The sequence below is a fragment of the Lissotriton helveticus genome, chromosome 11 (genome assembly GCF_964261635.1).
Source record: "Lissotriton helveticus chromosome 11, aLisHel1.1, whole genome shotgun sequence".
Lineage (NCBI taxonomy): Eukaryota > Metazoa > Chordata > Amphibia > Caudata > Salamandridae > Lissotriton > Lissotriton helveticus.
This window is the reverse complement of record NC_136072.1, coordinates 514,913,472-514,985,560: the sequence shown is the minus strand read 5'-3', so window position 1 is coordinate 514,985,560 and position 72,089 is coordinate 514,913,472.

Sequence of the window (72,089 nt, the reverse complement as noted above, 5' to 3'; positions counted from 1 at the left end):
GGCCCGTCTAAAGGTAACAGTCGGAGAAGAGGGTAATCTGGTATTTAAAATGTGATCACTTAAAATGATCGGCCAATGTTTATTCAATATTGACCTGATTTTCCTATCTTCCCTACTGAAAGTAGTGATAAGCCGTGGGCATTCTCTTTGGGATTCTGTATTCACAGATGGTTCAGTAGTAGAGGTAGACACTGGGAAAAGACTCTCCCTAGATCTTGAAAGGGATTTGGTAACTGCTGCATTTAATGTCTGCTCAGAATACCCTCTAGCTCTCAATCTGTTGAGAAGTTGTTTTAAGCAGTCATTAAAGTCAGAAGAGGAACTGCAAATTCTCTTTAACCTGAGGATTTCCCCATAGGGGATTCCAGAGATCGTATGTCTGGGATGCATACTGGTTGCATGCAATGTGGCATTGCCTGCGGTCTGTTTCCTATGAAGGGTAGTGTTGAGAGTTCCATCGGAGACATATATATATATATATATATGTCATCTAGACCTTTGTTTCACGAATGAGAAAAAAGGCGCTGACTCCGTGGGATTTTCATCAGAGAGGAGTTTTATTCACCCAACGATGATGGCTTTACGCGTTTCGGCGGAACAACCGCCTTGCTCACAACAACAATTGGCGAAATAAGCCCGTGCCACTTTCGAATGGCGGGCCTCAACAGGGTTTCGCCTTACCCCAATAAATCCAACAATGAAGTTGTCATATTATCTTCAAAAGACAACAAGCTGAGGCCCAGATGCATTCAAGGTGAAGTTTTATTTGCGATCACACCCGGTGTGAATCTGGGCCTCAGCTTGTTGTCTTTTGAAGATAATATGACAACTTCATTGTTGAATATATATATATATATATATACATTTATTTTTTTTCAGCAAACTCCTGCAACTTCTCTTTCAGAGAGCAGAAAAGAAGAGGCACAACATCCATGAATAATTTTTTCTTCTTTATTTCACTGACAGCGCAATCAACGTATTTCGGCTGCACAAACAAACCTCTCTGCTCATCTTCCACCACCGGCGTGTGTCCAAGAGGGCCCACCACGTGCTGAAGGGACCTTCAAGGCCGGGGCCAACGTCCTTGGCAGCCAGAAGGTCGCATATTTAATTCTGGGTCTTGATATCGCAATAGCAGAGAACATATCAATGCACCTCTCCGAGGAGTAATCTTTGTGTGGTGTACACGCTGTCCAGCCGAGCTCACAATACAAATCGGGTCTTGATTGCCAGGATGGTGTATCGAGGCCTACGCATCATCGCAGGCTGCATACCCGCTCACCTCTGGTGGCACTAACTCAGTGGAACTTAAGTCATCGTCACGTGGCGGGAGGCCCGTGGCGGGCAAAGTGCCTCAGCTGCCACTATCTCTGTGTACTTCAAGTCATGGGAGAGAATGGAAATGGCCTCCAGCACATGCGCCCAGCCCTTTTTATTGGCAGGGTCAGATGTCCTGTGATGCCCGTGCTTCATGAGTGTGATGTGGGTATAAACCAGCCGTGATAGAGTGGCTGTGGCATGCTGACAACTGGAACTGTGATCAGCAGATGACTGAAGGGAAGACCTGGGGCATGTAGCGTTGTCGTTCCTTCCCTGTAAGCGTAAGTGGAGTGGGCTGGCTGAAACACGCATCCTTCACGACTTCACCAATATGGCGGTTTGAATCCGCGCACCCACCGAGATAGGTACACGATAGGTGCGCGACTCCACTTTGTTCTAAAATATATATATATATATATAAATCGCAATCGATGGCAACACAATTATCGAGAAAAAAGACTGAAGGAGCACCTGTAAATACTTGGTTAAAAACTAAACAAGGCTTCTTCAAATGTATTACATGTCGTGCATGTAAATTCGGTGTCAGCACCACTAAATACGATACTCCGTTTAGAGAAAAAGAGATTGACATCAAAGGCAAGTACAACTGCCGTACCGATTTTGCAGTTTATGTTCTCACGTGCACCTGTGGGCTGAGGTATGTGGGAAGTACTAAGCTCCAGGTGCACGTGAGAATACTTCAACATATTAGAGCAATTATAAACTTTGATCCGGCTTATCCAGTCGCAAGACACTTTAAGGCTGTTCATAACAAGGATATTAACTGCCTATCCTATTATGTAATCGACTCTGTCCCCATGCCACGTAGAGAAGGTAATAGGGAAAAGTTATTGAGACAATCAGAAACTAGATACATTTTAAATTTGGATAGTAAATTTCCAAACGGTCTCAATAACACGGAGGATTTACACACCTTCCTCTAAATAAATATTTGTCCTTTGGTGAATTCAGGATAAGCTTTCTTTTATCTATGCTTGAGGAGAACCATTCTATAATACATAATAATCTTTGTTATTGTCCATGCATACACGCTTGTAATGGATGAGGTCTCGAAAACAGCAGATAAATCTATGAAACATTATATATGTAGCCTCAGTTCTTTGATTAAGTTCATTGGTTTTAATTCTATTTTTAAATATTATCTTTGCACATAGGATTAGCACTCAGAACTTTCAGCATTGTCTTTGGATAAGCATTAATTAAAGCTGTGATTTTATTTAGGATCCAGCGATTGTAACTTTTACAATATATTCATTTGTCAGTTGGGAATGATAATATAGGCAGCTATGTGTATATTTATTTTGCTTAATTTGCACATACGCTACTGCATTGAGGCAGTAATTTGCACAAGGACTAATCAGTATGAATTGAAGTCCAAATATGCGTATTTTGCACACTTATTGGGTTTAACACATATATCCAGTGGATTCTTTGCTTATTGTGCACAGGTACCTTGGCATTTATGCAGTAATTTGCACATGGATCAGGCATAAAAGACCAATCAAGTGAATAATGCGTAGGTTGCACAAAAACATATATTATATTGTGGTTTTAATATAAGCTTAGGGGTACCTATTTTTGAACATGTATTTATTTTCTTATATTTGTTTGCACATAAGAACTGCGAAATTTGCACATATATTCAGGCATTGAAGCTATGATGTTGTGGAAAAATGAAACATTGCATATAATCAGAATGATAAAAATGGGTTAATGCGTTTGTTGCACATAATCATATATTATATTGTGGTTTTAACAAAAATACTAAATGATGGTGCCTTTTAAACATGTATTTATTCCTACATTTGTATGTGCACATAATAACTGCGATACTGGCATATATAGTTGGGCATTGAAGCAGCTATATTCCCCCAAAATGACAATGTGTAAACAATTAAATGTTACTATTGAATTATTGCGAAGATATGTATTATACATAAGGCGAGAACATCTAAGTCTTAAAATCTGACGTTCCATTGACATGTTTTCTTTGCACAGTAGTATTTTTTCACTGCTTATCTTCACGTGGCATTGAAACTTAAAACAAACATGAATAAAAACCAATTCCGTACTGCATGATGATTATGTGAACAAGGGCACTTGTTGCCCGAAATGCGTCATGCTGGATGTGAGGAAAAAGGGATAATAAACCTACCTGTTGATTCAAGGCTGCCTGGTAGTCCGTTGTTTCTGTACTGCCGTTCGGAGAGACAGAAAGCTGTTGCATATTTATATATATATATAAATATATATATATATATATATATATATATATATATATATATATATATATATATATATATATATATATATATATATATATATATATATATATATATATATATATATACACACACACACAGTCCGCATTGACTGCCCCTGCCCATTGGACTTACTGTGTGCTAATGCGGGCTGTAGCAGCAGTCACGAGGGGGCAAAGGAAAACGGCCGTGGACAGTGTCCGGCTCCATGGCTGTGCGCCTACCACCATCTACCTGTATCCAGCACGAACCTACCGTTTACTCACTCCCCCACGCCATCCACCCGGACTGAGCCGCCACAGTGCTTTCTGGGACTTGTGGTTCCACATGCGACACGAACTACAAAGGGTGTGACAACCACATTAGGGGGAGGAGATCCAGGTGCTGGGAAGTATTTTACACAGGACGGATTCATTTGGGGGAGGACATGCCACAGTGATTGGGCGCTGAGGAAGGCTTATCGAGCCGAAATGCATCCGCCGCCACTGGGATCCGGTCAATAAAGCGAGCTGTTTACCCTGAACTCCCCTTGGCCTCCGAGTTCTTCTGTTGAGGAATTTTTGCAGTTATATATATATATATATATATATTTTTATATATATATATTAGCATTTAATTAAAAAGAAGACAATATATACTTTTAATAACAAATACGAAAAATTACAAAAGCTAATTTTAGGATATTAAAGTTACAAAATATCACAATTTTTTTTTCCAAATTACTGACAAGACCATAGTTTTAATGAACAATATAATTAGAAATTAGCATTTAAAAAACCTTTGAAGTTCACAAAAAAAATAGGTTTCAAGGACGTTATAGTTAGAAATTAGCTTTTAAAAAACCTTAGAAATTCACTGAAAAAAACACAGGTTTCAGGGACGTTATAGTTAGAAATTAGCATTTAAAAAACCTTAGAAATTCACTGAACAAACCATAGGTTTTAGGGACGTTATAGTTAGTTGGACATTTCACTCGTCCAAACCAGATAAATTCGGCCGTTATACTATAACTTGTGCCCCCGCAAGGCACTGCTGATGACATCACATATTACATCACTCATGACATGGTCAATGACATCACTGATGACATTTCAAATTACATCACTGATGACATCATCCATGTGATAATTTTATGCACCTCCTCACTACACCCACTCTAAAATACAGACTACCAATTTTTGAACCATAGACAAATCAATAGCAGTTACTACATACCCACTGACTGGTTCCTAGGTATACACACACATCCATTCATTCACCCAAACAGTCGTTCATACATGCAGTCACTCATCAATACAGCACTACCATATGTACTCATACACCTATACAGACACTCACACACTGCAACTCCTCCATAGAGTTATTCACACACAGTGATGTAAAGAATCAATAGCGCTGCCATTTACTCACCTATACAGTTATATATTTACTACCTCACCTATTCATACACATACTAACATATACTTACTCTCTTATACAATCACTAACACAAGCACACACTCATTCATACAGTCACTCTTACAATCACTCACTCTCACATATAGTCATTTATATACTCCAACATTCACATATACTGCCTTTCACATATATATAGTTACTCACACATATACCACTGAGACATTCATTCACTCACCAACACACCCATACACACATCCACCCACCCACCCATACAGCTATTTCCACATGCTCTCTTGAACCCATACACCCAGTGAATCACCCACTCACACATTTATGCAGAAAGTCACCCAACCCCCACCCACTCACACAAACACTCAGGCACTCATATAGATACTCACGCAACCAATAAATAACCCATATAGACATTCATGTAGCTACTCACCAACCCATGCAGCAGCTTACACAACAACAGACAGACTGATACAGACATTCACACAGTTTAGTCACTAACCCATGCATTCAGTAAGACACAATTAATCACTCACTTATACAGTCAGTCACATACCTATATAATCCTCCACCCAGACACTTATAAACCTACTCATTCTTCAATACTCCTTGGCATATAATATATAAAACATATATAACCTTTATAGAAACACATAATCACTTGATGATGTAATCAGTGATGTCATCAGTGATGTCATTTGAGATGTCATCAGTGATGTCATCAGTGATGTAACTGACCATGTTGTGAGTGATGTAATATGTGACATCATCAGCAATGCATTGCGGGGGCGCGAGTTATAGTTAGCTCTACTAACTATAACAGCCGAATTTCACTGGTTTTGTACAAGTGAAATGTCCAACTAACTATAACGTCCTTGAAACCTATGTTTTTTCAGTGAATATATATATATATGTATATATATATATAAAATATATTATATATTCGATATTTTGCTCTTCCATATTTAGTCCACGAGATTCTTCCATTTTGATAATCTTAACCTCGATATTCAGTTGTACAATCATTGCCAAGTTAAATAGATGTGGAGCTACAAAGTGTAACTCTAATATTTCCTTATACTTGCTTAATTTGATGATACTTGGGGTCAAATTTACAAACGGTGCACAAGAGCAATGCAACTCTTAAGTCAAATTTATCAAGCCACGCCAGGCCACCTCATATGGCCCAGAGTGGCTTGATAAATCTAGAGTAACACAGTACATATCACTCCTTTGCAGTATTCTGCTCCAGGAATGCATTCCATGGGTGAAGTGTGGATGTTCCCATGCATCAATTTATGGATTTCGACACATTCCCAGATTTACCATTACTGGTAGACCTGGGAACGCATCAAAATGCTCTGCACCCCCAGGGTATTCGTAACGAGGAAAAATATCTTTATTTCTCCGCATTTTTTCCTCCTTCGATGTGTGCTGCACACATAGAAAGAGGAAAATGGCGCAGGGGGTTGTTTGTGTGCAGGCAGGAAGGTGTCGCTTCCTGGACAAAAATAATCCTGCTTACAATGTAGGCGCCTGCCTGCGTTGGCGCTTGTCAGCACATTGTGCGGCAGCGCAGGGAAAAGACAGGAATGTGCAGAATAATATCAGATATGGCGTATTTATGCCCTTTCCCCATCATGCAGTGCACTGTGTGATTTTTTCACAAATATGCTCCTTGGTATTTAGTATTCTAGAGTTGATATATGTGTAGGCCGATATTAATGACTTTGATATTTTAACACACTACAAACCATTATCAAGCAACAATTACAATGATCTCTTGTATGTATTTTAAACAATCAATTCTGTAGAGAGTGTCACAGCTAGTTCCTCTAAGAATCCTTCTGGAATTATTTAGTTTCTCTATCAGCATTCACTTAATTGTTTTCTCTATTTGCAAAAACATAATTCAACAATACTAAGTGAGCAATGACACTTTATCAACCCAAACGTAATACAGCCTGGGTACTGGACATATTTACCGCTCAAAGCGAGTAAAACTCTTCTTTTATGCCCTTGTATTCAAATGTAAGTAGGCTATTTTAGTAATAAACGGCTGCATGTTTTTCAACATTGATGAAGTACAGTACGGTATGCCTCTAGTAGAAACAATACTAAATGCTCCTCCGTTTTGATAATTAGCATATGAAACAATGAAGCAAAAACTAGTTGTGTAATTAAGCCTGAACAACCCACTGAACAATTTCATTATGTTTGCTGTTGCTCACATGGTATGTTAGAATGTGTTTTTCTTACTGGCAAGGCCTTGCTTACGTTTGTGCAAGAACGTAAACGATTTGCCAGCTGTGTTTGCCCTAATGAAGGCTTATTCTAAAGTGCTGTTACACGCCAAAACATATGTTGTCGTTGATTGTTAAAGTAGGCATGGATTGTGTTGATCCTATTCTTGTTTTTTTGTTGTTTTAAAACAAGTATTGTGCCACAACATAACGCTCCCATTTAATTAGTCACAGAAAATCCTAGCACAATACCTTTGTTGAACAACATTATCTTCTTGAATTGAAGCGCATTTTATGTAAATCACAACATCCTTGCAATTCTCTTTTCATTATGTTTGTAATAATGAGTCATTTCATGACGAATTCCAATATTATTCTTTTCATATTTGGATTCTATAATCTGCACCGAATATGATCAATTTACCAAAATGCAAGGGTAGCTAAAAATATTTTACATGCCTTTTAATCCCCATACCTTTAGCAGTAGATGTCATTCTATGACCTTTGACCCTGGACCACGTTTGTTTGGAAGTAGCAATACAGCAGTTGACATAAAATAAATCGTCATTAGGTGTAAGAATAATGAAAAAGGTAAAACTGAAAAGGAAAAGGCTATTTTATCATCAACCACATTATTACAAGTGTGAGACCACAGCAATCTATAGTAGTAGCCATTGTGTGACAGGTATCTGCTGTAATTGGTCCTCTCATTTATTAGTTATGTATTTTATTGTGTTATTTGTTTTTATTGCCCCGCACATGGTTCAGCCCACTACCACCGTTATTCCCTAGCACTGGCTTAGGCCAATGTTCCACACGGAGCGGGTTGACAGTTGGAGGGAGGAAGGGCTACTGTGGCAACTGGAGGCTGTTTCAACTTCTTAGTAAAAGAAGTTTAATCTAACTATTGTGGCATCTTCATTACAACAGTTTCATAAAACAAGACATAAAGAAATCCTCGAGGAAGCTCTAGCCTCTAATGCCTAGACAAAGACATTGTATAAGATGCTTCCTCATTTGGTGAGCAGTCGGGGCTTGCATGACTTGCGGGTGGGGGGGCGGGTGGGGAGGTTGCTTGGGGTTTTCGTGCGGGGGATTTGAAAAATAAAACTTACCTTACTGGGTCCCACGCCGCCTCCGCTCCTGGCCCCGGTCTCAACAGTGTTTTCCTGCTACTTTTCTGCTCTCCTGCCTCTGGCAGAAACAGGAAGCAGGCATCCTCCCTCCCCTCCCCTAAGCCAATCACAACGCTGCAATGGCAGCGTTGTGATTGGTGCGGACGGCACCCAGACGGGTGCCTGTAGGGAGGCCATTTTCTCTATGTAGGCTGCATGCATCTGCAAAATCCAGAGTGCGCATGACTGTTTTGGTCAGCCCCAGACAGCCGACCAAACAGTCAGGGCCCATAACATTGGGTGAGCCACTCCTCCCCGACCCGCCCCCCCGCCCCCCCCCCCCCCTTTCCCCAACCAGGCATACCATTCTGCTTTCTCACAGTGCGAGAAGCAGAAACATAAAATGGTATTTAAAATACCATTTTATGTTTTTGCTTCTCGCACTGCAAGAAAGCAGTGGGGTGCGCTCCTCCGCCCTAATGGAGGAACCGCTGCCGCATAGATGTATCCTACAGCTGTTTTGCGCCGGCCGACCATTATTTCACAGACACCAGCCCCTTTCCTTCCCTTCATCTCCTTCTTAACTTTCCAGGCTTTCATGCCTCAGTACTAGGAGTACTGTAGAGACATTAAGACATCCCAAGAATTAGTGCCTCGTGGTTTCTAAAGCCGAGGTGGTCTCAACCCCTTGTCCACCATACAACACATGACGTCAAAGAAGGAAATGGAGGAATTGCAAAAATGGCATTGCATCCTCTCAGCTCGACTTATCAGCTAATGACAGACTGCTGCAGGCCATGGAGAAAGCTAGAGGACTTGAAATGCAGAAGGGAAACCGGGATGTTAGATGTTCCTTATTATTGTTGTGGCTGACATTCTCAATGGGATCTACAAGTCAATGTTGCAAATAAAGTTGAGGAAGCTAACAAAGTGGCTGAGATCTGAGGCAAGGATCCAGCTTGGCTTTAAGAGCCTCTACATGAACTGAGCCATGAAAATGCTTGTTATGTAAATCGTGCAGTAACCCTAATTTAAAAATATGATAGACTCTTCAGAATTTAAAAATATATATATTTGTTTGACATGCAGAAATGTTTCTCTTTTGTTGATCAATTTATATATCTTTGTGGAGAAGCATTTATTGAGAGTGACACATCTTATATAAAAATTACGAATACTTATGCCCCTATCCCAGGCGGCAGTCTTTTTAGAAGATGCAAATCAGTTTTGATGAGCATCCTACATGTGGCCTAGCGTCTTGTTAATCACGGAACAACATAATACTCTTGACTCAAACAAGAGAGACTTTTATACAGCGCACATCCTGAACTCCATTTCAAGGAGCACTCGTGATAATGAAAAAAAGGGAGAAAAAAATCCTTGGATTACACACTTTGATGCAATGGGAAACCTGGGATTGATTTTTTTAAAATATATATTTATTAGGGTTTACAATATAGACAACAATTGTAATTGATAGTTTCCATCAAAACGCTAAAGGCATTGGTCATTGAACATGAACGGCTCACATGTAAAAGAACAACAATCAATAAATGAATATTGTGAGCAGAACAGCAAGAGTTTTAAAGATATAGGGGCATATTCTCAAGAATGTGTGATAACCATCACAAAAGTAACAACGCAACTTTCAACATCTCAGTCTATCGCGGGAAAATTATGCCTGGTTAACTAAGTATTCACAGTACAGCGGTACCATGTGATAGTCTCCAGATAACGCATCAAATGACCGCATTAAAATCAATGCCACGCCGCAAAAATGTGAAACACGGGCGCAAAAAAAGCTGCGATAAGGCCAATCGCGAAACCAAAATCAAGCCAGGCCTGCAAATCCCACGCGTCTGGTGGGAAAATGCACTATAAAAGTCACAAAAACAACACACCCAAAACAATCCAAAGTGTGTAGCAACATGGATGCACCCTGACCGAGTGCAGAGGCCAACGCGAACCCCACAAGCCCCTCTGGTCACTAGCAAGGAACAACGGGGTTGGAGAAGGCCAAGGAGAAGAGGGAGAGGAAGATGGGGTGCAGTCCGCAGAAAAACCAGATCAGCTTCACGGAGGTGACTGAACACTACCACCAACTGACCCCCAATCAGACTACCGTGAATGCAGTCGGAGTGTCGAGGAGGCCAATGGAGGAGGCCAAGAGGCGCTGAAATGATGTGAAAATCTAAACCAGGCACAAAGCCGCTGCCAACAGGAAGACAGCAAGGACAACAGGAGGTGGGAGTCCTGCGCCACAGGAGGAGCTGGAGGAAACCGAGGCAACAGTCATAAGTGTGAAGACGGTGCAAGGAGCCGGGAGTCTGGACACAGCTTGGGAGGGCCTGACACAACATCAACTGGGTGAGTAACGACCAGGGACTGGGGGGACGGGGGGAGATGGGCACAATGGCACACATGCAGAATGATGTGTTGCACACTGCACACCCACAATGACCCTGGATCATGTCCTTGATCCCCGTGGCACACTACAGCACACACACCTAGCAACAACAGCACATCCATATTGACGACAATGTGGTACAATGTGCAATCCCAACACTGCAGAACAGAGGACACAACTGGCTCCACACATGCACAGAAACAGGTAAACTACATCTGACAGAGCAGGAGGTTGTCAGATGGAAATGTACCCATACAACCTCACATACGCCATGTAGTCCAAATGGACACTGTCCCAGATCTAAATGCAGCACCTCCTAAACAGTCATAATGTACATTGTCATACAGTATGTACAGCATGTAAACAAGAACAATGCGGTAACATAAATGTCAACACAATGTCAACATGCATCTCCCTTTCACATTGCAGAGGGGCACACAACACCTTCAGCAGAACAGAGCAGACTACCCATCAGTGATGCCGGAGACGACCACCTACCTTCGACACTGACGCCCTACAACAGCCCATGGACATCCCACGCAATCCACCACCAGGCCCAGGGCAGCAAAGCGACATAGAGGAGAACACTGCCCCTGCAACAGACCACTCAGCAGGAAGCACCCGCGAGCACAGCTGGCGCCCAACCCTTCACCGACCCCCGCATGGCATCCCAATGCCAGGTGTCAGAATGCTGAAAGAGGTGGCCGAACAGGTGCGGGTGGGGTCCGAACCCATGGAAGACGACCTACATAACATACGTGTGTGTCTCATTCCCTTCATTGACCACCTCCACCCCACAAAGGAAACCCACACTGCGACAGAGACACATACAGTTGGACATTATCTGTACTGAACCACGGCCAGAGCCCCGCTACCATCAGTCACACACCCGCGCTGGACCTGTGTACGATGGCCCAGCCCACTCCCCATATGTATTGCGTGGGTGACAACCAAGCTACATGTCCAAGCTCTAACCCGCTGCTTGTGGTGACATTTCTGCATCTGCTGTACACAGCACAATGTAATGTTGTGGGGCCCAGGGCCCTCATGCATACATTATGATCACACAGATACATGCAGATAGTATGTGGAACTGGCCACGGGCAAGTGCGCCCGGCCCCTTTATTGGCAGGGTCACATGTACAGTGAAACCTGTGCTGGATGTGTGTGGGGTGAGTGTACGCCCACCCGCACGGAGTGGTGCTGGCAACAACTTGAACAGTGATCAATATCAAAATGGAAATGGAACACACCAGCATTAGAGAAACTACAGCGAAGCAACATGGTGGTAGCTGGAGCAAGCACAGAGGACATCTAATAAGAAAACAGAAGTGTCCATGAGTTGGTGAGCACTGAGTTTGGGGCACTAGAGCTGAGCATGCCCATGTGAATGAATTGTCTAGGAATGTGTCTCTTCGGGGACTATCTGATGCAGCTGCAGTGGGGTGTATTACACCTGCATCATCTTCCTCATCATTGTCCCAGGACTCCCACGCTGCCTGAGGTGACATTGACGCTAACTTCTCAGAGCACAAAACTCAATCAGTAAAGGTCCATGGGTTGCGGGCACTGAATGGGTGGCACTTGAAGTGCTGATCAGGGTATCAGGCAGATGATGGCATCCACAACAGGTGTGAGCAACTCAGTTAGTCTGCCAGTACGACTGTTGCAATTCTGGTAGTTGGTGGTTGGAGGTGGTCCTGGCAGTGGTGGGGCGTGCCTCCTGCGGTGATGCGACATCCCGGCGTGTCAGGAATGGAATTGATTTGATGTGTGCGCCCTGGTGGTCCGCAGTTGAGGCCAGAAGCAGCGGACAGCGCAGGGCCACAGACACATGGCGTCGATGACCCCAAGGCTACGTCTCAGAGACCATCCAATACCTCAAAAGATAGGGCCCCTGACTTGACCAGCACAGAGTCAGTGGCCCCAGATGCACAGCAGCCGGCACAGGCACACCGCCATGGGACGGTGACTTGCTGGCCACTGGGTTAGGGCCATGCAGACTGAGCGGATCCTCATCGATGTCTGAGTTGAATGTGGCGGAGGGTTGCGGGGGACAGTGGAAGGTGTCGTCCAGGGCATGATGCAGAGGGCAGAAGTTGTCCAGAAGCTGCAAATTGAGGAGTGGGATGCTACAGCCTCGTTTTCACCACCAATTCGGTATCAGTTACATGAGGAATTAGACAACCCCCAGTCCGTAGACTATGACGCCACCTACCTGCAACCAGAGATTATCCATGATTGTCTGGGAACAGACTTAGTGGCACAGGGGCTGAGAGGTGATGCAGTCTGGGATGATGCCGATACACTGATATGAACTCGGCCATTGTTAAATCAAGACTCAGTTCCAAATGTGTGATCTACTCGAGCTTAGTGTGGCCCGTAATGCTGTGCTGTGCACAGACTTGGTGGCACTACTTCAAAGGGAGTATACTGACATAAAATCTGCCATAAACAATGTTCTCTGCCATAGTGTAATCAATACTGAGTTCCAAATGTGTGACCTACTGGTCCGTGGGGTATGCAGGTAGAGTGTGTCAATGAGAAAGGAGTACTGTGGGCCTGTGTTGCGGAGGCCGTGATGGTCTGAGGAGACTGCCAAGGTGTGCATTTGTTCAGAAGTACTGTGGCAGACACGTTCCTGTTCCTGAGTGCTGGAGTGCCGCGCAGACCGGAGTGAGTGGACGCGCCGGGAGGCGGCTGAGGCGGTTGAGCTAGCCACGGCTCTGACCGGCCTCGATTTCCTCTATTTCCTCGTCTCTCCTCTCTGCAGCTTGGGCGAAGCGGCTCCCTGGCTGGTGTCTGGAGGTGTCGCCCGTTTCCCGCCCCCTGCTCCCCTGCTCCCCTGCTACCCGCGGAGTGCGTGGAGCACGGAGCGTGAGCACAGGGCAGGGAAGGGCTGAAGAGCGAAGAACCGCGGCGGGCCAAAAAGCGGGAACTGCCCGGTAGCGGCGGGAGCCGCAGGGAAGCAGCTTGTAGCGGCAGGACCTGCGGGAGCATCTTGGAGGCAAAGCACAGTCACAGCAGTGGAAACAGTAGTGGTAACACCACCAGGCTGGACCCACCAGTCCTCCCAGATCCACCGTTGTTCCGAGTGGTGCAGATCATTCCGTTCCGTGTTTTGCAGCAGCACTCCAGCTGGTCAGTGTGAGCGTGAGCGGGAGGAGGAAGGAAGGAAGAGGACGCCAGCAACCCGCAGCTCTGCAGCTCTACTCCACAGACCTTGCGGCTTTGCGGACTTCCAAAGCTGACGAACCGCGGGACCTACCAAGGCGTGGTAGGCACGGTAGGCAGGCAGGCTGGTGGGCGGGAGGTGCTGGCTTGCCGGCTTGCCGTCACTCCCCGAGACACGGAGCCATCGAGATCTCGGTGCCTTCTCCCGCTTGCTATGTCAGCCTGAAGCCCGAAGCCGCACTCGCTGCATAGTACCTGCTATTGGCGAGGGTGAAAACTGCAGAAAATAAGGCGGAGACACCAGGACCGTGGGCTACGGGCAGCGTGCGGCGCTGACCCCCTCTGGCTTCAACTGCACCCGCATGTGGTATTTGGCAGGGGGTGTGATGGGATAGCCTAGAGCTGCATGGAGTGCAGAGTGACTGCTTAAGTAACGGGAGGCAACGGAGGTTACCCCCAGATCCTGCCCTACACTGCCCTTCGCTTGCCGGAGCTGAACTCTCCCAGTGTCTGCAGTGCCTGCGACCGGTAGGCTGCCATCGCGCTCCTGCCATCTCCTGCACCCAGGTATTGCCACTAGAGGGGAAAATACCAACCTAAGAACTGAGATCTCCCTAAGCACCCCCTGCTCTTCCAACCACACCCACATCCCTCTGTCACCTCTGCCACGCAGTGACACAGGAGTGAGAGGCTCCAGACTCGAGTCAGGAGCCTCTTAAGAAAAAAACCTAGAGTGGCTGAGGGGTCAAATAAAAAGGGTGAAACTGCTGCACCGGCGGTGACAGCACACGTTGCAGTTGCAGCAGGGAGCCACTAATCTTCGCCAACTAACCCTCTCTAACTCTTGGGGAACCTCTCCTTGAACCCCTGTCAACCCCCATCAAAACCTCCCATCAACACCTCCTTATTAATCTGAAAGCGGCCAAGAAAAGAGGGAAAAAGTGGAGGAAAAGAGAGGCAAAAGGAGACATAGGAAGACAACACAAGGAGACATAAGGCATAAGGAGAGAAGGACACGAAAAAGACAAAGGACAAAGGACAAGGGATAAAGAGAAGAGAAGAGAAAAAACGCGAATTGAGGTCTGGGAAGCCAAGGAACAACGTGGCACCTACGAATCCCCCAAAAAGATTGAGAAAAGCTAAGAAGAATCTTAAGAGGGATCTAATGGATATGTGCAACGAAGGCACTGGAAATGGAAATGGAAAGGACAAGGGAACGAACGAATGTGAGGAAGGAGCATCCTCCCTGATATCCCCCCTGCTCACCAGCCCCGGAGGCTTTAAAGCCGGTGACCACACACATAACCCTACCAGCAAAAAACTGAGTTTTCAACCCAAAATTTACACAAAATTCACATTCATCAAAGATCCCAATTCAGTTAAATGTAAATGTAAATGTAGTATACTTGTAAAGCGCACAGCTGCCCCAGCAACGGGGCGTCCCGGCGCTGTATAACTCTGGGGAACCCGTCCTGGCTTTCCCTGTGGGATGGTCCCTTGCTGGGAGTCCCCAAGGTGGAGCCAGGCATCCCCGGAATTGGTGGGGCTGTTGTGGAGATTAGGCAAGCTAATGCCCAGAGTTGCCGAGTGGAACCCCTGATTAGAGTAAGCACCGAAGCGAGAATTATCGAGTCCGCTGACCAAGGTCCACGACCCTGCCGCGTCGGGAATTGAACCCTGGTCCCAGGCTGACTTCTGCTCTCAGGCCTGCCGCCTCTAACCAGTGAGCCACACTACTCCACTACTTAAATAACGCCAGCACTAGCGACTTACCAACACCACTCCAACCAATCACAACAAACAGGTCAAATCCTGCAGAGCAGGAGCTAGAACAAGCGGCGAAGGAGGAAATGAACCAAGCCGATCCCAAAAAGAGGATACTCACCTTTGACGAGGGCGCTTCCGCAATCAGCGGAGAAATGAACAATGGATCTCTGGGGGTCCAATCATCACAGGCACATGGTAAAAGACAAGAGTGGGCTGATTTAAATGCAGAAAAAACAGCAAAAGGCACAGCGCAAGACCAATCAAAAGAAATTATAACAGCATACCTAAGGGTGAACCCATCCCCCAACCTCCCACCAAACCTCCCATCAAAAGCAAGCCGGGAGATGCGTCCCATAACCCCATAAGCCTTGTGAGACAAAATGAAATACAGAATGGCACTGAGGGGGCATACCATGAAAGCCCAGCTCCAGCACCACAGTGGAGAACGCAAGGCTTACCAGGAACCCCTGTGGGCTACGGTGGACCAGACAGGTCAACAAATCGGGGGCTCCAGGATCTCCCCTTGAAGGATGACACGCAGATGAGTGAAATCACGCAGAACACAGACCAAACAACACAAAAAGAAACATCAACCAGCAAATATACAGTGACAATGCCAGCGGACACACAAGTAATGTCATCATCCAGGGACACGAGAGATTCAACAACAATGGCAGACTCCGTCGCAATAGGGCAATCAACCACCACACTAACACAGGAAACAAGAGATCAGGGCCAGAGCTCACTCCAACGTAATGACCAATCACACGAGATTCTCGACAAACTTGAGCTTCAAAATGGCGGCACTGAGCAAGGCCACGCTCCAACATCTAGTGGAAAAAAAATCTTGAGTCAACTAACTGCCTCTAACACACAACCCAACACAGGATTTACAATACCCAGGACAAACGACCTAGAAACCTCGTACCTCACCCCGGAGGAGTGGGAGGAACTGGTAGCATCCTACCCCGTGGAATCAAAGCAGGAACTGCCAGGTGAGTTTATTTGCGAAAATCCAGAGAAGGTAAGACCAAACGCCAAGGAAGACATCTGGGCATCCCTCCTGCATACAATGCAACTAACAGCAAACACCATCCAATATCAGTCTGACAAGATGGACTTACAACTCTCTGTCCTTAACTCCCTGTCAATATTTGTTGCTAATATTGACGGTAAGTTAGCAGAGCTGAACGGCATGATAAAAAGGGTGCAAGCTGAGACACAACTAATAGGGCCGAACTGCTCTTGCATTGCAATAGTGGACAAATTGGTAACACTTCCAACAGCGCTGGACAATCTCCTCTCTGACATTAAGGTCGCAGTTAAAAATAACTATCCATGTAAGCACGTCGGGAGCAGACAAGAACCTGCCCTGTCTCTAAACCAGGAGAACCTAAAGATAATCTTAGCCCCACCCCCGCCTAGGGGAAAATTAAATGATAAGATCATATCGGCCAATAACAAACAACAACCCGAAGGAGCTGAAACTCCCCCCACAGAGAGCACAGCGCATTGCGAAAAAACCTGCCAAAAAGATGGAGCATCAATTCCTCCCCAACAAGGAAAAGTGGGAAGAAAACAGAAAAGGAAGGGAAGAAATCAAAAGAAAACAACAGGGGTTATAGCATGGTGCAAGGGCACAACCAATGAGAATCCAGCAGCAAACCCAATACAACCCAGTCTGACAGGAACGAGAGACACACAAGATAATGAGTGTACCAACACAGAAAACAAAAAAGGAACACGGAAAAAAGTCGATACATACCCGTCAGTAGAGACAAGGCCTACCAACAGCCCCCCCACCGAAAGCGAGACAGCTACACCAAACTTGCCACAAGCATTGAAGAAGATCGGCAAAGAAGACACGCAAAAGGGGTACAATCCACAAGTAGCCACTGACCCAACTGACAGGGAAAACTCAGATAGAACTCAACTGTGCGAGCAAAGGCATATCAAAAATTCCCCTCAGATAATGGAAAACAAACATCGAACAAGCAGCCAGTGGGCCACGACAACCAGGGTAATCTCCACTAGACAAGAACAGAAGAAAAGCAGCAAAATGATAGATAAAGGCAATGCGGCAGGAATTGAGGAACCTCTAAACCGAGGGGAAGCCACAATCAACAACACCGGCAATATCCAGACATGCGATAGGGGGCAAGTCGGTACAACCATAGTACTGTTTCAACCAGAATATCGATCAAGAGGCCCAATGGATATCCTAAACAGGGGGAACATACTACGGCTACTGAAAACCATAGATAGCCTCAACACCATATCAACAACTGACTTGGAATCAGTAGAATTTTTGGAACCCCTGGAGTACCCCGGAGCAGAATCAACAAAAACGACATGGGTCACTACAGAATTCCCGGAGAAACTTCTAAAAAAAAAAGCAAAGTTCGACTCCTGGGGAATAAAACTACAGCCTTTTTACCAAACAAGATATCCAGATCCTCTACTGTATGATAGTCAACAAAGGGACAAGACAAAAGAACTGTACGACAATCAACAAAGGGGAAAAACAAAAGAACTATCCACCAAAAAAACTGTCCTAAGAGGAGCTCGAAGTAAAACCCCAGAGAACCTAGTGCTCCAAGACCAGCACGACAACAGAACAACGGCTAACGACAGTATGCCCTCGCCTAACTGGAGCTGGCTCTCTAGGACCCTAAACGTGAAAGAGTCAAACCATTGACAAAGCAACACAAAACCACCAAAAACAATCAGTACCCTAAGCTTATGCTCATGGAACATTAACAGCCTAGGAGATAAACTCTCAGATATGGGCCTAAACATCTACCTGAAAAAGTTTGCAATTATCTCTTTGCAAGAAACCTGGTCTGACTCTCCCCCAGCGCTGCCGGGATACAATTTGAATTTTCTACCGTCATCCCAGAGCTCATTGTTTGGCCATAAGAAAGGTGGTCTGGCCACCTACAGCGCGCTATCAACGATAACGAAAGTAGTTCCATTAGTTTATAACATAGCCGCACCTAACGCAATACAAGCACTACGTTTGTCGCTCCGTGAGCAAGAAACAAAAGAGGATATAATTTTAATAAACCTCTATTTGCATCCCAGGGAGAAAAGGAAGGGAGCACAACAGCTGAAGGAAGAACTCGTAAAACTGCTCAAAATCGAGAACACGAACAACATAATCGTCACAGGGGACTTCAACCTAAATATGCTCAGCCTATCGGCCCAGGAAACCACCGATGAGGAGGATCCGTTTGCCTGGGAGCAAAACCACCAAGACTGTACTTCGGGAGGTAGAAGCACAAAAACAGCCAGGAGCCTGCTTGCCAAATTTGAAGAGCTGGGCCTCAGGGCACTTAATGGCAGATTCCCAGGTGACAGACCACAATCCGCAACATTCCACAGCACACTGACAAGCTCTACAATTGATTTTACATTCCTCTCCCGCAGTTTGTACCACAGGGTAAAAGACTCTCAAATTTGCCCAATGGACTACAGCGACCATCTGCCCCAGGAAACAAAGATAGATACACCGAAAATACCAAGCCCGCCAAGCGCCAGCAAACTGGGCTTGGACTTCACAATAAACGAAAGACGGATAAAGTGCAAAACTAGCGACCCACAAAACCTCTCAGCGCAAGTTAAACAAGCTCTGGTTAAGGCACAATCCATATCTCCAAATCTAATTATATGCTGGGAGGCATTTACAAAAAAAATGAGAGATATAGCTGAAAGAAGTGGGCACACAAAGTCCCATGGTCAGGGCAGCACCGTGACACATAAGAGTCATTATGATTTCAGAAATGACAGCAGGCTAAAAAGGCTGAAGACTCAGATCAACCACACACTGCGAAGAGTAAAAACAGACCCCACCGCCTGCCAAGCACTGAGAAAGCTACAAGGAAATCGCAGGAAACTAACATGGCAACTAAAAAAGGACGCAGATGAGTCCTTTTGGGGAAAACTCCTTCATGAAGCGAAAACCAACAATAGCGCACAGTTTTGGCAAAAGATTAATGGTGTGATTAATGAGCAAAGCCAGGGGATTGATTCCAATGTGACGGAAGAGGCCTGGATAACTTATATCAGTACACACTTCAGTGACACCCAAGAACTGCCAAAAGAAAATAAAGAACACATGCTCCCACACAAAGAAAACCCCAGAAGTAACAGGGATTTACCAATCACAAAGCTACAAATAACCAACAGAATCACGAAAGGGAGAACAGAGGGAGCCCCTGGCCCAAATGGCATACCACCAATCATATTTAAGCAAGAACCAGAATACTGGGCTATTGCCTTCAAACCTATGTTTGAAAAAATATGGCAGACCTCAATAATTCCACAATCATGGAGGGGGGCAATAATTTCACCAAAAAGGTGACAGAAGAGACCCTAGAAGTTACCGGTTAATAGCCTTACTAGACAATGAGGCAAAGTACTATGCGGGCCTCTTACTTCAGGAGCTGACATCATGGGCGGAAGAAACATCAGCAATCCCATTCAACCAAACCGGCTTTCGGAAAAACATGGGGACGACTACAAATATTCTAGCCTTGTCACTTCTGATTGACTCAGCGCTAGAGGGAAAACAGCCCCTATACCTGTGCTACATCGATTATAGCTTGGCCTTTGATCGTGTAAACAGAAATCTGCTGTGGCAAAAACTAGAGAGAATGAAAATCCCTTCAACTCTGCTGAATCAACTAATCCTCCTACACAGCGACACGTGGGTCCAAGTCAAACTAGGAAATGGTGACTTTTTAACTAAGAAAATTCCAACCAGCACTGGAGTAAAGCAAGGATGCGTGCTAGCGCCAACTTTATTTAACCTTTTCATGGCCGAACTGTCAACTGTACTAAATGAAAACAACTCACACGCACCAAAATTAGGGGGCACCCAGCTATCTAATCTATTCTATGCAGATGATCTGGTGCTAATCAGCCGGACTCCGATTGGCTTACAGCGGCTCCTTGACATCACCTCGCAATACTCCAAAACCAACAAACTCAGCATCAATTACAACAAAACAGAAGTCATGTGCCTTAACTCCCACAAAAAGACATCAACATTCAGCTGGTACTGGGACACAATGAAATTGGAAGTTAAAAACAAATACCGTTACCTGGGAGTGATTATAGATCATAGGGGGAGCTTCACACCGCAGCGAGAGGCGATAAAAAAGAGAGGCTTAATGACAGCTGTCTCTCTAGGGAATCTGAAAAACAAGATCACTGGCCTAAACTTTGCCCCATTACTAAAACTGATCCAAGCAAAACTGATACCATCCATTACATACGGAAGCGAAGCAATGAGAGGCAGGGATGCTGGAACATTAGATGGAGTAATAACAAGAGCGTTGCGGATGATGTTCGGCCTCCCGAAGTACACTTCTCCGGCGCAGATCCGACTCGAGTTTGGGTTGGTAAAGGAAGAGCCTGCACGCAAGGGAGCATACCTCAAAAGCTGGTATAAAATCAGTAGGGGAGAGGCAAACACCCTCAACGCACTCCTATGGAGAGACCTACAAAGAAAAGACCACAGCCCAGCAAGGCTTTTTCTGGAGGAGGCAATAACACAACTGGGGGCGCAACAATTGTGGGATCTGCAAGGGAATCTGGCAGGCTTCAAAAAAGCAGTAAATAACACTGTCAGGAAAGAATCTCTACTAAAAGACAAAGCTTCACTAACGGAGCGAGCACACGGCTGGTTAACTATACAAACATACAATAAACTCACACCACAAACATACCTTTTGACTAGTTTTACCAAAAAAACAAAAGAGTAATTCCTAAAACACCGGCTAGGAGTATTACCCTCAGCAGACCACATGGCCCCTTGGCTACGCCCACCAAAGCCAGCAAAATGCCGCCTGTGCGAGAACCACGAGGAAAATATCGTACACCTCATCACAATCTGTAAAGATCTGCAGCAAGACCGCAGGAACCTGTTGAGACCCCTATTTAACAAAAAAGGAATCAGGCCATGCAGACAAGCATCCCTGGCCTGCTTCTCGGGCGATGATGTCCAATTGGCCTGCCGACTGGTAAAATACTTCGAAGCTGTAGAAACCAGAATCAACACAAGGAAAGAACAAACGGACAAAGACAGTGCTCCCTCCATACTCCTAGAACCAAAATAATTAAGATTGCATAGAGTCATAACCGGCTAACGAAACTAAACAACGACGGATTACTAGAAGTTACGAGCACACAGGGAAAAGGATGGACTTACTCCCATAAGGAATGTGGACCCCAAATAGGCCCCTGAACGGGAAAGGAGGCAAGGACTGACAAAATAAACCTTCTCTGAGGAAATGCAGAAGTTCTCAGTGGCAGACAAACACTTCCTTTTTAACAAATTTTAATCCAATTTTTACTATTATCAAAAATGAAGCCCTTGTCTTAAAAATGTTCTTAACTTTTTATTGCTGTCGGTTTTTGTAATGGTTTTTATTAACTGTACAATAAAGTTACTACTACTGCCAAGGTCGCAGGCCTTGGGCTTGGGCTTGGTGCTTGTACCGGCACGTGGTGGGCCCTCTTCGACACACGCCAGTGTCGGCAGGTGGGCATTGAGGCTTGGGTGTGCGGGGGCGGGCAAACTTGTTTGGGGACCAGCATCTCGGGGTGCAGCAGGCGCACAGCATCGCAGGCAACGCCACTCATGGTGGCGACGTCGGCCTTGTGGCGGGGTGAAAGGCGCCGCCCTGGCAGAGACGTTGGACATTCCAGAAGAGGACCACGCCCAGAGTTACGTACCTTTCATTCACATCCCTACACTGGCCTGGCATACGCCGGGCCAGCCCACTCCAATCACACTTACGGGGGACGTAACAAGCTACATTTCTGCGATCTTCCCCACTGGCTTGGGTGACATGGTTGCATCCACTGTCCACTACACTCCAGAAACCAGCAGTGTGTATCGACATGGATATGTGTTGGTCTGCATTCTGCAGTCTGTCCAGAACATCCACGCCACACTTGGCATTGTGTACATTCTCATTCATGGGTCACTTGCCTCTGTCGCACATGCCTGATCTCAACCTCTTCCCACATATTGTGTGGCTGAGGTGCCATGCCGTTGATGGCCAATGTACATTGCTGGCCCAGGTTCCCACAGTAAGTTGTGCTGTCGTGTCTGGTGGGTGTTCATGTTGTTTGACATGTTGTATGTGAGCTTGTGACGTGTGGATTTCCAGTGTTGTGTGAGTTGCATGATTGTGGAGTTCAGGTGTGTGGTGTGTTCATTTGGTGTTTGCCAACGAGGAGTGCATTTCTGTTGGTGCCATCCTGGTAGTGCTGGTTGATGATGGACTCTGAGAAGCTGTAGGGATCATGCACACAGCCTGGGTTGTTGGCGAGGCATCGGTGGAGATTCCCCGGTGGTCCAATATTGCCTTGACATTGGTGGAATATGTGCACTTTCTGTTGCAGTTATTGTGTGCAGTGTTGCCAGGGGGCACAAGTAGGACACGTGTGCAGTGAATTGCCCCCTGACCCGTGCGGGAAGCCAGCTGTGGTGTAGATACTTTGCTTGGTCTTCGGCTGTTCCTGCGCAGTGTGGGCAAAGTATAGATAGTGGGGTACCAAGCTCATGGTGTCATCCGGGACAGGTGTGAGGAACTTGGATAGGGCTGGCTGTGGGACTCCTCAGACTCTGGCAGTTGTTGGTTGGAAGGTACCAGAGGCCAACAGATACAGCACAGCCAGCAGCTTTGACTTAGGTGGGATGTTGGTTGTCCGCTGTGTTGGTACCGTCAGCCTGTGGGCAATGATGATCAGGATGTAGAGGATGGTTGTCCTTTTGTGCCTGTAGTGGGCAATGACGTTCTCTGATGTTGAGTCTGTGTGTCTAGTGCATTTCCCGAAGGTCCGCTGGTCTTTGTCTGCACTGCCTCTGTGGTGTTCCGGGAGGGGGAGGCGGGCCTGGGGGTGGTGGTGGTGGGTGTTGTGGCCCTGTAGGGGCTCTGCGCTGCATGATCGTTGGCTCCATGGTATCTGTTGCCCTTCAGGTGTGGCTCTGGGCTGGGCTCCCTTTTCTGGTGCACGATTTCGTCTGACTTTACACCAGGTCAGAGCAGGTGGTAGTTTCCTGCTGCTATCGTGCCGTATCGCATGTTTTGTGCTCTTATCGCCGATCTGTCTGGTCGTTGAGAATGTTGCTTTGTGGTGTTGTAGCGACTTTTGGCACAGGAACGCTTACTCTGCATCTCATTAGCGATAGTTGCGGGGGTCATCTGTGGTGATGTTTTTTGCGGCTGCTATCGCAGTTAAACTGGTGATATGGGCTGTTAACACTAGCTTGAGAATGGGGTGATAAATGTATTGCCACTTTGGCTGTGATAACATGCCATTAACTCGGCGATATGTCCTTGAGAATATGCCCCATAGTTATTATGAACTTGTGAATGTCAGCAGCGTACTGCTGCAGTGTCGTGAACCAGGGATAGGACTACGAACAGGGATGGAGGTAGAGTGAGTGAAGGAGATGGCAGCAGCAATCCATAGCTGTCGAAAAAGAAATGTGCATGTGTGATATGTGGTGTTCGTGGAGAGGTGTACTGAAATGTTGAGGGATGATTATTGTTCCCCACCTCCTGAAGGAAGTGCATGAGGAGGGTAGCCCTTGGGTAGAGATAGTCCACTTGCTCAAATGACAAACGTCTTCATAGCGGAGGACATCTTCTTCAGCTGCACCTCATTTGCATAATGCTCCATGGCATGCAGCTACCTGCAGAGCTGTGGTATATTACCATTGAAGCGTGATCACATGATTGTCAAGGTGGAGCACCAGGGCCGCGAAGGGAGTGCTCATCTTTTGTTGTTTTCTATGCTTAAAATGACCAAGGAGCACACCTCCCACATGTGGTTATCAGGTATTTCCGTGACTTCACACTGGGTGGTGTGCACCAATTGCCCGTAACTCTGCAGGGCTGAACAGGACCACAGCATATGTGTGAGGCCCATGCCAGGGGCATACCAACGTGGACAGTCTACATGTGCATCAGGGAAGAAGCGAATCAATGGGGCTGGGGTAAGATACGGTATCTGGAGAAGAGAGAACTGGGGAGTCACACCGAATTGATTGCCTTCCACGAGTGGCTGAACAACAAACATCAGGACATCAAGTTCTCTCTAGAACAAAGCAAAAGTTCTATGACTTTTTTAGATGTCGAAATCACTTGCAGAGAGGGTCGCTTGAAATCGTCCCTTTTTCGCAAGAAGACAGACAAAAACACGATCCTCCACCACCGGAGTGCCCACCCGCGGAACTTAAGAAGCAATTTACCATACGGGCAACTGCTGCGGATCCGCAGAAATTGCTCAAGCATTGAGGACTTTGACCATCATGCCCAAAGGTTCTGTGAAGAGATGATGACTCGTGGGTATCCGAAGAAGATGCTTAAACACTCGTATAAGAGGGCCCGCTATACGCTAAGGGAGTGTTTACTTCAAAACAAAGTGAAACGTGAGCTGGAACAAATGGTATGCGTCACGACCTTTGGGCCAGACACCCACCGGATCAGACAAATGGTCCTCAAAAATTGGCATTTACTGGAGGAATTGGAGTGTCCTTTTCCACGACCGATTTTCGCTTACAAAAAGAACAGAAGTATTGGCCAACATGTAGTTCGTGCAGATTTAGTTACATCTAGACCCAAGCAAGATCTCCTTTCGAAATGGGGTCTTAAACCCATAGTGGGTCACCACAAATGTGGGAACTGTGTGTCATGTGGGTCCTGCCTTGAGGGGGGCGAATTCCAACATAAGAACGTCAAATGGACCAATAAAGGTTTTTCGAATTGCAAAACGAAAAATGTCGTTTACGCAATCATTTGTGGGTGCCAGAAACTGTACATTGGCAAGACTAACCAGCAAGTGAATACGAGGATTACACAACATCGTTCCCGAATTAAAAATAAGGTACTCAGTGCCCCTATGGTTCAACACTTTGTAGATCAGGAACACGCGGAAACTGATTTTACATGGACAGTTCTATTCACAATGCCCATGAGAAAGGGTCCTGTTGACATTGAAGAAACCTTATTACGACAAGAGGCCTATCTTATCATGAGGTTTAATAGTGCCCAAACCGGACTGAACAGTATGTCCGAGGTTTCAAGGCTGTAATTTCGTGACCGCCTGGTGGTTTGAAGTGCTCCATCCGACTCCTAGGTGGATTCGTCTTCATTAGATACCAAATTGAAACTACAGATACCAGAATCCTTAGCGTTGGGTCCTTGTCTATATCTCCACCCGTTTAACAAAATGGCGGCTGCTGTCCCTGATGTATTTTGGACAACTATGAGCGTTGGACGCATGAGTGTATCGGTAAGTCATTGCGCAAACAAATGCGCTTTATAAAACCCGCTTTTGCAGTCATAGCGGAGTAGTAACTGTTTGCTGTTCTCGATCGGTAGGTGACTCGTTGAGTACAAGAGCGGCAAGGCGTTCACACGCCGGCTGTGTTGACAGAAGCACATCGACTAGGCGAGCGAAGCGGCAGCATACGAGCGCAGGTAAATGGGCGGCGAGTCTTTCCATTGTACAGTGTTTAGCGGGTACAAACAGACTCAAGTCCCGCTCTTTGTCCGTTCTAGAACGTTTTCTCATATACTAAGAGGCCCCCGCTCTGAATCGAGAATGCGAGGGGAAAATCATTGAAATCCAGGCCAAAAGAGGACCTATAAAAATAGAAGGGAGGATCACATATACCTGTCTAAGGTATGAACTTTTTTTGCGCTACTCGTCTTTATGTACCATACGAATTGCACTATGACATTTTATACTTAGTTTACCGTTATCTTGCAGATAACACTGTCTCGAATAAGTGTGGGACTTTTACATCATCGTGACAACTGCTCCTGATTTACTAACAGGTACAGGAGGACAATAGAGGGGGAGGTGGGTTGGTCACCTAATAACTGAATGATGGTTGGTGACACAGTGCTCTCTTTTCTTTCTTTTTTAATACACCTCACAGAACCCTATTGATTGAGCCCTGATGAGAGTCCGTGCATTTTTCCACGGATTCGAAACGCGTCGGCAGAATATAAAGAATACATGAATCACACAGGATTCATTTCTGATCTTGATTAATGTCTCTAATTGATTTGTGTTCTTTGATTTCTTCTTTGAACGTGTCTCTATCATTGAATTGAAAAATTGCGAAATATTGTTTTTCTTGAACATATGCAAAGATTCACTGCTTTTTGTTCAAAAGAAAAGGTGTATAACATGGTTTTTGTTTGCTTAAATAATTCAGTTATGTGATTGTCATTTTTGTAGTATGTTATGTGTTGAGTGTCTTTCTCAGACATATGATCATTCTTAAGTGTTTAAAAATATTTTTTAAGTAAAAGGTATAAATAAAACATACCGAACAAATCTGAATTCATTTTGATTTGTTTGCTCAGATTGGTGAGCATCTGAAAAGTGGTGGGGTTGGCATTTTGCTCTTTCCAAATAAAATGACCAAGGAGCACACCTCCCACATGTGGTTATCAGGTATTTCCGTGACTTCACACTGGGTGGTGTGCACCAATTGCCCGTAACTCTGCAGGGCTGAACAGGACCACAGCATATGTGTGAGGCCCATGCCAGGGGCATACCAACGTGGACAGTCTAAATGTGCATCAGGGAAGAAGCGAATCAATGGGGCTGGGGTAAGATACGGTATCTGGAGAAGAGAGAACTGAATATTTTTAAACAGGAATTATGAGACCAGTCAAGGAAATTCCCTATCATGCAGCACTCTCCTGAAAATGTACTCCCACTTTTGCTGCAGCATTGCAAGAGGAACAACTGCCAGTTCATGGATGGCTTTATACAGCCAGGTGATAAGATGACGACCATCACCCATGGTAAGAATAATTTGCAATACTGGATGCATGGCTGGTTCTCCCTTTGAGGTGTCCCAAAAGGTGCGACAGGTATTTTCTAAGTTGTCTATGAAGAAGGAACTGCCCTGGTGGGATGCCGTGCTCTGCAGTCAATTGTTCAAACGTTGAGAAGTCGGCTATTAGAGAAAGGGCCCCTTAGGGCAAACAGTGAGTTTTCCATTCAAGCTCTCCTGTCACTGGGGAAAAAGCTCTCATGTCACTGGGGAATAAAAATGAGGGAAGTCGGGGAGACCGATTAGAGACAACACAGGGGTGTACATCAGGGTTCCATTTGGGAGGCGGTGTATTCGGACCATGCAGGTCTGAGCCTCTGCTACCTGCAAGGGCCAGGGGGAAGAGTGCAAAACCTTCAGAAGGAGAAAACCCTGTATTGTGGATACCGGCACAAGCCGTCGTTCTGTACATGCCCCGCCCATGTGCTGTCCAGCAGTCCAGCAGGATTGCCATTGTTTCTGTGCTGCTAAAATGTATGTCTCAGAGAAGGGGGCGCCCAGTCTTCCCTGGTCCACTGGTAGCTGCATTTTCCTAAGGGCAACGCAATGGCATTTAGTCACCCAGATGAGTGTGCATAAAAGGATGTCAAGCTCTTTAAAAAAGGATTGCGGTGGGATGACTGGAAGTTTCAGAGTGTGGGGAGAGGTCAGATGTTATGTCCCACTGTTATAAAAGTAGGTCATCCAGGTATTAGGATACAGCATGCATCTTGACTTCAAGGAGGATACCCCACTCCTGGCCCTCCCTGTGCATTCGTATGGTAAGAGGCTCAATCGTAAGTGCGAAAATCAGTGGGGAAAGCGGGCACCCCTGCCTTGTCTCACAGCCCACCAGGAAGGGGGCAGGGACAAGTCTGCCCAAACGTATATGGGAGGTATGTTTGGTTTAGAGTAACCTGGTGTAAAGAAGTTGCCTTGGCCCGATTCCCATGCGGGCCAAAACTGTGAAAAGATAATGCAATGTCAGCATGTCAAACGCCTTCTCCAGATCTAATATGAGACAAGCTGCATGTGAGAACCATCCCTGGACTTGTTCCTGTACATGGAAAAGGCGACGGATGTTCTGAGAAGTATACGTCCTGGGACAAACCCATTCTGGTCAGAATGTATGAGCTCTGGGAGGATCTGGTCAAATCTGTTTGCTGGGATCTTTCCCAAGATTTTATAGTTTGCCTCAAGATGGGCAATGGGACTATAAGATATCAGTTGTGTAGGGTCTTTAGCTGGCTTGGGGCTAGAGACCAGAAGGGACTCCCAAAGTGAGTGTGGGAGCTCGCCGGTACACAGAGCCACCTCATACAGTTCCACAAGATGGGGCACCAGGATCAAGAAGAAAGTACTGTAGTATTCTGATGGTAGGACATCCAACCCCAGAGTTTTGTTCTGGGCAGGGTCCCCAGATTGCCAGCGCTACTTTGTTAGGCATTATTGTAGCATCTATAGAAAGTCTGGTGGAAGCGGGAATGCATGGGAGAGCAATGACTGCCAAAAATACAGTGGAATGCTACTGTGAGGCATCTGGTGATGCCTTGTAAATGGAGGAACAGTAGCTGTAAAAAACCTGCAGAATCTTGCTTTGCGCATGGACAGTGGCACCCAAAAGTGTGCCATCTTCTGTAATAGGACTATTAGCACAGCAGGCATTCCAGTAGGGCTATTTAGGAAGTTTTTGAATCTGTGAGTTGTGGGGTTAGCACAGGATTGCGGTCCGCCGCTTGACCCAGTATGGCAAGGTGCTTGTCAGCATCCACTATTTCCTTGTCCAAAGTACGGCAGACTCCTATGATAGTCTGGAAACGGACACCTCTCATCACCACCTTAAAGAAGTCCCACTCCAGTGACTGGGTCCTCCAGGCAATCCTACAGGAACCACCTCATGGGTGTCGGTGGAGGTACCCATCAGAGGTCCATCACATGGGCATCATGATTAGAGACAATGCTCGCCAGATAACCCACATGTTGGAGAAGGGGTTTCAAAGAGACGGAGCAAAGAAAGTGGTCGAGGCGCATGCAGATATTATGAGGCACCGACTGCAAGGAGTGAAATTGGGCCCTAGGGAACTGCGATCACCATGCATCTGAGAGCGACCAATAACGTACCCAGTTCCTGAAATTGTCTGCCTGTGTATAAGGAGCATGGCAAAAGGAGGGTGGGTCCAGTCCAAATCAAGGTCTAGCAAACAGTTGTTGTCACCTTGCAACACATAGGGTAGCACTGTCTAAGGGTCTAATATGGTGGATACGGTGTCCCAGAAAGCTCCCTGATTTGTGTTGGGGCGTAGATCCTACCTATATGAGTGGCCGGCCATCCGGGACGCCCTCAAAGAGCATCTACCGGCACTCTTTATCTATAGTCATTTCCACTTTTTGAAATGGAACTCCGGGCCTAACCCAGACCATGGTGGATTAGAAGAGTAAATAGTGGCATGAATAATGCCCCTCCAACGCTTGCTCAAGCATTCCAATTCCTCCCTTATTGTGTGAGTTTCTTGTAAAAGGATTATTTCCATCTGTTGGCGTTTGACATATGAATAGACCATGTATCGCTTCCTGGCATGTTATATGCCATGGAAATTTAAGGTAAAATAGAGAGTGTCAGCTATGGGGCCATTGCACTGAGAGGGAGCAGCGAGCATGGTGCAGGAAGGGAGCCACCAAGGACAATCTCCAATCCAGCAATCCACCCAACCCATGCCATGGTGGATATGTAAGGCCCACCTACTTTGTACTGATGTACATAAAAGGGGAAGGAAGGAAGCAAAAACTGTGGCAAGTAGGGGAAAACAACATTGAGAGCATACTACAGCTAGAGGTACACTCAAATGAGACATAGTAAAAAACACTAGCGTAACATGGGGATGTGGCTAGTTTCTGGGGTGTAGTGTAGTGCCCTAAGTGTCCTGAGGAACAATGGCTGAGTCATATTTGACCCAGCAGAGACCCCCGGAATGGCACAGGCCACCATGTGTACATTATGAAGAGTGAGGCACAGCTGGCCTCAAACAAGGGCTCACCGTTGCATCCAAATTAAATATGGTCAATACTCAGGGGGGGTTCCAATGAGCCAACTAGAGGGCAGGTTGCAGGACTCAAAGGCGCTGCTAGCTCACACTGTGCTGCATGTGCCCCTTGTGCGCCTCAATCCTCAATCTTGTTGCCGAATTGTGGGCTTGAAGAGCGGGGTTGAAGAAATTGCCAAGCACCTTGTGCAGCTCAGAGAATGATCCCCCAGGGCCGGTATGCACAGGGAGAATAAAAGACTCCAGAGGGGGCCCATCACAGCACAACAGAGTGCTATGTCGCTCACCCTGGCCGGGAGGAAAAGTCAATGTGCAGAGGCTTGTTGGGAGGTCCAGGATCCAGCCCAGGGACCACTGTAGGGAAGACAAGGCTCCCAGACAATAGACAGCTGGTGTGGTATGATGGTAGTGGTGGGTATTAGTGCTCAGGCCCACTCCGTATCAGGCTTTCAGTGAAATTTACCCCACATGCCTTGATCGTGGCACCAGAGCGGGTAAGCCTGAGTGTGAGTGATTAGGGGGCCCCTGTGTGGTCCCCCTAAATGACATACAGGGCTGGCACCCTCAGTGCTTCTCACCTTGATGGCATGGGCTCTCCTCAGAACTCTCAGGTGTCCTGATAAAGCGTGATGTACTGCAGAGTCTCACCTCTAGAGCCCCTACTGGGGTGAACTTTTCTGAGGGCTAGGAAGGGGCAAGATCTCTCCACGGGAGCCACGATGACCTCTACTCTGAGGCAGCCGATGTTGCCCTCCAATTTAAGGCTGGGGGCTGCGACACTCGGTATCGCAGCCTGTTTTGGAGCCCAAAGGCAATTTCAAGGCCTAAAGAGCTAGGAAGCAGAGTCTAGGGGAATCCATGCCCACAGGTGGCTACAATGCCGGGTCATGACCTGGATTGTAATCAATTTGTGGGTCGACGGATGGATTGTTAGAAAGTCGCATCTGCCGTCTTGGCTGTGTAGTAATGAGGCGACAGGCGGAGGTTAAAGGAGCAACCTTCTTTATTGGTTCTGTACTTCAGAATGCCGTTAACTAATGGCTCCCTCTTGCTCCCACATCAATATTCTCATCGTGCACTGGGAGTCACGCGCACAGATACAATAGGTAGGACAGGAGAGGGGAAGGGACACAGGCATGGGTTTATCATGACAACACATTACATCTGGCCATGTCCCCAGAAAACTGCGATAGATGACAGATTTTCTACATTCACATTGTGCAATTCGGTCATTAGATGCATCTCTAATTGTCTGTCCTGTTTTACATCAAAAGTTAATTTTTTGTCTTTAATTTAAACTTAAATTGAGGTTAGGACGTGGGTGACAGGGAGAAGCCACGTGGATGCGATGCTTGCTTTTGACACAAGGGCACAAATGGACCTCAAGTTGTGCCAGAGCCAGGAATCTGGCTACAATCATCACTGGCTCGCCTAAATCCAATTTCACCGGTAGTGTCGGATTCACCAGCAGGTTAGCAAGCGCTATAAAACTCCCAACCTGCATTGGACAAGTTTACCCCATCCGCCGCATAGAGCTCTGCCCTTGACGCTTGTATTAACTTGATGGTACGAATGCTGGATTTCTTTAAAATTTCGGCCACTGACTGATTCAGTCTCCTTACTGATTTATTAACTGCCTTCGGCGGCGCTCCCTTCGCCCATACTTGATGCCGTATCATCTCGGACCATAGTATTTTTGTGATGGGCAACATGTTCTTAACCACAGACAGAATGGAAAAAAGGGCCTCTATTACACCCCTCCTTCCCGCCGGGATCATATCATTGCCACCTGAATGGATCACCAGTATATCAGGAACCGGCATGCCCTTGACCATGGCGCCCCGCAGATTGGTAGGCACCTCAGCTAATCATTGTCCGCCTACCCCCACCCAATGGTGGTCGATTCCCTTCGCTCTCTGTACTCTTTCTTCGCGCGAATTCTTGAAGAGGTGCCCTGATCTGCGAATAAAAGAGTGGCCACACCAGCATATCTGGGCCCTCTGGGACGGTATACCTAAATCAAATTTGAAAATGGAAACAGTCAGCGGGAGACGGGACAAGTGGAAAAGACTGACTAACGACTTATGCTAACTGGGGGTGTACATAACGCTCAAAACATGTTGACTTCCAACGACCCACCATCTTAATGGTTTCCTCGGGGAGGCCTAGGGGACCCCCGTCATGGCTGCACCGATGCGGAATGAATGAGATGTGAAATGCGTCGCTTCCACCCCATGACTTTCCAGAGCACGCTTACATATCCTAGTGAACTGAAATATGGTGAGAGGGATGCGGAAAACATTTTTGGCTAAGCTCACCGGGCAACAGATGGCCCCCACCATTGAACCTAACTGGACCCAGGTTCCCTTACCCAATGGGTCCATTTTAGATCTCCGCACCCTGACCTGAAGGGACTCCCTGGTCAGGATTACGTCTTCACAGCGTATGCCCCCTTCCTTGTCTGATTTTGACACTGGTAACAATTCCGAAATCCTAAATGCCCCAAAAAACGCTAATGAGTATGCTAATCTGAGTAACTGCGTCTCGTAAGGCGTGAAGCAGACTCCGAGCAGTATTTCTAAGACACTTGTTAGCCTGCTCGCATCTATGGGTCTCCTATTGTCTTTCACTCCTGGTGCCAAGCGCTTCCAACCCCTCATAGCTCTTTTCACCCTTGGGTCTTTTGTGGGATCTGCCACTCCCCCTAAACTTGCATAGAATGCTATTGCTGAAAGTTGTCTCCTCACCAAAGCTGGTGATCTTCCGCTCCCTTTCTGGTGAACTATGAATTCCAGGACACTTTGCGGTGAGAACCTCTCTCCTGACCCAGCCCCCCTTAAGCTACTCAGGTATGATTGCCAGGACCTCTCATACATACTCTTGGTCTTGGGGGCCAAAGACGCCGTTATCAACTCAGGGGCTGTGGGGCACCAAGCTTCCATAATCCCTCCGGGAAGTTCGTCATCTGTCTGTCTGCTTGCGGCCATCGGGTGTGAAACTCTGCCAACTTAAAATGGGACAAGGTGTCAGCGACTGTGTTGTCCACCCCTGGCACATGTCTGGCAGTAAAGTGTACATTGCGCTGCAAGCATCGCAAGAATAGTTCCTTCAATAGGTGCAAGACCCAGGTGCATTTCGCCCACTGATTGTTAATCACCATCACTACAGACATGCTATCTGACGAAAATACAATATGTCTGTTTGCCAGAATGTCGCCCCACAGATGCAACGCCACAATAATTGGGAACAGTTCCAAAAAGGTAATATTGCGGGTGAGGCCTGACAATGCCCACTCCTCCAGCCAATGCTGCATACACCACCTGGGACCCAAGACCGCCCCAAAGCCCACACTGCCCGCTGCATCTGTGTACAATTCCAATTCTGCATTGGGGAGACTCGGGTGTTGCCAGACCACCGTCCCATTGACTTCTTCTAGAAATCTTTTCCAAATGGGTAAGTCGTTCCTTACGTCCGCCGAGAGCCTGGTGTGATGATGCTTGGCACGCAAGCCAGACATCGCCCTCGCTATACTCCTAGAAAAGGCCCTGCCCATAGGTATGACTCTTAGCACAAAATTCAGCTGCCCCACCAGGACCTGTAATTGGTGAAGCGTCACCTTCCGTGCTAACAAACAAGACTCAATGGCTGACCTGAATGCTTCTACCTTCTCCTGGGGAAGTCTGCATACCCCCTCTCTGGTGTCTATTTTGATGCCAAGGAAGGTTAACTGAGTAGTTGGCCCCTCTTTTTTTTCTGCGGCCAAAGGCACGCCCAGCGCTTTTGCCTGATGCTGGAAGCCCAGCAGGGCCTTCCTGCACGCAAGGGAGCCCTGTGGTTCCAGAAACAAGAAATCATCCAAATAATGCACCATGTCGACAGATGTCACAGACGTTAGAAATTGCTGCACTGCCCATTCTAAAAACCTGCTGAATGTTTCAAACACCGCACACGCGAAGGTACACCCCATTGGCATGCATAGGTCAATGAAATGCTCACCTTCAAATGTGAACCACATAAACCTGGTGTCGTCAGGGTGTACTGGCAGGAGGCGGAAGGCTGCCTCGAAGTCTGATTTAGCCATCAATGTTCCCTCCCCTAGAGCCTGTAGCTTCCGGATTGCCATATCAAAGGTGGTGAAAAGCACCTTGCACAGCTCTGGGTCAAGTTTGTTGTTGACTGACAACCCCGGTGGGCTCGACAAGTTGTGGATCAAAGGGAATTTCCTTTTCTCTTTCTTAGGTACCAACCCCAATGGTGAGCACACAAGATCAGGCCTCGGTAAATGTTGAAAGGGGCCCGCCACCCTCCCTAACGAAACTTCCCTCACAATTTTCTGCCTAGCCACTTCTAGATTTTGGAGCACTGAGCGTTGGTTGCGCGGTGGAGCCGTGGACGGGGTAGCTGAGGATGGAATGCGAAAGCCAAAACAAAAGCCATTATGTAAAAACCGAGCCTCTTGTAACTTGTCATATTTACTAAGGAGGTGTGTCAGGACGTGGATCTGGATGGGCGTTGGTCAGCACCTAGGGTGCTTGGGCGGGGCGTCCCTTGACTTGGGATTGGGTGTGGGCAGGCTGCTCTTTTGGCCTCCTCAACTTCTTGAAGCATCTAATTTCTGGGTGTCCCTGAATGCCACAGAAGGAACAGCAATGTTTAAACTTACATGCTGTGCCCCGGTTGCACTCGTTCTTGTTGAACTGCCAGCAGGCCAGTTTTTTATCTCCAGACCCCCTGTCTCCCCGAAAGGGCTGACTAGTCTTGTTCACAGGTATTGTTGAATAAAACACCGAGTGCCATATGTTAATCTCCCGCTGGTCCCATGCTACCTCTGGATGAACTGCCTTCATTTGCCTGAATTTGTTGTCGTACTGGAGCCACCCTGACCCTGGAAATTCTGACACCGCCCCACGTATCACAGCCATGTAACTGATTAATTGGGCTGCCACTGTGGGGTACCTTTCTACCATAATAGCCCCGTAGATCGCGAACCCTGTAATCCAATTCTTGATCGACCAATCTACCCATACCCTTTTCTGTTTGAGCTCCCCCTCCTTCCCAGTCCTGTTTTTGTCCGGGACCACCCCGGCGTTTACGAGGTCAAACACATCCACATACTCTCCCCAGAATATATTTTCTTTGATCTCCATGGGCACGTGCCACGTGATCCCCGCTGAGGGGGATAACGCCATAGACGCCGACCCATAGATCAGTGGGCTGTATGCTAGTGTTGGCTTGCCCGGGACTGTTGACCCTACAGCCATGGGAGATGCTATTGGGGGGACCACTGAACCTGCTGCGCTATTACTATGCGCTTCCCCGTGTGACATTGCCGCCACCACCACTGGAGATTGAGCCACACCCCCTGACTGAACCCACACTTGTGCTATACCACTGCCTTGATGAGCGGCTTGCAGGGAGATATGCGTTGGGGCACCGCACCCGTTGTGACTGTTAGCCTCCCGTCTGTGAAACATTGGTCATTGCAAAGGGTCCACCAGCCAGGCCCATGGAGGGCACGTTCATCGATTGCGCCGTGTCAGCCACCAGCACTGTTTTGTCTATCACCCCTGCCTCACCTGAGGTAGTGGCCTGAGAGTCCCCTATCTGTTGTGCTTTTCTGGTTGAGCATCTTTAAACCTCTCCGGCGTACGCCGTACCCGCTTGGCCCGCGTTGCCTCTTCCTGTGCGCTCGTATCGGCGCCTTGCATCAATGTCTTTAACGGCCAGTCAATGCCTTTTTCTTTAGTGACCTCCAACAGCTCTGCCAGCGTGCGAAAGTCATCCTTTGTGGACGGGGCATCCTTGCCCTTTCGAGCCTGTCTAGGAGGCATTCTGCACTTAATGGAACCAGAAACGCATTAGTCTTCATTCTCTTCTCCCTCCTGCCTCCTTTGTCCTGAAACCTGAGGCTTCCCCCTGTCACATGCACACCCTACCCCATGCGTTGACCGGGCACTGACCATACCTACTCCGCCAGTGTAGCCGCTTAACCTGATCATGCGATCCCCACACAAAGCCCCTCTCCCTCATGCATATACTGTTGCCCATGCATTGCTCAGGGTGCAACCAAACCCTCGTGCCTTTGTTTCTCCCCATGCCTTTTCCAGGGCGCTGACCATACCCCCGCCAGCTCCCCCTACCACACATATTAGTCAAATGCCTTACCGGTGCCGGTAATACTCGCCAGTACCCACCTTTACCCTGCATTCAATTTGCTCCACTTATACCATTTGGTATACCATGCCCATATCCGCCTTGTTGCCCTGCTTCTGCCAATGCCACCAATGTGCCTTTTTCCCAAAGCGGGTTATATGTGGGAATCTGCTGGCCTTGCCAATGCTTATTGCCTAAAGATACGAGCCAGTCACCAAAAAACAGGGCCTCATGCGCTCCCTGAACGCTTCCTTGCACTAATCCCCTGGCGTGCCCGATTTTGCAAGGCTTCGTGTGCTCACGCTGCTCTGCCCATCCATGCACCGAGCTCCCTGCTTGGGAGGCGCTCGCCCGGCTGCTTAGTCCCTCCCCGAGCGCCTGTGTACGGACACGCTGCAGAGGATACCGCACGCAGATTGCCCTGACTGCCGCGCGGCGCCAGCAAGACTCCATGCTTCGGGCCCGAGTCGGAGCCCTGTACACACCCGAGCGAACAGACATGGTTCGGCAAGTGACAGCACCGAGTGCTTCCTGCCACCCAGCACCATCATTACTCCATGTTCACTACTGCACCAGCCGCCTCCCACAATGCCCTCCGCTCTCGCACCTTGTCCCGTGGGTGGGGGGATAGGAATAAATTCTTCGCCCCCCCCATTCATGCGACTCGCGTATAGTAAGATTTACGAATTGGGCTAAAGCAACGACTCACAGCCACAGCCCCCCCCCCTGCAAGCCTCTGAACTCGAACCAACGGCTAATACCTTAAATATAATCACAAGTAGTTATTACTAAAGGTAACTGCACCCAACCTTGCACCTCACTGTGAGGCCCACTCTCCTGCTAACAGGTCGTACGACCGCTAATGCTCCACGTGGACCGCCGGTGCCCCATGCGGTCCTCTCGTGTAACACTTCACGCGACCTCCGACCTTCGGGCAGGCGAGTGGACAAACAGGGCGGCGTTATTGCCCCTCTGGCTTTTAAACCCCCCGCCAGTTACTACATCCGGGGCACCCCACGTGACGCGTGTCCGGTTGCGGCGCTTCCGGTATTCCCTGTTTTCAAACCCCTCACTTTCCTCTTTTGGGTCTCCTGACCCAGAAGGGATTCCTAACCTGTTCCACCCTTGCTGCCACTAAGGGCACCACGCCCCCTAGGTGGGGTGGCGCCCGTCATTTCACCGGTAGCGTCGGATTCACCAGCGGGTTAGCAAGTGCTATTCGTTGCTCTCCCTGCTCACCCCAACGAAAAACCAGTTTGTCTTTAATTTAAATAAAAATATGTTTGCTCCATTTGATCCTGGAAGCACAATTATGATCACGGCCTAATGAGTCAGTATAGGTAACACAGTTATGTTGGACAAAAATTCAGCTGGCAGTGTGACTCGGTGTGACTCTGCACATTAAGCTCTGACTCCATGACTTGCAGGTCAGACTAAGAGGCCTAGCAACAGAAACACCCTTGTTCATTCTTATGAGGTGGGCACATTTTTACCATTAAATTGGGTAAAGAAACACCTGTGAAATACGGCCCTACAATTGTAGTATTAAAAACCATATAATGAGGTTGTTGTTTTATAGGCAATCCTTTCGTCAGACCGTCGCTAGGACTGAACCACCTGACCATTCTAGTTAAAACTATTTTTCATTTGAAGCCCTGTACTATATGTGTAATCTACGGCCTTAATGGTCAATGGTAATTCTAGGGTTAACCTCTTCGGATTATCTCAAGTAGGAGTGGGAAATTCATAATACAATTTAGAGATCAAAATCAAGTAAAATTTTGCTAAACACGTCTTTCTATGTTTTAGTATGTTCCTGGGTGTTTGGCCATAAATGGCTGCATTTATGTCTGATGCATGTCAAGCATAAATATTTTACTAATGTTTAATTCTCCACCAAAAGTGCTTAGAATTGTGCAGAATTATGCAGTAATAAACTCCACATATGATAGGTAGGAAGAGGACGGAAGAAGTCTTGATTTGCCTGCTGCATTTGTGAAAACCCCCAAGAAATGGGAACTTTCGTTCTTTTATAAACTCCTCTCTGGATATGATCAGTGATTTATTCCTGCATAGAGCTGGAGAAACTCTTCTGTCAAAGCGTGAAGGTTAATGGACCGACCTCAAATGCAAAGGGTGTGTAGGAATGGTACTTTTTTCCATGGGGAGCAAGAAAAAGAAAAAGAAAAAAACATAATTTGCACATCCTTCTGCCTTCCGACCGTGTATAATTGTACCTGCTATCCTTTGCTGATTGAGCCTGTTTATATTCAAGGCTATATATGTTTTTTTACTCCAGCTGTAAAACGGACAAAATATGGGCATCCCTCGGGAGGACTGGAAAACTATATTTCAATAACCACTGTAGCCTCAGCTACAGCCCTAGATATTAAGGCCACAGGAATGAATGCAACAAAATGCACCATTAACATTAAAGATGTGACTACTGATGTGATTTTTATTAATATCTATATTCATCCTAAAAACAAACTCAACTACAGTAAAAAGGAAGTGCAAGAATTAATGAGTGTGATATAGCAGGAAACCTCGCCCCACTTTGTTATATATGGGTGCTTTAATCTCTACTTAATGTGTACTTCGGCAAGCGATTAGCCAATATCCCAAACTGCCCTTTGGAAATTACCCGATCAGGGCAGAAATACAGTAGGGCACCACCAGAAAATTTGGTGTCGAATATTAGATGACCTCAAATACTTAAGCCTTAGGGCCTTAAATGGCAGGTTCCAAACAGATGATCCACCAAATGCCACATTTCATTCTAATAAAACTAGTACTTGTTTGGCTATACCTATGTATCCCTGTCCATATTTCAACATGTCTGTTCAGTTCAAATTACAGATAGATCCAGTAGTGGCCATCTTCCCCAATAAATTACATTTCCATCACATATTACTGCTCCAAACCATATAATGGAGACACATGACAAAATGTACCTCACAAATTGTAGATGTATAAAGAGCACCCTAGTTGGGCTTACTCAACTACACGTAACTGTAAAGGAGTAATTTCAAGAAATCCCAAGTAATGAAATTACTGCAGTAAACATGTGGGGAAATCTCATTGGAAATCTACAGGAAAAACACTTCAAAGCAAGCAACCTGAAAGGTGATAATAAAGTATATAAGGAGGTCACAAATGTAACACAAGATGCTAGATTCAGGGAGCATAACACCAGAATAAACAAAGCCCTTAGCATTCTAAGGAAAAGGCCAGGAGATTTAACAGCCTTTGCAATATTAATGTCAAAGAAAAAACTATTAAAAAAGTTAAGATGGAGAATCCAAAGAAACAAGGACAATGAATTATGGGCTAAATGACAAACTGATATAAAATATAACACCAGCACTAGATTCTGGACTACAATGAATCAAATGCTTAACCCAGACAATTGAGGTGTAAACTCACATATTACTGAGGTCTCATGGGCTCACGACCTAAAAAATAATTTCAATTATGAATTTACTAAAAACTTTGAGATGGGACTCTGGGGTACTCTAATAAACATGCAACATGAGGGTTTGCCTGAAGTAAGTACAGACAGCATTAAAAAACAAATAATGAAAGGACGAAAGGAAGGAGCTGCAGGTCCAAACAGCATACCTCCAGCGGTATTTGAACATGACCTAGATCTCTTGGTCAAAATTTTGGCACCAGTATTCACGGATGTCAGGAGTACACAAATTATTCCAGCATCCTGGAAAGGGTCGATTATGTCTCCCATCTTTAAAGGAGAGGATAGATCTCTTCAAGCAAATTATCGCTTTATAACACTAATGGATGTGGACGCTAAATACTTTAGATGTCTTCACATCTAACATGGGCTTCGATAGGAATTCTATAGAGCATATTATCAAGCCTCTTATCGCCGTTTTATCAGCAGTTTCCTGCCAATAAATGCGGCGATAATGTATCGCCCGTCCTTGATAACATGCCCCTATATTCTCCTTGCCAAGTTACACCTCTCCTGCACAGATAAGGTTAGAATTTGAGTTGTTAAAGCAGTCATTAGCCAGATTGGGTGCATATATAATATGCTGGAACAAGATTAGGAAACCCGAGCCCAACTCACTGAATTATATGTCATGGGACGAGCTACAGCACCGCAACACATCATTGGCAAGAGTGTACCTGTAAGAGTCCCGTGTCCTTACAGGTCTCGTACAACTTTGGGAAACTTCAACCAATCTACAGATCTTTAAGTGCCTGTTCAAGAAGTCACTTAAAATGCAATCCGTCATAAAGGATAAAGCCATATTAGCAAAAAGGGCACATGGGTGGATGACAATAAGTAATTGTAAGGCTTTTGCCCTTCAAGTTTATTTTGCCATGGGTTACCCAGCTTTTATTAAGCAGCAGTTTTTAAAATACCAGCTGGGGCTACTACCGGTCAAAGAGCATATGGTGCCTTTGTTAAGTGGAATTTTCCTTGCTACTTGTCGACTCTGTGGGACTAATAAGAGAGATCTGTTGCGCCTACTCTGTTCTTGCAATACTGTACAGCCAGAAAGAAAACAATGACTAACTAGGGCTTCTAACCAAAGGGGAATTCGAACAAGAAGGCAGGCAATTGTAGCCTGTTTCGATCCAGGGAACTGCCGTTTTGTCAACTTTTTGTTAAAAGTGGAGCAAAGACTAAAGATACCGTAATTTGTTTAGTGCAGCCGACATAAACTGCTATTTAAACAGTTATATCATTTTTAAGGAACAATATATCCCACACCAAGGGACAACTGGGGCAGGCTTGTCGACTCTCTAACTAAATCCAAACAAAGAAAATCTATGAGTTGTAATATGTCTGAGAATAATCTACAGCCAGTTTTCCCTTTAAGTGACATTATTCCATGCGAAAAATAACTATCCTGTTATAACAGCACCTTCAGTTTTTTTTAAAGCATTGATTTCTACCTTCCTTTTAACACAAGAATTTTTTTTAATTGGATTGTAAAGATTTTCTTTTTAGAATTATTAATTTTAACTTTATCATGTAATAGTGTATTTATATTGTATAATTCTTATTGCAATTGTTTTAAGTAACCGCAATTGTCTAAATAAACTTGAAACTTGAAATAGTGTATAATTGTAGAAGCTGTACAGTTAAGCGTGGGGGACTGGCAAGTTGTAAAAATGCCTCATGTAATTCTCAGTAGCACACATGGAAATCTGTACCTGGCACAGCTTTGCAGTCGAACTACTTTGATAGTTTGTGAATAGCAAACACAGTGTAAAAGATTGTTAATGTGAGGTGTACATCATTGTAAGAACTTTTACTCTTGCTTTTGTGAGTCAGGGCCAAAAAGCTTGAGATGAGTCGACCTGTTCCTTTTAAGACTGGGAAACTCAAGGCTGAACACCCAGGGAGTGCTGGCTAGCAGCAGGCATCACTGTTGCCCTTCATCTCAGTTCATCCTCCCTTGAACGTGTAGATCCACTGCTGCTGGGCAACACTAACGTACAGTAGATGCTCAACAGTGGAAAGATGTGTGCATTAAAAATGGTGTCTGAACTCTCAATTTAGTGTACTCCACTAAATGCATGTGGTGATTAAGATCCTATTTTCGTCACCTTTAACCCTTCACTATTTCAATCTTAAAGCCTTGTGAACGACATGCAGAGTCTTCGGGTTAAGTGCTGTAGGCTGCAGAGCTCTTTTAATGCATGTTACTCATGTTATCCCAGTCTTCTAGGGGTTGGGTGTGGGGGCTCACATTTGCAAGTGTACATTCCACATGCAACGGAAATGCTCCTGGAGGACTGAGGGGGGTGGGGGTTCATGAGTTGTTGTGGTAGCCACATCGCTCCAGCACAATAAAACTGATATTTGTTAGAAATAAAGACACAAATAAGAATAAATGCATTCAAATAAACTTCCTGTGATATTCCATGTAATACGGTATTGTGTTTGGACCAGGATGATCGGGCTGCCCTGGGACCATGGCAACCGGCAGGGAACAGAAATCCCTGGTGGTGGAGCGCCGGTCTTGAGGCCGCAATATGTGTGGCGGGCCGCTGTGGACCCCCAAGCATATTATGAGTTTCCACACTGCCAAATTCTTCATGGCGGTGCGATCCCCATGAAAAGTGTGGTGGTGAGAAAACAAAGGGGCCCCTACAAGAACCCTGCTGGTGCTGGTCTTGGCTGGGAGCTGGGATGGTGGCAGACGTGGCCCACACACATAGCCGCTAAGTGCCGCTCGGCTCACGTGTGCCCCGCCCACTTGCCGCTTCCTGTTTCCTGCTCCAGCTGCTCTTCGAGCGGAGCAGGGTTGAGATGGCTGCCAGCTCTCCCCTTCGCACGCTGAATCGGGAGAGGGGATCGCCACGCTGATATGAAATCGTCCGTCAGCCGTTTGCCATTTGTTGCTGGGTGCTTGGAGCTTGGTTCCGTCACTTTTTTGGAGGCAGGCACGAAGTCCTCTGAACCCGTGAAGCAGTGACACGCTGTAGATGCAGCAGTTACATTCTGCTATAAGTGCAAATGGACATCGCTCCTACGTGCTGGAACTGTCACTGGCACCGGTAATGGTAATATTTAGAAGAACAAGGGAACCCACTCGGTAAGCAAGGACCAAGGGTAATCGTATACAGGAGCAACAACGGTCCTTGACAAAAGGAGGTACAATTGATGAATAATTATAGGCCACAATCTGCGCTATAATGAACATGAAATCCAGCCGGACCTCAAAATGTAATCCATAATATAATAAGAAGAATATCAAGGCAACATATTTACAGTGGGACACAATCCTGTATCCAACAAGGCTAGACAAACAATCTACAATATACAGGGGGTAGGGAGTTTCTCAGGCAATTTACAATAAGTGAGCAGCTAGAATTTAGTTAGAATCAGTTAGCTTAACTCATGTAGAAAAAACGCAATACTGGCACATAATGGTGAACTAGTGTTTAGACTACATCAACTGTCGACGGCGTTTCGATCCAGTTAAATTCAAGGATCATCATCAGGACAAACAATGTATTGCCTGAATATACAAGCCTTGGATGGCAGTCGAGGCAGGCAATTGGAGTGCCTGTAGGTAGTGACCTCGATGGACTGCGAATCACAGTGTGAGACGGAGGAGCGTGGGGGTTCCGGGCTGAGGAGCCTCAGTGGCGCCGGACTTGTCTCCAGCGGATTGATGCGGTTAATAAAAGAGACGGTCCAGGAAGGGATCACCAGGTATCAGGAAGATCCAAGCTAGCGGTGGATAATTATCTGAATATTGCCGCGTAGCGGAGTGAGCCTACAGTGAGGCAGCTTGAGTTCAAATTGTAACTCGAGCAATCGTCTGGAGGGCCGGATCGCAACAGTCAGACCCTCAGCCCGGAACCCCCACGCTCCTCCGTCTCACACTGTGATTCGCAGTCCATCGAGGTCCAAACACTAGTTCACCATTATGTGCCAGTATTGCGTTTTTTCTACATGAGTTAAGCTAACTGATTCTAACTAAATTCTAGCCGCTCACTTATTGTAAATTGCCTGAGAAACTCCCTACCCCCTGTATATTGTAGATTGTTTGTCTAGCCTTGTTGCATACAGGATTGTGTCCCACTGTAAGTATGTTGCCTTGATATTCTTCTTATTATATTATCGATTAAATTTTGAGGTCCGGCTGGACTTCATGTTCATTATAGCGCAGATTGTGGCCTATAATTATTCATCAATTGTACCTCCTTTTGTCAAGGACCGTTGTTGCTCCTGTATACCGGTACTGGTAAGACGCAGATGCAGATGTCTTTGTTCTGTGGCTTAGTCCCTCAGAGTGCGGGAAATACAAGTGAGCATTACGGGTCCCCTCCCCCTGATTTTCTGCTACGCTGAGGTGAGCGAGTGGAGCGAGGACAGCCCCCATAAAGAGGAAAGGAAAGAGGAGGAAAGAGGAAAAAAAGCAAAATGCGGATTCAGATTAAGGTAGCGGCAGCGGCAGTATCAGCAGGGTAGCAGAGCAGCATCTATGCCTCAACTGTAGTTCAATTGTAGCTCTACTTCCTGCCATGACTTCAGCTGTGGGTTTTTTTCCAGCCTTTTCTCAGTCTCTTTTTAGTGCTGGTCTACTGATCTACTTTGGGCTGGATTTTGCGGATTTAAAGTCTCACACAAAGCTGGATCCCTGGATTGCCCTCTGTTATCTTCTAGACAGAATGTACTGAGTGAAATCCACAGTCCATCAACAACCCATTAATCGTTCAACATAGAACAATTTGGAGTATTATTATTAGCCTCTAGGTGGTTGGGTGTGGTTTCGTGTTCAGTTGCAATCAGGGGGGTCCCCCTTAAACACTACATGGTCAATTAAGATTTTGATGATTCTAGTCTACGGAGGTGCATAAACATAAACATCTCTGTTTGATTTGTCCGGTGTCTCTACACTCTGCTCCATCGATATAATCGGAGAAGCGCATGAAACAAACTAAGGCAGGTGAAAAGAAAGAAACTTCAGAGATGTCAGGGCAAACAACAACACCCTCCCCGGCTCCAAGGGGGATGAGCAGGGGTCAGAGGAATGCTCAGCAGAAGATGAGGCTGCAGGCTAAGGCTTTGGCCTAAAAGGAAAAGCAATCTGAGCAGAATGTGCTTAATGACACATCGGATGATGATGAGTGTATACCTGAGCGGGCAATGGAGGAGAATATGGTGACATAGAGCTGCCCAGACCAAACTGCAGATGGAGAGATGGAAAGACTTAACAATGAGATCTTACTAAGCCCTAAGCAATAGCCTCTTTTTCATAAGTACCCTTCACAGCAGATGAAGACTAAGTCAAAAGACGCTATGCAGGTCAGCTATGAGGAGACAATGAGCTCAGCTCTATCAGCTAAACCAGCTCAACCAGTTCAGCCGCAAATTTCGATGCATGTAGTGACACACCCCCTACAATCTGGCCACAATGTTGTTCCTTCTACTCTATGTGAGCAAATAGCAGTGCAGCCCGTAGAAGGAGCAATAAGCAGCAGTCAAGGAATTGCTGAAGAGGTTGAATCTGAGTCTGATCAGGATCAAGCGTCTTTGGGAGATGAGATGAGCGGAAATGAATCGAGAAAAAAATGCTAATTACTATTCTAAAAGAGATCAGGGATTTTAAAGTATCACACTCACTTGTGAATGCACAGCTACATGAAAGATTGACCAAACTGGAAGAAAATATATTCAATATCCCAAAATGATTAACAGAAGCTGAAAGTCGTGGGCGGATCCAAGATGGCGGAGTGAGGATCTGCACCGAGCAGTTCACCTGGAGGCTCCTCTCTCTACCCTCTATGGAGTAACACCAGTGATGCAGTAGCCTTGGAGAAACATCGCATTTGAGCACAAAAAAGAAGTGGGCATTTCTCACAGGAAAAGAAACGCTCGCAGTCGACATTAGGCGCATTAACGAGGCGCTAGTGCTGACGTTTTCTTACCGATACTCCATGCTTCAGCTTTCAGCTACAGTCAAACTTTTCCGGCAGGCGATTTACGGTCTGCTCGGGAGCTCAGGGCTCGGTTGGCTTAGTCTCAACTTCCGAGCTCCGCACACCTGGTGGCCTAGGAGGATGTCTCCAAAGAACCCCCCGCGAACTACGCGAAACAACAGACAGCCGTCAGGAGCCGCAGCGCCTCTCCCTCCTCCGGTTACACTTGCACAAGCGGCACAGACTACGGCACAAACCATGATAACATCCACGGCAACTGTAGCACTATCCTTGGCCACAACGATCCCAGCGATCCCAGGGGCTGGCAATACCTCACGGGAGAAAGCTTCTGGTGTCACTACGGAGGGAGGGAAAAAGGAAAAGAAAACACCCTCTTTGTCTGGAGAGCCGATGGAAACTGCAACGGTCCCGCTGGGAAATCAGCATCAGGAGAACGGAGATACCGGCAAACAGGTACAGAGATCTTCTAACTTACCCCCAGGAGCGCACATTAAAAAACCTGGTCAGAGTGTGACTAAAACTGCAATTAAAACTAAATCAGTGGCAGGAAGAGGGGGACCGACTGGGGGTGATCTAACCAGCGCGCCTCACGCGTCTCACGCTCCAGTGACCGGAAAAATAGCTGTTGCATTCGATTCAATGGGGGAGGACTGCAATACTTCTGTGCGCCTCGTAACAGAGCAGCTAATGACACAAATTAGTGAAGGCGTTATCGAAGAGGCCGAAAAGATCGATAGCTCATGTCCCGATATGAGCACAGACACACAGACTTCTACAGGAGGAGTGAGCACTGATAACTCGGGTTTACCACCCCTTATTGAACCAGCTATCACTGTGCCCGCAGCCGAGGCAGAAGGGCTGGCGGAGCTCATCGAACTGACTGAGCAAGGCTCCTTCGAAGATCTTGATGCCGAAACAGAAGATGAGCTGGGAAAGAAGGGGGAAAAGGACGACCACTCAGGCAACCTTACAAAAACACGAGCTAAAAAAGGGCGCAAACAAAAAAAAAAAATCCAGAGTAAAGAAAGGTGGCAAGGTTGGTGCCTTACTAAATAGATCTATTGCAAACAATAGTCAAATATCGAAAAAGGCTCTTCTGGACAAAAGTTCACTAAGAAAATGGATTGAAGCAAAAGGCTTAGTAAAGAATATGACACTGAGGTTATCAGGGGCCAGCCCCTCAGAGCCAATACCTAATATAGAAGTGCCCTGTAGCACTGCCAGTCCTGTCAATTTGGGAAGTAGCTCCTTAACTAATTCTCATTCGTCATTGGACGGATTAACTGATCAAGCATTGCGGTTATCGTACGAGTCCATGTCTGATTCACCAATAATAGAAGCCGATATCACTCAACCCAACGCAATCGCCACCGCCTCAGCGACAGCCGCCACTCATCCCTCCCCTGGGGATTCTTCTTTTGCATCCTCAACCCCCTCAGCCAATCTTGAGATAAATAAACATCCAATTGCTTCTAAAAAGGGATCAAGTCAAAGACAAGAATCAACCGATCCTTCCTCGTTAGACATAATATTGTAACTATTGGGCAACCAACGGGCTGAAGCACAGGAACATTATCTACAACTGAGGGAGGATAACAGCAAAGTACAATCCTCTTTACAAGAACTCACTACTAAATTCGGGGGGGTGTCACAGGATATTGTGGAACTGCAAAAGCGGGTGGTTATGATGGAAGAAACGAGCACAAAAACAACGTTTGTAGTTGATAAGCATGAGACTCAGCTCGCAACACTTCAACAGAAGATTGAAGATTTGGAGAACCGACAGAGACGATCTAACTTAAGACTTTTTGGCATACCGGAGGGAGCAGAAGGATCTGATCCGAGGGCCTACTTAGTGGGGCTGCTTCAGAAAGCATTCCCTAACCTAGCGGACTGGGACTGGGACTCACAAATTCAGAGAGCTCATCGCCTTCCTTTGATCCAGAGAAACAGGGAGAATCAATTTCCACACCCCTTTCTAATTTTCTTCGGCAATTTTTTATTGCGCCAGGCCGTTTGGCAGAGAGCTCGTCCCAATACCCCTGTAGCTATTGGTGAGATTTCAATTTTTGCCCGCGCTGATCTAAGTAAAGAGACAATGGACAGACGGTGGATGTTACGCAAATTAATAGATCCAATTAAATCTAATGGCGGTCAGGCATTTCTCCAAGAACCAGCCCGTCTCAAGGTCATTAAAAATGGACGCACTCATTTTTTTACAGATGTAAAGGAAGCAGAAGCATATTTAGCTGATACCTGTGCGGGCAAGAGTAAGATTTAAAATAATCCAAAATACTGGTTTTTCTAGCATGCAAAAAAAAATTAAAAATTACCTTTACTGGAAACTTATGTATTTAGGTAATACTATTTAGCTTAACTTTAGCTTTCTGCATCACTATGTATCAGGAAAATGTTTAGCTTATTTTCTTTGCACTAGCCGATAAACAGCTAAAAAAGAGGGAGGGTGGGGGCCTCTTAAGGTGACTTGCCACGTAGACAGCGGCAGCAGATGCAGAAGGGTGGCTCTTCCCCGGCTGGGGAAAGAGCTAGGGGGGAGGGGGTGGGGGGGGGGGCTTTTCTCCGTTGAATGGGGGGTTGGGGGGGAGGGAAAAATCAGGAAAAAATGTTTTCAGGCTGATGGGGCAGAATCTCGTAACAACACTATAATTTTTTCTGCGTTGTGCATTAATGGCACTAGAATTAGGCAATATAAGAGCATATGTGGAAACTTCGGACAGTTATCTGTTTTTACTTTTAAATGTATGAAATAAAATGCTTAGCTTGGAATGTAGCGGGGCTAAACAGCAAAAATAAAAGGCGTTTGATAAAAGAAGAACTGAAACTGCATAATCCTCACGTTGCTCTTCTATCCGAAACACACATTGCGGGGAAGGATAAAAAGCTACTCAATCAATTGGGATACGATATTGTAGTTTGCTCCACTTTTGGGCACTCCACAAGAGGGGTTGCAATCCTGAAGGACAGACGATTTAGGGCTGAAATTATACAAACCTCCTATGGTAAGGGTGGTAGGTGGGCAATAGCGCAGATCAGCTTCGAGAACCTCAAATATGTTCTATGCGTGGTTTATGGCTGCAATATAGACAAGCCAATTCTTTTTGACCAATTGAACATCAAACTCTTGGACTGGGAGGGAGAACTTATTATCATGGGGGATTTTAACTGTATCATGGACTACAAAATAGACATAACCAGGTCCGGTAGTTATCAAAGGATGCACAAGACCCGGCTGTCTATCCTTGATCTATGTCGTATACATAACATCAAAGACGCTTGGCGATATCTATACCCAAAAACACCAGGGTATACTTATTACTCCGCGCCTCACAAACTATGCTCAAGGCTAGACATGGCATTAGTAAGTGACAATTTACTGAAAGTCAGCTCCATGGTTCTATGCCCCCGAATTTCTTCTGACCACAATGCAATAATGTTGATATTTACAACAGTACATACCAGGGTTTCTCCCAGACCATTCTCCTTTCCCAGACACTTAGTCTCAAATACACGCTACATGACGCAGTTAAAATCACATATTACTGAATTTATAGATATAAACATAAACTCAGCCTCACTTTGTACGGTATGGGACACTTGTAAGGCAAGCATCAGGGGCTTCACTGAGGCTTATGTGATTAGACAAAATCTAGAATATAAAAAAAACAACGACTTACTGATCTCGAAAATAACTACCCAAGACGAACTACTATCTCTCAGCACTCCGATCTAATTTACCAACGATCACAGAAATTGGCCTCAAACTTTGCTCACTAAAAAATGAAATGAAGACTACATTTATTCAGAAAAGTATCAATAATTTACACAAATTTAAAATAACACAATATGAAGGGGGGGGACAAAATTGGAAAAATCTTGGCTTACAAAGTTGCTGAGGATAGAGCTAACTCAACAATTACAAACATTCGGGGGGCTGGCAACAAGATTTATATTCAACCACAAGATATTTTAGAACAGTTTGCTGATTTTTATAGAACCTTATATACCCCAGAATTGGTGCCCAATTTAGACGACATACAGAAATATGTCGAAGAACATATAGTAGACACCCAGAATTTTCCAGAGATAGATTCATTATCTGATGATATAACAATGGCAGAACTACATCAAGCCATAGCTTTATTACCTGTAGGAAAAGCGGCAGGGGAAGACACTATACCTCTAGAGATATATAAATAATGCTCAGAGGAGTTAGAACACTTACTGTTGAAAGTGATCCAATCTGTAGGCTCAAATGGAAAAGCTCCTAAATCCTGGAATAGGGCGAAAATTATATTTTTCCTGAAGAAGGATAAGCCGAAGGAAGAGAGAGGGTCATATCGCCCTATCTCTTTGATAAATACGGACGCAAAAATATTTGCAAAAATGTTAGCACTAAGACTAGCCCCTATCATTCCTCAAATCATTAATCCACAGCAACATTGGTTCATAACTGGGAGAGATACCACCTTACATGTTAATATGGCCATTACGGCATTTGATGTAGCAGAGACCGAATCCACCCCACTCGGTATGATTTTATTAGATGCTGAAAAAGCTTTTGACCGAGTGGGGTGGGACTTTCTCTGGTGCGTATTGCCTAAAATAGGGTTCGGGGGACAATTCCTGCGGTGCATACAAGCATTGTATGATAACCCAACGGCTTATACCAGCTATGGGGGGTTGATGTCCTCAGATTTCTCAATTCAACGTGGAACCCGTCAGGGATGTCCCCTATCACCTCTTTTATTTGCCCTCTCACTGGAACCTTTTTTGTTTGCCCTTCAGTCCCAAACCCAGATTGCACCCTTCAGATCAGGTTCACAGGAGCTAAAAATAACAGCATACGCCGACGATATCGCGGTTTATTCAGAAGATATTGTCAAGGCACTAAAGGGAATTGCTCTAGAGGCCGGGAAATTTGGGAAGGTGTTTGGCTATAAACTTAATCTACAAAAAACACTAGTTATCGCTAATTATACTCCAGACGTGATAGTACCTGAGATCTGCAAAACTGCTACTTACCTAGGGGTCAAAATAACGGCTAAATTACAGGAAATTAACAATATAAACTATAACGAATTAACCAAATCTATCAGTCTATTATTAAAAAAATGGCATAGACTACCTCTAAATATCATCGTCAGAATCAATTTAATTAAGATGAAGGTATTGCCTAAATATGTGTACTTATTCCGATCTATCCCATTAGCGCTAAATAATCAATTCTTCAGGAAACTCGAAGGAGCACTTAGTAGCTTCATCTGGGGGTATAAAAAAGCGAGAAGGTCACTGAATTTTATGAAAAATAATACGAGCGAGGGAGGGCTTAATTTTCCCGACTTCAAACTGTATTTTTGGTCCGCTTTTGTTACTTGCCTCCGTTCTCTACTTAATGGAGGAAGGGCATTGTTCTTTTATGCTTTCATGTTAAAATCTGACTCAAATTTGTTTCTGTTTAGAATCAACGACCCCAATTACTACAAAAGGGTTAGATTTAAGACCGCAAGAGACATAATAAAGATTTGGGGCAATATTCTCACCTTTTGTAAAACTAGCTTTTTCCATTCAAAGCTGCCGTTGTGGGGCAATCCGGGCCTTCCAAGTATTTTTAAGGACAACATTGCACCTGGCTGGTTTAGGTCAGGAATTACTGTTTTAGGGGACTTATATGGCACACAAGGATTCTTAGACTTTAACACTCTTAAATTGTTATACGACCTACCTGAAAATATGAGGTATAAACGTTTACAGCTACATGATTACCTGATTAATAAAAAACAAATTTTAGAGATTTCTGAAGGCGATATCTGGATTTGCTTATACTCTTCTAAAAATAAGTCAGTAATAAGTGAAGCATATAGACTTTTAACTGACTTCAAACTAAACGACTGTATTAAATTGGCTGACAAATGGAGCAGATTATTGGGTTCAAATAGAACATCAAAACAGATAGAGAGCTCCCTGACAAACATCAATAAACGAGTACGGTCATCTAGTCTAAGACTCCAACAATTCAGAACAACCTGTATGCTATATTATACCCCGGAAAGAAGTTCTAAATGGTCCCCCAATAATACCTACAGTGATCGCACTAAATGCCCCAAATGTTCCGCTGACGCAGCCGATTTGGCACACATGTTGTTCTCCTGTCCTAATCTTAAGACTTTCTAGTGCGACATTCAAAATGTTCTGAAAACGAAACAGGTCCAGTTGCCTACACTTACTGCAGCTTCTGCCCTGTTAGACACCCATCCTATCTTTCTCCCACAAGCTGCCTTGGTTACAATACTGATGTCTTGTGCCAAGTTAACTTTGGCTAGAGCTTGGACCAGTTCAGAAACACCTACGGTCTGGGACTGGTGGGCACTGGTAACCGAGATACACTCAATGGAACTAGCCTTAGCAAATATCAGGGGAACACGCACACTGAGGAAACATGAAAAAAATTGGGGAACTTTTGTGGAATGATGATACTATATTTTATTTACTCTTTATAGGAAAATTTAATACTCTCATGAATTGATATCCTGTGTCTCTAGGTCAATATAACTGGCACGATTATCTAAAGAAACTGTTACTATTTTTTTCTTTTTTTCTTTTCTCAATGCTTCCATTTATGAATTATTATTTTTTTTCTTTCTCTTTCTTTCCTCTTCATATCTTATGGCCTATTTTGCTTTATTATATTATACATTCATGTCCGTTAACATATGTATCAATGTTTGAATGTATTTCTTCCTTGTCAGCCTTTTAACAATAAAAATTTAGAAAAAAAAAAGAAAGTCGTGTCTCTGATCTAGAGGATAATCGTTCAGTTATGCAGCAAGACATACAAGTCTTAAACAAAAGTAAAAATCAGATGGAGTTGAAACTCCAAGACTTATAAAACTCCTATAGACAATCCAACCTGTGTCTAGTTGGATACCCTGAAGGCTCTAAAAGCGCTGAACTGGTAGAGTGAACGGGGTCACTCCTGAGGAAAGTAATCCCAGAGCTACAAGGAGACCTTACAATTACTAAAATGCACAGAGTTCCAGCACCGAAACAATCAAATGCAAAATACCCGTGTACAATTCTGTTGAACTTTGCGGACTACAGAATTAAGGAGAAAATATTAAGCACAGCAATAGCAAAAAGATCATTCTCCACCATCGAGATTTAACATTTTAAAATAGTTTCAGACATGTCTACAGCTTCAGCACGTAGATGGAAGGACTTTGTCAAGATGATTGATTATTTCAAAAGGAAGGGGGCCCAAGCAACAATTGTTCAACAATCTAAGTTAAAAGTATTGGCCAAAGTAATTAATTTAATTTTTTCAGACACCCACAAAGCTGAATCTTTTTTGGAAGAATTATCTGCTACATGAGTAGATGTTCCATTTGGGATACACGGTAGGTTGAGGTGGCAATAGATAAACAAGCCGTATCAATCCAGAATCTGTTAGATTAAGTGCAGGCAAGGACTGAGCTTGAGGGCGCATGGGATACAATAAGATGGCTTCCAGCAAAGAGGGGGGGAAAAGTGGGTAATTCCGTCCTTCAAGGGTGGAGGGGTGGGAGGAGGGTGGAGGGGGGGAAGCATTCAGAAAAAAGAGAGTTCTTATGTATGTGATCAAAACGTTCATCAAAATATCATAGTTCCTTTATACTTACGCAATGGCGATCCCCTGCTTCCCCTGACCCGAGAGATTGGATTCAACGGCTATGGCACTTGTTGGCATTGGAGAGACAGTCGGTTTGTGTGGATGGCAAGGGTGAGAAATATGCGGAGTTGTGGGAACTATTTATACGCCTTCTATCTCGCGATTTGCGCGAGGTCACATGCCCCAAGTATTTGCAAATCCTACAACTTATTCCACTGGTTCCACTGGTTCCACAGAATACAGCCACCTAGGAGGGTGGGGTCTGATGTGTGCTGGCCAAAGGGAGGGAGTTTGTGTTCACGGAGGCGTTTGTAGGGCTGATGCGGAGGAGGGGGCCGGGGGGGGAGGGGGCGGCGGTGGAGTTGGGTAGGGGGGGTGGGAGGGTTTATGTTTTTGTTTCACTGTTTGGTCTTTTCCTATAAATTGCAGTAATATTGATACCCCTGGCTGTTCCTCTTGGCTTTTCGTATGTCCTCACCGGGTCTCCCCCAGGGGTGTAGGCCCTAAGGCTGTGTTCAAATATTGCTGGACTGTGCTCTGCCGGCCGATGGATGTAGGCAGCCAAGCTGTGTTATTCGATAATATGCTGCTCAATAAAATACGATTGATTCTAAAATATCATAGTTCCTTACCCTTCAAGAAAGTTAATCAAAGACCATTTGCTATAGCACAAGGTACTTTATACAGTAATAAGCTAGATGTGATTTTCGTCAGCACAAGTTACTTTGTATCACAAGCCACTTTGATGTTACACAGGTACTGTTTTCAAAAGCACGAGTCACTTTAGGTCTCACAGGTACCGATCTCACAGGCACTTTAGACATTCAACTGCTTAGGCGACTATTGCTAAGGAAACTACTGCATAGAGATTACATATTTGGTAGTCTTATAAACACTACCACTATTTACTTTAGATCTTCTAGGTATCGTAAAAGTTATTTCTATGTATTCTATAGATGCTGCGTTTTAGATTATTACATTATATAGTTTTTAATGCCATTGTTATTTGTCATCTTGAATAGGTATATAGTAATGATTATTGTTATTGGTTATTATCTATTGTTTCTTGGGCCTTTTGTCTCTCTATGGATGATATTTTTCTACATCAGCACGTGTCACTCTAAATACATTATGTACTGTATGCGTTACTCCTTAGTAGCTGTACTTTTAGACATTTGTCTTTCTGAAAAATGTATATAAAACAAAGTGTAAAAATTTTCGACCTTGAGTTATAGAGAGTAGAAAGGTGCATTTATTCAGCATTCTTATATTATGGGTAAGGAAAATATTACGGTCCATTCCCTTAACACTAATGGCCTGAATAACAAACGCAAGACACAGGCCATTGAAAGCAGGCTTAGAAATCATAATCCAGATGTTATTTTCCTACAAGTAACACATCTCCAGACTGCATCTGATGCAAGTAAAATATTTCAGAAATGGGCTAGCATCCAATGTTCAGCAAATGCAGGGTGCGCGCAGAAGGGTGTAGGAATCTATATAGGGAAACATATCATGTTCAAGTAAAAAATACCCAGTCAGATCCTGGAGGTAGGTGGGCTCTTTTTCATGGATTTTTAAATCAGTCAAGTATTACATTGGTTACAATCTACGCCCCAGTTTTAGATAACCCACATCCCCTCCCACAGTTAAAACAGGTACTCTCATACTACCCGGGATCTATTATATAGGGGGATATTTTAATTTCCTACAAGACCCAGCAGTAGACTCCTCAGGGAGAGAGTGTAAGCAAAATAAGCCCCAGGTAGCTATTGCCTTGGCTAGCTGTAAAAAAATCATTTGATTTGGTAGCTCAATGGTGTCGTCACCATCCAGGAAAGCAGGAGTTTTCATGTTTCTCTGCAAAATATAATACATCCTCAAGGATAGTTTTTTTTCTGATAACTCATGGCCTTAAGGCTAATAAATAGGATCATATCTGGAATGCATTTTCAGACCATTCCCTAATTAAGATAGAAATAAGGGGAGTAGGTGTCAAGGCTGACATGCCAATGAGATGGTATTTTAATAAATTGAACTTGGAAGATGAGAATTGGTATGCCGAAACTGACAATGAGATCAAAGCTTTCTTCTCTCACAATGAAGAATCAGCGCCAATAAATATAGTCTGGGGTGCATTTAAGGCTACTTTACATGGTATCATAACATCTAAATAAATCCGGAAACAAAAAGTCAAAAAGGAAGAAAGGTTCAACATTGAGAAGCCCTATACACAGGCAAATAATGAACACATGAAATATAGGAATTACAAAACTAAACAGGAGCTAGTACAGGCAAAATCACTGATGCAAGAGTTCTATTACCAATTGGGAGATAGACTAAATAGGACATACCTTCAAAAGACATATGAGGAGAGCGAGTATACTGGGAAGCTACTGGCATGGCAGGCAAAGGAAAAGCAGGTAAAAAATAGAATTGAATGCATTAGAGACGAGGTATCTAAAACACAAATATTAGACATTAAAGAGATTGGAATTGCCTTTTTGGAACACTATAGAGGAATATATCCGTCCGATATACAACCATTACCAGAACGCATTATAGACTTCCTAGATAAGTTGCCGATCCCTTCACTCAATAGTGAGTTTAGAGAACTCCTATTAACAGAATTCAAACTTGTGGAAGTTGAAATAGTAATAGGCTCACTGGCTAACTGTAAAGCGACTGGGGAAGATGGCCTACCAGCAAAATGATATAAAAGGCTAGCCTCTAATCTGAATGTATATTTTTTTAATTAGCCATCCATATATTGAAAGGAGGAGAACCGCCAGACACTTTCCATACAGCAGTAGTAGTCAGTGTTTAAAAATAAGACAAAGACAGAAAAATGTTAACTCTTATAGACCCATCAGTCTTCTTAACGTTGACTATAAGATATTTACAAAGCTTGCAACGAATAGGCTTAATAAGTTTGAGGGTTCTCTTATCCACGCAGACCAATGTGGATTCGTGACAGGGGGGGCAGCTTTCGACAAATACGAAATTCTTAATAGAAGCGCTGGACTATTTTAATAAGAACAAAATGACAGCACCGATATGGCTTCTAGATGCTGAGAAAGACTTCGATCTAGTTTCCTGGGACTCTCTTTTTATTATTTTAGAAAAGGTTTTATAGAAATAATAAGAAAACTTTCTAAAGGCTTTCAGGCACAAATATTGATTAATTCTATAAACATAGGTTCTTGTCATATAAATTGGGGCACAACACAGGGTTGTCCCCTCTTCCCATTTTGTGCACCCTTTTTATTGAACCTTTAGCAATAGCTATTAGACAAAAGAGAGAACAAACAACGCCTTTACATGATATGACTAATATAAAACTATATGCAGAAATAGGAGGATATAAAATAAATAAGGCAAAGATGGAAATTATTTTATGTGATTGTTCTGTAGATACTCAATTGCCCAATTTCAGATTACCGTATAATACTTGTCCGAAGAGGTACCTGGGTGTATATGTGACAGAAAAAGTAGAGGAGCTCTTTCAGTTAAATTATATTCCCTTGAAACAGAAAATTAAACATCTTTTAGCATGATGGAGTCAATAATCATTATCGATTCTTGGCCGAGCAGCACTTATTCAAATGTTTGTTTTGCCATTGATCAATTTCTTTTTCGCAGCAGCCACATGAGTTTTACAAATGTCTTTTTTTAAGGAAATAGATACTCTATTTTCTTCTTTTCTATGGGCTAATAAGGCACCAAGACTAACACTTTATAATATTTAAAGGAAGAGGGAGGGTTAATTCCTCCCAAATATGAGAGAATAATATTTCATAAAGTTTGCACACAATAAATATAAATTCTTTCCCCAATTCGACAATTCAGAAATAGATACGTTTTTATTAATAAAAATCATTACAGATTATACAATTAAAGACCCCACTAGAATAGTGAAGGATCCAAAGAAAGTGCGGTGCAAAACACTCCAATGGATTCTTAAACAGAGAGCTCAAATATTGGCCTTCTACAAGATCCCTGGAATCCATGTTATGATGGATCTGTCAGACCTATATAAGGGGGAAGGCGGAAACTACTGCAGCCCGCTGAAGTGAGTCAGTGGGAGGAAAATGGATATAGGCAAATAAAAGACTTTCTCAACTTAGATTTATGGAAAGAGTGGTCTGATATAGAAATAAGACCATCCCATCCCAAGGATGTGCTTAAATGGTCTTATATTAAAATAAAACATTTCCTAGGAGAGATTGATATAGTGGCCTCAACAACAAGCTCTGGAATAGTTGAAGCTCTAGAAAATCCCGTAAAGAGGTCAGTAAGTGCATGGATAACATTTTTTAATGATAGCAAACTGGTTCCTAGCTATGAGAAGCTGCAGGATAAATGGAGTAAAAAAGAGGGAATGCAGATTCCAAGAACAACCTGGAGAAGAATTAACAAGTGTGATACCACATTAATTAGAGGAGCTAATTTTAAAAGAATGCAATTTTATACAAAATGGTTACTTTATAGAACCCGACATTCCTATATAATATAAATCCCCAGATAGAAGATAGATGTTTCCGATGTACGGAACAAGGAAGAGGCACATGGTCACACATTGTCTGGAACTGCTAGAAAATAGGAAATTTCTGGGGAGAAATTGAAAAATATCTTAAAAATACCTTTGACCAATCTATAGTTATTGATAAGCATATTGCAGTCCTGGGTAGCTCTCTGAATCCAATGCTGAGCAATGCACAAGAAAAATAACTATATATATCTACTTTAGTGTCAAGATCGCTGATGCTACAATATTGGCGCAGTAAAAATATAAACTCATTTCAAGCATGGAGAGCAAAATTAAGTAAAGCCAAAGATTTGGAAAAGAGATACCCACTTAGAACGGGATCCCTTAGGAAGTTTGAAAGATGCTGGGGATCTATAGGAAATTAATGTTCTGTAATTGATGCAAGTGTGGCCGTATATTCGTTGATTTAATTTTATTCCAAATAAATGCCCAAGTCACTTTATAATATTTATTTACTAGCTTACCCGTCGCGCGTTGCTGCGATCTCCGAAGAAAGGAAATTCAAGGAAACTCGTTATGATAACATTCAATTTACATTGTGTAATTTTTATTGAAAGTTATTCATTTTAATATGGAAAACATTTCAAAGTGTCGTTTTAATTCTATTTATTTATTCGAGTGCTTGTGGTTACACGATTTTTTGTTTTTCCGTCTGGTGCGCACATCAGTATTCGAAAGATTATGAGGGCCCTGGGGGGATGATATTTAAACAAATGTTATGCCAGAAACCTTTGCGGGAGTGTACTCAACAACTTCCCAAAGTTTCATGGCAATCGGATGAACGGTGTTTTAATTCTATTTATTTATTCGAGTGCTTGTGGATACACGATTTGTTGTTTTTCCGTCTGGTGCGTACATCAGTATTTGAAAGATATGATGGCCTTGGGGGGCCGATGTTTAAAAAAATGTATGCCAGAAACCTTCGCGGTAGTGTACTCAACAACTTCCCAAAGTTTCATGGTGATCGGATGAATGGTGTAGTAATGCATAAAGGACAAACAGACAGACATACATTCGTTTTTATATATATATAGATTATGTGATGGGGAAGTGTGCAATTGATGACTATTTATTTATAGAAATTTTTCTTTCAAAAATATATCGAGTATGTTGTATATAGCAGAATATATTTATATATTTATATTTAAGTATTCTTGAACAATTGTAAAACAGGATAATAAGCCCAGCTGTATATTGCACCTTGTATTGTTACTTCTCTTTTCTTCTCCCGATGTACAATGATTTGAACTCTCAATTAAAAAAATTCAAAAAGAGAAACCCTGGTGCTTCACACCAAATGGATGCATGCAGGGGGGATAACATGTGCCTCCTTGTGTGCATGTACTCCAGTACCTGCACAACATGGACTGCAGCAGTCCATGCCGTGCAGGTACCGCCTTTGATGTTCCCATTGTGGTGGCTATTTCATAGGTACTGCCCTGGTAACAACAAAGAAGTGCCTGCCAGACCAGGAGAAAATTCCTGATCTGGCAGGTTGTGCCTACATGAGTTTGCAGGTGCGGGGAGGTCCTGCTCCCACACTGCCAAAACCATTATATGGCCCTAAGACAACAAAAGAGATTCCCTCCTCGACATCATCAACATTCTCAACGTGATAAAGCATGTCAAGTAACAAATCATTACAAAGACCACAGCCTTCACTTAGTCCTCTCTACATATCCAGCCACCCAAAACAAACCGCCCATACATTTGATTTGATAAAACTATCTCACTGTCACCATCAGAAGCAACAGTTTGAAAGACTATCAAGCATTGTATTTTGTGTGGCAGTTAGCATTACTTGGTGGATGATAGGTTTCTCATTTGCAACTGACAATAAATGTAACTTTTCTGCCACTACCACTCTTCTCTACTCTGTCAGTCAGTGCAGTTACTTAAATTCAACATGATCCCTTGCCCACAGCTGGTCAATGGACTTGGTGGGTCATTGCTGCAGTAAGAGCAACTTGGGTTGTGAGGGTAAATCAAATGAAATGCATAACTATAAACTGGAATTATCTGTTTATTTTCATCCAGGTCTTGTGGTGGGTGCAGAGATTGGAACATTTGATTTGATTTCACACATAGAAAAAGCAAAACAAAGAGAAGTAAAGGTATTTCTCCTCGTTGCATGAAACACAGAGCCCAAAGAATTGGGTTCTAAGACTTAGCTTGCGACTAGGCTAACGGCCAATGTGGTCAGAAAAAGCCCAAAAGAAAGAAAAATGTCTTTCTTGAGTCCCCTCAGTCACCAGGGTTTCCCCACGGTGACATGCATCATCATTGGGGCCATCCCAGTTCTCTACGAACTGGAGCGTGCAACGACTTGTGAAGTTACGTAGGAGCACTTTGTTCTGAAGGATTAAGTGTGGTGCAATGTGAGTTGAAGTGGGTGTTGGTGATGTAAAAAAATACCGTGCTAGTGGGCCCAAACAATTTTATTCTTGCTCCTTTTTTGGTATGGTTAGAAAAGGGGTAAAACACTGTGTACCAATCTGTAATGAGAAGGGAGTCAGTGTTTGGTCGACATGTTTCGAGCTTCCCCTAGCTCTTCCTCAGGACCACACAGGGACCAGCCCTTTGTTTGCCACTCCTGTTTGAACCCTAATAGGAAAGTAAAGTTTAAAGGATAAAGAAAAGGTGAACGCCGCTACTAATAAAAGCATACGTATGAATACATACGATTCCTAGTTCTCGCAGTATATCTAAAATATAATAAGGAAAAACATTAGAAATAAAATCCCCCTCTCATCTGAGTGGGGGTACACAAATCTTCCTTCATGCTGCACACAAAATATGGGTGGTTGGTTGCTCCACATTGGTGCGTGCAAACTCTCAAAAGTTCCAGTTATTGTGCCTAGAAGAATAATAAACACGAGTGGTGGTCTGTGGCGTGAATTCACACAAAAAAACAACACAGGACTTAGTATGACAGCAATAACACACATACATAAATTCACACACATGACATCATTAAGAATCGTATTTCATGAATCATTACTTGTCAATGTGCTTAATAGCACCTCATGGTCTGTGGGGGGGGCGGTGTCTCCCTTCGAAATAATCCTATCGTGGAAGGATGAAAGGAAAAGTAGAGAAACAATGGTGGCTATAATTATTTGTCGGTTTTGAAAAGCTCCGTAAACGGTATTGTAAGCTTTTCGGGAGTTGCTTAAATCCTTGTTAGTCACGGGACCTGTAAGGAAAAAAGTCACTTACTTCAGACCTGGGGACGCCACGCCGGAACACCTACTCTGCTTCCCCGCCGGACCGCATCTTAGCGTGTCTACAGCGAGGGATGCTTTAAAAACACTTCCGTGTTTCACCTTGCCGCTTGTTACTGATGGCAAGGCTAGACCGCGCGGGTGTTCTAAAATGGCCGCCACCATTGGGCAAGAGTGGCGGCCATATTGTATTGGGTCACGGCAATTAGCCGTGATTTGTTGAGACCAGCCTAGTCGCAAGCTAGGTCTTAGAACCCAATACTTTGGGCTCTGTGTTTCATTATACGTCTTCGGAGGGCGACCAAGCTGTATATACCTCCTTCTCCCCCCATTTCATGAACTTCTTTCTCCTCGTTGCGCCATTCTAATGCTTGCTCTTGCATGGCGTTAGTTTTTGGCGCAGCTTTAGATTTACAGATCCTTGTATATCAGAGGCAGCGTTAAAAAGCAACGGGTATTGCGGTGAAACGCCCAGAGCAACACCCATTGCACACGCCTTTTACTCAGATACCTGCGTGAAAGCGTACTATAGAGCCTTTTAAGCCACAAAAAGTGGCATAATGCCTCTTTGTAAATATGGAGCAGGGCATTGCAGCACAGGAAAGTTGTTAAAAGTGACGTTTCTGTGGCACAATGTCCTTGTAAATATGCCCCAGAATTTTTCAGACATACCTTGCTCTTTAATGTTGTTCCAGCCGACCTCTGAGATTGCTTTTACAGCTTAACTCCTAATACACACACAAAAAACAGTGCTGTGGGACAAAGGACAACATCCTTGTCAAAAAAGAGAATTTGGTTAAACAATGTTCCATATATTAACCCTTTTGGTGCTTGCCAATGGCTGATGAAAGCACTACCTCCCTGGTGTGGCGCACGCCGATAGGCCATCACCAGGGAGAGCGCCACATAATCCTCTGGTGCTTATGCTTCTTTTAAAAATTTCTCCTGGGGGAGACGTGGAAGACTTCCCCCCTGATTTCCCCTCCCACCCATCTGTGACATCAGCACGCCACGAGGCGCTCTGACGTCACTGATTTACCCAATGGAGCCGAGAACAGCCGCAGGTAAGGCTGCGCTCGATTCCGATTGGGAAATCAGGGCGAAAACGGCCTCCCCAGTTTTCAGGGATGCCTCGTTTGAAAGGGAAGAGTTTCCCCTTTCAAACGAAGACTTCCTGAAAGGGTTTCCTGGCCGAGGATCGTGGCAGCTCTCCGATCCGCAGCCAGAAAACGCACTAGACACCAGGGATGCCCCTTTGGGGCAACCATTTAATACAAAAATACTTGGCCACCCCAAAATAAAAAGTAAATGATGAAACCAAAGTTCTTTTAAAAAAAAATGGCTGCGATGTTGGCAGAGGGTCATTGGCTGACCCCTGTGGGGGCATTATTTTTTTAAAGCCATGTGCTTTCCGTGGGGGCCGCAATTCGCCCTCAGGGAAGCCCTAGCTATAAGAAAATAGAGAAAAAGAGATATCTCTTTATATACAATATATATATATATATATATATTACCTACTGGCGGTCGCCAGTAGGTATATATAGTTAGGATTTTTTCTCTATGGGATTTTTGAAAATTCTATGTCTAATAACTTTGGCGTTTGTGGACGGAATTGGCTGAAATTTTCAGGAAAATGGAACATTTTGTTTCTGAGCAGCCCCTGAAAATTTGGGGGGGGGTCGTCAAGGGGGGGCCGAGAAAAAAGGGGGGTCCCAAAACGTGTTTTTGCCATGCAATTTTCCATAGGGCGGTTGGCCTCACTTTTAGCTCGAACGGCTGAATGGATTTCCACGAAACTTGGCAAAATTGTAGATATTGTTTGCCCGATGTGCCTTTGCTAGGTCTCAAGATATGTGGTCCTGTGAATTTTGAGTAAATTAGGTTTAAAAAAAGATATATATCTAGAGCCGCGCCCGGTACGCGTACCGGGGAGCGCTCCAGGCACGCCACGCGACTTGCGCACGGCAAGCTGATTGGTTCTCGGGTGTCTGTAAACATTCGAAACAGTCCGCAGCGGCCGCCATCTTGTGTCTCGGTAGGATTGAGACACAAGAGGTGGCAAGAATCAAAGGGGGGGAATGAGCAAAAGGGGGCAGGGTACACCCCCCTGACCCTCTACTTTTGATGTGGGAGCCATAAAAGGCTCCCGCGGGTGAAAAAAAAAAAAAAATTCAATTTTCGCGGGGGTGAGCGCCCGGTACGCGCACCGGGGAGCGTACGGGGGAGCGTACCATGGAGATTAAAAATGACAGACTTTTTTTAAAAAAAAAAAGCTTCTTTTTATAAATTGGAGGTAGTTCTGAAAAGAACTTTTTTTTTGATTTTGTTGTTTTATATATTTTTTTTTGTTTTTGTTTTTTTATATTTTTTTTAGACTTTTTAAAACAATTTTATATTTTTTTTGGATTTTTGTCAAGGGAAAAACAAAAACAAGGATTCCAAAACTGCTCAACAGGAGCAAAAAAATTTGAAAATTTAGGGACTGGAAGAGCAGCGGTGTTGCTGTTTCTTTAGGGCAATGAGTTCAACACTCTGCTCCCCATAGCAGAGCAGTTCGTCACACTCCGTGCACAAAAATGTGATGCCTGCAAACACCGGCTGAATGTTAGGGACCATTCTTCCACGGGGTGGTCCCGAAGGTGTTGCTCCACCAGTGGAGGTGCTGCCGCCATCTGTGGGTACATTCCGTGCCAGCTCTCTGACACTCTCCCTGGCAAAGTTGTTAGGGTGTCTTCTTTTCACATGCCTGATCAAATTAGCATTCCCAAAACTATATTTTTTCAGAGGATTGCCTCTGGATAAACTACTCCCACATATTTTGCAGGTTACTTTGGGAGCGTTGACTTTTTTCTGTCCTTCAGGGATGTCGTAAAATTTCCAGATGAAATGGGTTTTTTTCTTTTGCTGAGGAGGGTCCTCATCTAAAAATCCATCTGAATCACTGCTGGATGACTCTCTTGCAGCCATTGCTGGAGATCAGAAAAGTAGGAGATAGAGTAGACAGAACAGCTCTTGCTCTCTCCAAGTACAAAGCAATAGTGAGAGAAATGGGTGGGTTTCACACAATTTGGAAAAAAAAAAGTTCTGAACCAATGAAAAGTGTTATTTTAAAGTCACATGGTTTGACGCGCTTACGCTACGCGCCCCAGGGCGCGTCCCGGGCGTGTATCGTAAGCGCATCGGGGCGCTTACGTTGCGCGATCGTATGCGCTTCCGGGTGCGCTTACGCGGTGCGTCATAAGACGCATCTCGCGGCTACGCGATACGTGTCTTATGACGCAAGGCGTGGCGGCTACGCGATACGTTACGATGTTGTTTTCGTTCGCGGCAATAGCGCTTCCGGGACGCGCATCAGTACGCGCCCCGGGGCACGCCGCAAGATTGCGCTTACCCGTGGGTTCACCTGTCCGCGCCCCGGGAGCGCACCAAAAATAATATAAAAAATAAATAAAAAACTTATAAAATATAAAATTCGATTTAAAATGTATTATTTTTATAAAGATTTGCTATTAAAAAACCTATGAAATTCACTGAAAAAACCATAGGTTATAGACCATATATAGTTAGGAATTAGCATTTACAAAACCTTGAAAATTCACTGAAAAAACCATAGGTTATAGACCATATATAGTTAGGAATTAGCATTTAAAAAACCTTATTTTACTCACACAAAACCATTGAAATTCCATATATAGTTAGTTGTACTAACTATATATCGCGCACCCGCAATCCACTGCTGATGATGTCACATATTACATCATTCATGACATGGTCAGTGACATCACTGATGACATCACTGATGACATCTCAAATGACATCACTGATGACATCACTGATGACATCTCATTTGACATTACTCATGACATCATTCATGTGATGATACGATGAACCTCTTCAGACTCTAATATAACCTTAGATACACTCAGTGTAAACAGACACTCACAGACTGTCACTCATCCATGGAGTTACTCACACACCTAATCAGTCTTGCAAAGAATCAATCACACCTCCATTTCCTCAACTATATAGTTAAACACACCTTACTTATTGAAACATATAATAACACATATTTACTCTGTTATACAATCCCTGATACAAGTTCACAATAATCCATACAGCCACTCACACATTCACTGGCTCTTATGCACAGTTATTTATATATGTCAACTACCACATGTACTGTGTTTTACATATGTACTTACTTTGACATGTAGCACTGAGATATCCATTCACTCACCAATACACTCATGCACACAGTAAACCGCCCATACAGCTGTTTCCACATGCACTTTTGAACCCATACATCTAGTGAATCAACTGCTCACACATCTATGCACAGAGTCATACACCTCCCAGACACCCACACACACACTCAGTCTCCCATACAAATACTTGGCCAACTAATCAATAACCCATATAGTTAGTCATATAGCTAATGATCAACACATGCATCAGATTACAAAACAACAGACACAATGGTGCGCAATTTAAAACAGTTTAGTCACTAACCCATGCACTCAGTGAGGCACATTTAATCACTCACTTATACAGTCAGTCATGCACCTACTAAATACATCATCCAGACACTTATACATCCACTCATTCTTCAATATATAAGACATATTTTAACTTTACAGAAACATACAGTCACTGGATGTTGTCATCAGTGATGTCATCAGTGATGTCATTTGAGATGTCATCAGTGATGTCATCAGTGATGTCACTGACCATGTCATGAATGATGTAATATGTGACATCATCAGCAGTGGATTGCGGCTGCGCGATATATAGTTAGTACAACTAACTATATATGGAATTTCAATGGTTTTGTGTGAGTAAAATAAGGTTTTTTAAATGCTAATTCCTAACTATATATGGTCTATAACCTATTGGTTTTTTTTTTAGTGAATTTTCAAGGTTTTGTAAATGCTAATTCCTAACTATATATGGTCTATAACCTATGGTTTTTTCAGTGAATATATATATATATATATATATATATATATATATATATATATATATACATATATATATATCCTGCTCAAAGGTTGCCCAACGGTAGGAAAGCACTCCGACAGCAGTGCGAATCTTCACGCTTTTATTAGGTTTGGATGTTGCGGCGTGCTGGATTGTCCCGGTATCATGGCCTGACGCGTTTCAAAGTGCGTGACTTCTTCATCAGAGGCATAGCGGAAGCAAGCATTTCATATGGCAGCTTCCCATCTCGTTTCTTCTGTCCTTTAGCCTTACGCATTTCGGGGAATTATTTCCCCTTCCTCTGAGGCTAGCGTGAGTAGCATCGATAATTTCTGTATAACTGCCATGTCTCCTGCGTGCTATTAATATTCATAATTGACCTCTGGTGTGCTATTCAGCATTCCCAATGCACGCTGGGACTTGCAGTAATTTACATGTTTTTAACCCTCCGGTGGGTTTAAGATGCTCACGACATATTAAGGACCAATTCAAGCAGCCCTCCATTGAGCCTCCGAATGAGACTCTGCTTGCTGCTCAAAATCCTCTGCCACGCATATCACGGAAGAAAATTTCCGCCATGCAGACACCTCATGTTCAATGGGACAGTGCGCCGACTCGACAGCCTGGAGCCGCCGTGAAAAATGTTTTCCCAAAGTTCGCTTCAGTGACGAGTCCGCACTCCCAGGCAAGGTAGGTAACAAACTTTATTACTATAAGTGATTTTAGGCTGTCCACCTACAAATTTACTGTATGTGTGGAATCAGTGTATAAAACATGCCAATATTTCTTTAGGCAGTTTCGCATTTCCCAAGATTGATTGTTATAGGAGGTGATGAACCTTAAAGGTTCATCATCATTTTCCACTTTGGGCTTACCTACTAATGTTGATGCTCTTTCAATCGTTGAAACTTTTAAAAATGCCTGGTTTACTGTTTTTAAAGAGTAGCCTCTGTCTAAAAATCTTTCCCTCATAATCTTTAGTTCACTTTGGAACAGCTCTTCAGAGCTACAATTCCTTGTTGCTCTCAAGAGCTCTTCCCTAGGTATACTGTTGATCAGATTCTTTGCATGACAGCTTTTTGCGTGCAATATGCTGTTTCCGGCAGTAGATTTTCTGAATAATCTGTTGGACAGCCTATAGTTCTGGACATTAACTTTTACATCTAGAAATTCAATCTTCTCTCGATGTACAGTATTAATGAACTTCAGATTATGTTGATTCGTATTTAGTTCCATCACAAAATCATTGAAATTCTCTTCTGTTCCCTTCCAAACACAGAACAAGTCATCTATATACCTCACCCAGAGGACAACATTTTGGGTAAAGGCCTTGATGTTACTGGCCACCTGCTCCTCCCACCAGCCTAGGTACAAGCCTGCATAGCCGGGGGCGAAGCAAGTTCTCATCGCTGCTCCCTGGGTTTGGCAATAGATGACATGATTGAACAGAAAATAGTTATTTGACAGACATGTTCCATCATTGTCAACAACAATTCTGCATGTTTTAGATATGATAAATCACGTTGTTTCTAAAAGTGGCAAGATGCCTCAATGCCCAGTTTGTGCGGTATACAAGTATATAAGCTATTAATGTCCAGCGTCATAAGTAGCATGTCATCGGTCCAGAGCACCTGTTCAAATACATTCAGGAAATCCCGAGTGTCTTGGATATGATACGGGAGGGTGTGCACAAAGGGACATAGAAAATAATCCATATATTTCGATGTATTTTCATACATACTCCCAATTGAGGAAACAATGGGGCGCCCTGGAGGAATTTTGTTATTCTTATGTATCTTAGGTAATAGATACATGGCTAGAAGTTTTGGGTGTTCACATCATAGGCATTTATACTAGTCATCAGATAACACATTTTCTTGTTTCCAGGTTAGTAGTTTAGATTTGAAAAACTCATTACTTTTCTCATACTTTAGCCTGTTACCAATCTGATAACTTTCAACATCTCCCAATGGTCGTCTTCCCTCATCCAAATACATTTGCCTTGGCCGAACCACCACATTCCCGCCTTTATCTGACTTTTTTATGATTATGGACTTATTCTCTTGAAGTTCATTCACTGCCTTAAATTGATTGTTATTGAGGTTACCACCTACAGATGTGGGACACTTATCTAATTTCTTAAATAAAAAATTTACGCCCTTATATATATATATTCACTGAAAAAACCATAGGTTTCAGGGGCGTTATAGTTAGCTGGACATTTCACTCGTACAAAACCATTGAAATTCCCCCGTTATAGTTAGTTCAGCTAACTATAGCTTGCGCGCAGGCAATGCACTGCTGATGACGTCACGTATTACATCACTCATGACATGGTTAGTGACATCACTCATGACATCACTCATGACATCTCAAATGACATCACTGATGACATCATCCAGTGAATGTGCGTTTTCTGAAAATTAAATATGTTTTATATATGTATATCTCAAGGTTGATGGAAGAATAAATTGGCATATAAGTGTTTAAATGGATGATTTTTTTTGTCAAATTGATTGTATAATGCACTGATTAAGTGTATCTTAGTGAATACATGGGTTAGTGAGTAATGTTTAAATATGTACATATCTGTATCAGTCTCTCACTTTGTGTATAAGTGACTGCATAGGTTCGTGAGTAGCTACATGTGTCAGATCCTCGTTTGCTTCCGGGTTCTGATGTGATGCACAAAGGGGTCCACCTCCCGATGTCCCCAACTCTGGATGACCACAGAGTATTGAGGCAATCAGGTGAGGAAAAAAATTAGAAAGAATGAGCCGGAACCGCTGGGAGGAGGGATACCTAAAAAGAAGAACACATTGTAAATACACATGGAACACAGTCTACACTCAAATTGTCTCGCTAAGACTATACTAGTACCTGAGTATAACTGCAGAAGCCAAGAACCAATCCTACTCGTCAAATAGAGATACCTCTCTCCACTAGACGATTATCTATAACACAAGAAGGCACACCTCATTAGTGTCATGGGCGCAATGTCTATTCACTCCACACTCAAAGAAGTTCATACATACCATAACTAAACGTTCACTGTGACCATAAGGTATCACCACAAACAAACAAAGGAATATCCTCACGATAGAACTGAATGAGGTGTAGAGGAAAGAGAATCTGTGACTTTTCAGACTCTACACAGCGTAGCTCCCAAAACAAGAAACTCAGTGTCCATAAATATTCCAACCTAAAAGTAATGACTCCCAGCGCCCGACGGTAGCGCGAGTACAATCCAGGGAAATAAAGTTCCTCAATTGCATCCACAGTGAGTAAGAACAAAAGTCTCGTGAACCCCAGGCAGCGCCAAAAAGGTAAGGAAGAAAACGCCTACCTGCGCTCTCTATCGCACAGTCTTCCTCCTCGCATAGTCCGCGGGGAGAATGTCAGGAATCCAAAAGAGTCTGTTCACTGAACGGATACCAAAGGGAGCCGGTTCACCTCTCTCACGCTTCCTTCAGCGTGATTGGAACCTAACAAGGGATCAAAGTAAAGGCGCATCCAGCGCGGCTCCGAAAACGAGAGTCTAGCGCTGAAGGCGGAACTGCCGGCAAGCGCGGAAATGAAGCCTTCAGCGGCAGCGGCGCAGCTCCTAACACGAAGCTGACCCAGAATCAGTAACCAGATCCAAACAGGAACAAATCCAAGGAGATGCAGAACGAAGGCAAGTAACCACCTTGTCTCCCAAAACAAACAGTATTACGTGCACAGGAGGTGCACCCTGGATGACCTATATAGGTTAAGCTCCTCCCTCAAAAGTAGAAGGATACTGGGAGATGTAGTCCAATGTTTAGGTAGGCGCCATGATCACCTCCTGACAACATGAGTGTCTATATGGGTTATTACTTGTTTTTTCGAGTATCAGTATGAGTGTCTGTATGGTTCAGTGGGGTATTACTTAGTGGATAGATGCATGAATGAGTGAGTCACTGTTTGTATGTGTTGAAGCAGGACTGTATGGGTGGATGAGTGTGTGTATGGGTGTGTTAGTGAGTGAATGACTCTCTCAATAGTGTCTTTATAAGTAACTACATATATTTTAAACTAGTATATGTAGGTATTGGTGTATATAAGTGAGTATATATGAGAGCGAAAGATTGGAAGAGTTCATGTATGAATAAGTATGTGTTTCTATAAGTGATTGTTTAAAAGAGTAAGTATGTGTATGTTTCTATAGAAGTAAGTGTGGTGGTGTGTATAACTGTATATGCAAGTAAATGGATTTTTGATTCTTTATTAGCATGAGTGACTATGTGTGTGAGTAACTATGGATGACTGGCGGTGTGTAACAGGATGTATAGATGAATGAGAACATATGATGAGTGAGTACATGTATGAGTGACTGTATAGGACTATTGGTGAATGAGTGGATGTGTATGTAGATCTTGGAATTACTGAATAGGTTGTTGTAACTGGTATTGGTATGTCCATTTTTGTGAAAATTGTACTTTCTATATTTGAATGTGTGTATCTAAGGTTATATTAGGGTGAGAGGAGGTCTGTCACTCTATCACAAGGATGATGTCATCAGTGATGTCATTTGAGATGTCATCAGTGATGTCATGAGGGATGTCACTGACCATGTCATGAGTGATGTAATATGTGATGTCATCAGCAGTGCATTGCGGGCGCGCGAGTTACAGTTACCTGAACTAACTATAACGGGGGAATTTTTAAGTGAATTTCCAAGGTTTTTTAAATGCTAATTCCTAACTTTAACATGACTGAAACCTGTGGTTTTTTAAGTGAATTTCAAATGTTTTTTTTAAATGCTAGTTTCTAACTATGTCTACAGAGGTAGGACATGTGGAGAAAAAAAGAAAAAACGCACAGAAAGAAGAAAAAGAAATTCAGAACGAAGCAACCGAAGTCTTCAAAGACAAAGAAAAGTGCAGGAAGAAGGAAGACATGCAGAAAGAACAAACAGAGGAGCAGAAAGAGGCCTTGCTGCAAAATCATCCTGTACCCTCAACTTTTTCAGATGGGTACTGGTGATAACTGACTCTGACTAACTAGTCCTAGAGCCAGTGCTATGCTAAAAGACACTTATAACTCAAAACACCTACATACACTAGGGAACACTATGCGTCGGGGTACCCATGTGATTACCATAGCCTTCTCTGTAAGCCCCTAGTACAAAATAGGGCAGGGCGATTAAAACTACTTCTTAAAACGCGCCACAGGGCACGTTTGCGCACTGGTGAAGGGAGGGGGGGGGCCTGAAGTGACATGTGTGCAAACACACACTGTGGCCGTGTTAATTTGGAGGATAAAGTCCCCTTGAATCCTGACTGTCCCTTGGATCCAACTAGCCCACCAGGTATCTGCAGGTAGCTCCACAGAGCTGCGTTGCAGAGAGGTGTAAAAAGGGGCACGGCCTGGACCACCTCTCTGCAACGCAGCGCAGTAGCCTTTACTGGAAGCATATGATGGACTAGTTGGCCCCCAGGGGCCCTCAGAATT